General features: G+C 42.3%; 6 protein-coding genes across 47 annotated transcripts in view; 4 read left to right on the top strand and 2 right to left on the bottom strand.

Moving 5' to 3' along the window:
• The window catches only part of LOC110489137 (rho guanine nucleotide exchange factor 9), a 115,985-nt gene extending 108,357 nt beyond the window's left edge, over window positions 1-7,628 (top strand). For 17 of the 30 annotated variants that reach the window (XM_090198741.1, XM_090198737.1, XM_090198732.1 and 14 more), the window contains one exon: window positions 4,438-7,556. In XM_090198741.1, the coding sequence (XP_090054867.1) occupies window positions 4,438-4,616 (179 nt within the window). In that variant the 3' untranslated portion in view covers window positions 4,617-7,556. Of the gene's footprint in view, window positions 1-3,257; window positions 3,326-4,437 lie in introns of all 30 variants that reach the window. The other 13 variants (XM_090198749.1, XM_090198747.1, XM_090198744.1 and 10 more) reach the window with 3 other exon arrangements.
• Window positions 7,629-10,460: 2,832 nt separating this feature from the next.
• On the bottom strand, window positions 10,461-22,307 carry LOC110489136 (ankyrin repeat and SOCS box protein 12). Of its 3 annotated transcripts, none has more exons than XM_090198754.1 (5): window positions 22,071-22,307; window positions 16,274-16,433; window positions 15,805-15,987; window positions 15,027-15,555; window positions 10,461-14,304 (listed from the first exon to the last, which is right to left on the bottom strand). In XM_090198754.1, exons 2-5 carry the CDS (start codon window positions 16,394-16,396, stop codon window positions 14,171-14,173), a joined length of 969 nt encoding a protein of 322 aa, XP_090054880.1. In that variant the 5' UTR covers window positions 16,397-16,433; window positions 22,071-22,307; the 3' UTR covers window positions 10,461-14,170. The 3 variants fall into 3 exon arrangements, with proteins under 3 accessions (XP_090054880.1, XP_021417405.1, XP_090054881.1); XM_021561730.3 differs by having other exon boundaries at window positions 21,997-22,164; XM_090198755.1 differs by having other exon boundaries at window positions 22,002-22,094.
• Window positions 22,308-23,353: 1,046 nt separating this feature from the next.
• On the top strand, window positions 23,354-26,276 carry LOC110489134 (uncharacterized). Of its 3 annotated transcripts, none has more exons than XM_021561728.3 (4): window positions 23,372-23,527; window positions 23,865-24,229; window positions 24,347-24,499; window positions 25,338-26,276. In XM_021561728.3, exons 2-4 carry the CDS (start codon window positions 23,867-23,869, stop codon window positions 25,536-25,538), a joined length of 717 nt encoding a protein of 238 aa, XP_021417403.2. In that variant the 5' UTR covers window positions 23,372-23,527; window positions 23,865-23,866; the 3' UTR covers window positions 25,539-26,276. The 3 variants fall into 3 exon arrangements, with proteins under 3 accessions (XP_021417402.2, XP_021417403.2, XP_021417404.2); XM_021561729.3 differs by having other exon boundaries at window positions 23,372-23,722; XM_021561727.3 differs by having other exon boundaries at window positions 23,354-24,229.
• Window positions 26,277-28,680: 2,404 nt separating this feature from the next.
• On the top strand, window positions 28,681-30,376 carry cuedc2 (CUE domain containing 2). 2 transcript variants are annotated; one of them, XM_021561716.3, is made up of 2 exons: window positions 28,681-29,164; window positions 29,340-30,376. In XM_021561716.3, the coding sequence occupies exon 2, from the start codon at window positions 29,354-29,356 to the stop codon at window positions 30,191-30,193; it is 840 nt and encodes a 279-aa protein (XP_021417391.1). In that variant the 5' UTR covers window positions 28,681-29,164; window positions 29,340-29,353; the 3' UTR covers window positions 30,194-30,376. The 2 variants fall into 2 exon arrangements, with proteins under 2 accessions (XP_021417391.1, XP_021417392.1); XM_021561717.3 differs by having other exon boundaries at window positions 28,699-28,859.
• Window positions 30,377-33,098: 2,722 nt separating this feature from the next.
• On the bottom strand, window positions 33,099-41,348 carry LOC110489133 (zinc finger, C4H2 domain containing). 7 transcript variants are annotated; one of them, XM_021561725.3, is made up of 5 exons: window positions 41,230-41,348; window positions 39,630-39,801; window positions 34,107-34,279; window positions 33,830-34,019; window positions 33,099-33,715 (listed from the first exon to the last, which is right to left on the bottom strand). In XM_021561725.3, exons 2-5 carry the CDS (start codon window positions 39,783-39,785, stop codon window positions 33,602-33,604), a joined length of 633 nt encoding a protein of 210 aa, XP_021417400.1. In that variant the 5' UTR covers window positions 39,786-39,801; window positions 41,230-41,348; the 3' UTR covers window positions 33,099-33,601. The 7 variants fall into 7 exon arrangements, with proteins under 7 accessions (XP_021417400.1, XP_021417401.1, XP_021417397.1 ...); XM_021561726.3 differs by having other exon boundaries at window positions 33,857-34,019; XM_021561722.3 differs by having other exon boundaries at window positions 41,095-41,301.
• Window positions 41,349-43,469: 2,121 nt separating this feature from the next.
• On the top strand, window positions 43,470-65,236 carry LOC110487780 (moesin a). Of its 2 annotated transcripts, XM_036943313.2 has the most exons (15): window positions 44,188-44,284; window positions 45,329-45,379; window positions 46,413-46,496; window positions 46,607-46,702; window positions 47,015-47,137; window positions 49,692-49,843; window positions 50,159-50,242; window positions 51,820-51,966; window positions 52,703-52,799; window positions 52,929-53,092; window positions 53,181-53,311; window positions 53,430-53,590; window positions 54,461-54,544; window positions 55,503-55,652; window positions 62,992-65,236. In XM_036943313.2, the coding sequence occupies exons 1-15, from the start codon at window positions 44,276-44,278 to the stop codon at window positions 63,154-63,156; spliced, it is 1,698 nt and encodes a 565-aa protein (XP_036799208.2). In that variant the 5' UTR covers window positions 44,188-44,275; the 3' UTR covers window positions 63,157-65,236. The 2 variants fall into 2 exon arrangements, with proteins under 2 accessions (XP_036799209.2, XP_036799208.2); XM_036943314.2 differs by lacking the exon at window positions 45,329-45,379 and having other exon boundaries at window positions 43,470-44,284.
• The last annotated feature ends 2,093 nt before the right edge of the window (window positions 65,237-67,329 follow it).

Genomic DNA, 67,329 nt, shown 5'->3' with positions numbered 1-67,329 from the left:
TAACCAAAGACACGTTCCTCCAAACTATTCAGTCCTCCTATAAATGCTCTATCAACGTCAGATTGTTTTGAGGATCTGCCTCGCACATAGGCAACGATACAATCGACAGTATCCTAGTATTTTGTATAGATGTGCCAGTGTTATGCGTAAAGACATTTAAACCTACCTGTGCACACAGTGCCATGGAACGAGAGATGCGCTTTATGACATCATACTTCTGACCCCACCCTATTTATAAATATTGTTGCTGTTTTTTTTATTTATTATTGTTTGTCCATTTCATATCGGGCCCTACATAGTAGGGGCGGCAGGGTAGCCTAGTGGTTAGAGCGTTGGACTAGTAACCGGAAGGTTGCGAGTTCAAACCTCCGAGCTGACAAGGTACAAATCTGTCGTTCTGCCCCTGAACAGGCAGTTAACCCATTGTTCCCAGGCCGTCATTGAAAATAAGAATTTGTTCTTAACTGACTTGCCTAGTTAAATAAGAATTTGTTCTTAACTGACTTGCCTAGTTAAATAAAGGTAAAATAAAAAATAAAAAATAGTGCCATGGAACGAGAGATGCGCTTTATGACATCATACTTCTGACCCCACCCTATTTATAAATATTGTTGCTGTTTTTTTTATTTATTATTGTTTGTCCATTTCATATCGGGCCCTACATAGTAGGGGCGGCAGGGTAGCCTAGTGGTTAGAGCGTTGGACTAGTAACCGGAAGGTTGCGAGTTCAAACCTCCGAGCTGACAAGGTCAGCTGTCGTTCTGCCCCTGAACAGGCAGTTAACCCATTGTTCCCAGGCCGTCATTGAAAATAAGAATTTGTTCTTAACTGACTTGCCTGGTTAAATAAAGGTAAAATAAAAAATAAAAAATAGTGCTACCCTGGGCCTAGGCTAAGTTGGTTCAACAGCAATACAGTCTTGTCTTTTTTTATCCTGGCCTGGCAACGCAGCCCATCCATCGTCAGAGTGCCTTGAATTGAAAATATACTGCACATCCAAAAACAGACACCTTTCACTTGTTCAGGTATCCATTCCCATCTCCAAAGAGCCCATCTCCTCAGGTGACCAAAGACGCTCCAAACTTATTTCAAATGTTCAGTCCTGTAATTCAGCATCGGCGGTAGTCCTAGGCTATATCTGGCTTATTTCAAATGTTCAGTCCTATAATTCAGCATCGGCGGTAGTCCTAGGCTATATCTGGCTTATTTCAAATGTTCAGTCCTATAATTCAGCATCGGCGGTAGTCCTAGGCTATATCTGGCTTATTTCAAATGTTCAGTCCTGTAATTCAGCATCGGCGGTAGTCCTAGGCTATATCTGGCTTATTTCAAATGTTCAGTCCTATAATTCAGCATCGGCGGTAGTCCTAGGCTATATCTGGCTTATTTCAAATGTTCAGTCCTATAATTCAGCATCGGCGGTAGTCCTAGGCTATATCTGGCTTATTTCAAATGTTCAGTCCTGTAATTCAGCATCGGCGGTAGTCCTAGGCTATATCTGGCTTATTGAGAACCTGTCTCACACATACAATACAATTTACAGGAACCTATAATGTTTTATTTCAGGAGAATTGCGATGCGCTTGTCGGCTAGGCTTGGTGAAGCCAAATACAACCATTTTGACTGCCAACACTCCCAAGTGTGGCTATTGAGCAAATACTGGATGTTTTTTAATTTACTGTTGCTATTAAGTTATTGTAGCCTATGCTATTTAATAAACTGTAGTATCAATGTACTATATACTGTAGTATCAATATACTATAAACTGTAGTATCAATATGCTATAAACTGTAGTAGTATCAATATACTATAAACTGAAGTGGCAATATACTATAAACTGTAGTAATGTCAATATACTATAAACTGTAGTATCAATATACTATAAACTGTAGTATCAATATACTATCAACTGTAGTATCAATATACTATCAACTGTAGTATCAATATACTATCAACTGTAGTATCAATATACTATCAACTGTAGTATCAATATACTATAAACTGTAGTATCAATATACTATCAACTGTAGTATCAATATACTATCAACTGTAGTATCAATATACTATCAACTGTAGTATCAATATACTATCAACTGTAGTATCAATATACTATAAACTGTAGTATCAATATACTATCAACTGTAGTATCAATATACTTTAAAATGTAGTCGTATCAATATACTATCAACTTTAGTGTAAAGATATTATAAACTGTTTCAGTATCAATATACTATAAACTGTAGTATCAATATACTATAAACTGTAGTATCAATATACTATAAACTGCAGTAGTATCAATATACTATAAACTGCAGTATTGATATACTATAAACTGTAGCAATATCAACATACTATAAACTTTAGTACTATCAATATACTATAAACTTTAGTATCAAAATACTATCAGCTGTAGTGGTGTCAATATACTATAAACGTTGTATCAATATACTGTAAACTGTAGTAGTATCAATATATTATGGACCAGGAGGAAAATATGCCATGTCCCCAGCCGAACTTAAAGATCGTCAATAACTTACAGAACTCGAGACAAATGCATGCAGTAGACTAAGCCGTGGAACACATGGATTGGCCAGTGAGTGGCCAGGCCCTAGTCACACCTACAGGTTGTTTATTCTTCAAAACCCCGCCCTTTCACACCACCGCCAGCTACTGCACTCATAATTCTGGCTGTGAAAATAGTACAAATATTTTGACCTATAGCGCTACTGCCATCTCTGAGATTTACCACTGGGTTAGGCTTGTTAAAATAGAGCCCTAGATGTGTGTCAGAACTGTGTTGTTCTGTGTTTGGTTTGGTGTGTCACAGTACTGTACTGTCCTGTGTTTGTGTTACACCGTGGTTTGACAGTAACTGTGTGTGTGTTACATCGTGGTTTGACAGTAACTGTGTGTGTATTACATCGTGGTTTGACAGTAACTGTGTGTGTATTACATCGTGGTTTGACAGTAACTGTGTGTGTATTACATCGTGGTTTGACAGTAACTGTGTGTGTGTTACATCGTGGTTTGACAGTAACTGTGTGTGTATTACATCGTGGTTTGACAGTAACTGTGTGTGTATTACATCGTGGTTTGACAGTAACTGTGTGTGTGTTACATCGTGGTTTGACAGTAACTGTGTGTGTATTACACCGTGGTTTGACAGTAACTGTGTGTGTGTTACATCGTGGTTTGACAGTAACTGTGTGTGTATTACACGGTTGGCACAAGGTGAAGTACTGCTCTTGAATTTTCAGATTCATTGTTAGATATCATCTTGAGAAAGAGGGCCTTGTTTTATGGACATGGTTTGAAAATGATAAAGGTATATCATTCATTAGAGTTTTGTTTACTGTAGAGATAATGCAACAAGATGCCATGGCAACTGATAAGAAATCTACTACTACTATAATTACCAATGGCATTAGAGCATGTTGATCTAGTATGTTCTATTTTACTCTCAAGGCTCTCCAAGATCTCCATAGAGAAACCGTGTCTATAATCAGTTTAAAAATATGAAGAAGGACACTGTGTTTTTCAAGATGCCATGGCAACTTTAAAACTTTCCATCATCAAATATTGATTATTCACAGTTTTATATTGGCTGTGGAGTAGTTGTTGTAATGCTTATAGATCGTAGTCCAGCAGCTTTCTATTCTTATCAATCTATTTTGATTGCTCTTAATTTGCGTAGTCTTAGGGTGCTATTCAATCAAACACGTAATCAGCAAAGACGGAATAACACTCTCCTTCGTCAATGGAAACGCCTGATTTCATATATGTGCTGGAAGAATGTTATTTCCCCGGGTCCTCGTGTTTACCTGATTCAAGGATTGTTTGAATAGCATCTCTAGTTCTCCCTTGTGTCATTACTAGAGCACAGATGTGTATTTTCCATCCTCAAGCATCATCATATGATCATAATATTATATGCTACAATAGTAACACAGTGCTGAACAACGTAGTGCATAGTTGTAGTTGCTTGTTTGTTGTGAAAGCATGACTAGATGTTGTGTACAATGTTCTGTTTCTGATCCAATACTGACCATGTTTCTCTGGTTATCCACTTCTCCACCCCTTTGATTCTACTCTTTGCCTCTTCCCCTACTCTGTTCCCTCCTTCCTGCCCCCTACTCTGTTCCCTCCTTCCTGCCCCCTACTCTGTTTCCTCCTTCCTGCCCCCTACTCTGTTCCCTCCTTCCTGCCCCCTACTCTGTTCCCTCCTTCCTGCCCCCTACTCTGTTCCCTCCTTCCGGCCCCCTACTCTGTTCCCTCCTTCCTGCCCCCTACTCTGTTCCCTCCTTCCTGCCCCTACTCTGCACCCTCCTTCCTGCCCCCTACTCTGCTCCCTCCTTCCTGCCCCCTACTCTGCTCCCTTCTTCCTGCCCCCTACTCTTCTTCCTCCTTCCCGCCCCCTACTCTGCACCTGCCTTCAAGGTGTGAACAGGTGCGTGTCCCCCTCCTACCCCCCTCCCCAGGATCCCCTACCCCTGGAACAGTATGACCTAGCAAAGGACTTGGCACATGCAGAGGTTTTTGAATTGAGTCAATCCAAACGAGGCCAGGCTCCTTTCTGGCACAACAATTTTACTAGATTAACACCTTTTAAGAAATAGAGAAACAGACTCTTTCCAAGGACCATCTATTTTTTTCTGAGAGACACTCAAACTAAAATATTTGGAAGATTACATCGTTGTCCTGTGAAAAATAATTGAAGACAAAAAAAAGAACTACTGGAAGAAGGACCAATGATGTTTATTTGTGAGTTTCATTGTGGAGACTGAGTGAGTGAGTTGTCACCCAGGAGACTGGAGAACTATGGATTCTAACTTCTTCACTTCATTCTAACTGTTCTTGGTTCTGAGTTCCAATGCTTCTCTCCTTCAGTAGACACTCCTGTTCCACACTGAACTGTACTGTACAGGAGTCTACTACTACATCCCTCAACCCCACCATCGCCATCTGAATGTCCTGGATTCATGGAGACAGCTTTTATTTTGTTATTTTCAGGCTCTGCCTCTTTTCCATATTTGAAGTAAGCATATTTAATGTTTCTTTACCAGAACTAGTGAGTCCACCTATCTACAGTACAGTATGATTGTGTAGATGACAGGCGTTGTGTTGATGTGTGTGTCTGTGAGGATTATGTTGTTGTGAGTGTGCACTGCAACGATGAGGCTGAAATGGCATCCTATTCCCTATATTGTTTGGTAGGTGGGGTGCCACTTTAACTGACAGGAGAGCTGTTGGCCGGTTCTAATGTTTCTCAGAAGTTCTGTCGTCAGCATCACTGACGACTGTCCCATTAAAGACTGGTCAGACCATATCTCTCTCTCTCTCATTCTCTCTCTCGTCTATCTATCTCTCTCTCTCTCTTTACCCTCTGTCTATCTCTCTCTCTCATTCTCTCTCTCGTCTATCTCTCTCTCTCTCTTTACCCTCTGTCTATCTCTCTCTCTCTCTCTCTTCTCTTTACCCTCTGTCTATCTCTCTCTTCTCTTTACCCTCTGTCTATCTCTCTCATTCTCACTCTCTCTCACTCTCTATTCACTCTGTCTATTTCTCTCTCTGTGCTTTCTGTTTTTCTCTATTCCCTTTCTTTCTCTCTCTTTACCATCTGTCTCCTCTCTATCCCCCCCTCTCTCTCCCCCCTCTCCCTCTCTCTCTCTCCCTCCCTCCCTCTCTCTTTCTCTCGTCTCAATCCCCATTCCCCTCTATATCTGTCTTATCTCTCTCTTTCCCCTCTCTCTGTCTCTCTTTTCCCTCTATCTTAGTTGTCTCTCTCTTTCTGTTCCCTCCCTTCTATCTGACTATGTTTTTGTTTAGTGAGGTTAGACATCTAATTGGATGTCTGCCATTATCCATGATATTACGGCAGGTCAGGGAAATAATCAATAGCCGTAACATCAATACAACATTTACATAATCTACTACACACCAAACACTGTTGACAGGGTATAATCATTGCGTCCATCCACAGAGGCTGAGTGTTGGGTCACAAAGGGTTTCATGTTCCTGTCTGTCTGAGTACTAAGATGTAGACCAGTAGAATGTCTGTCTGTCTCACCTGTCTGCCTGAGTACTGAGCTGTAGACAGGTAGAATGTCTGTCTGCCTGAGTACTGCGCTGTAGACAGGTAGAATGTCTGTCTGTCTGAGTACTGAGCTGTAGACAGGTAGAATGTCTGTCTGCCTGAGTACTGTGCTGTAGACAGGTATAATGTCTGTCTGTCTGAGCACTGAGCTGTAGACAGGTATAATGTATGTCTGTCTGAGTACTGAGCTGTAGACAGGTAGAATGTCTGTCTGTCTGAGTACTGAGCTGTAGACAGGTATAATGTCTGTCTGTCTGAGTACTGAGCTGTAGACAGGTATAATGTCTGTCTGTCTGAGTACTGAGCTGTAGACAGGTATAATGTCTGTCTGTCTGAGTACTGAGCTGTAGACAGGTAAAATATCTGAGTACTGAGCTGTAGACAGGTAGAATGCCTGTCTGTCTCACCTGTCTGTCTGATCGGACTAACACATATCATCTAATTCCATGACAGAAATTACAAAATGACAAAATTATATGACATATAATTTTTATTTTTTTCATTTTGTTCAGCTGTCGAATAATTGACATTCACAATGAAGCAAATAGGTTGTTTCTCGTTTTTTTAAATTCTGCATATGTTGAGGAAGCAGAGCCAACCATACAGTTGTGTGTGTTCCCTTGTTTTAGACATAAGTAAGAATACTACACTATTGGAGATGGTGTCAACCAGCGGAGGCTGCTGGGGAGGCTGCTGAGGGGAGGACGGCTCATAATAATGTCTGGAACGGCGTCAATGGAATGGTATCAAACACATCAAAGACGTGGTTTCCATGGTTTCCATGGTTTCCATGTGTTTGATACCATTCCATTGACGCCGTTCCAGACATTATTATGAGCCGTCCTCCCCTCAGCAGCCTCCACTAATATCAACTGGTGTCGGGTTTCATTTCAAGTTCTGATGTGGCTCAGTTGGTAGAGCATGGTGCATGTAATGCCAGGGTTGTGGTTTCCATTCCCTTGGTGGCCCAGTATGAAAATGTATCCACTCACGACTGAAGGTTGCTCTGTAGAAGAGCTTCTCCTAAAAGTTCAATGTTTTTTAAGGGTGAGAATGTTGTAAACTAGAGAGAACTATCCACTGAATATCTCTGTTTATAGGTCTTTGTTTTCCTGTTTCAAAGTTTGAATTTAAGTTCATCAAGTCTGTCATATTAATGATCAAATCTTCCATATTAGTTATAAAATCTGTCATATTAATGATCAACTCTGTCATATTAATGATCAACTCTGTCATATTAATGGAAGCGATGTTCATACTTAGACACAAATACAGAAACAGATTTTTTATCAGATGATACCAGTTGATGGAAATCAAATACAGTATGCCAACTTGTGCAATGTGATATATCATTGTATCTACAATACTCACGACAATGTGATATAAAACAATTATTATATAGTTTTATGTCATTTGTTTGCCTCCTCATAGGCCCTATATAAATTAATTATTGAAGAAGAAATCGTTTAGATTTTATTTGTATGGTGTGTAATTTATGTTTTTTTATTTCAGTAAAACAAATGTGATAAAAGGATGATTTGATTCCTGGTATCTCTAGAAAGTGTTCCTAGAATGATTGCTTTAGATCAGGGTGGCCAACCCTCCTCCTGGAAAGATACCCTCCACCTGGAGAGATACCCTCCTCCTGGAAAGATACCCTCCACCTGGAGAGATACACTCCTCCTGGAAAGTTACCCTCCTCCTGGAGAGATACCTTCCTCCTGGAGAGATACTTTCCTCCTGGAGAGATACTTTCCTCCTGGAGAGATTCCCTCCTCCTGGAAAGATACCCTCCACCTGGAGAGATACTTTCCTCCTGGAGAGATACTCTCCTCCTGGAAAGTTACCCTCCTCCTGGAAATTGACCCTCCTCCTGGAGAGATACCTTCCTCCTGGAAAGATACCCTCCTCCTGGAGAGATACCCTCCACCTGGAGAGATACTTTCCTCCTGGAGAGATACCCTCGTCCTGGAAAGATACCCTCCTCCTGGAGATATACCCTCCACCTGGAGAGATACCCTCCTCCTGGAGAGATACTTTCCTCCTGGAGAGATACCTTCCTCCTGGAGAGATACCTTCCTCCTGGAAAGTTACCCTCCTCCTGGAAAGTTACCCTCCTCCTGGAGAGATACTTTCCTCCTGGAGAGATACTCTCCTCCTGGAAAGTTACCCTCCTCCTGGAAATTGACCCTCCTCCTGGAGAGATACCTTCCTCCTGGAGAGATACCCTCCTCCTGGAAAGATACCTTCCTCCTTGAGAGATACCCTCCTCCTGGAAAGTTACCCTCCTCCTGGTGAGATACTCTCCTCCTGGAGAGATACCTTCCTCCTTGAGAGATACCCTCCTCCTGGAAAGTTACCCTCCTCCTGGAAAGTTACCCTCCTCCTGGAGAGATACCCTCCCGTTTGATTTTATTCCAACCCTGCACCTACACACCAGACTCTACTAACCAGCTGATCCCCAAGACCGTGATTATCTTGAATCAGGTGTGTTAGAGCAGGGCTGGAACAAAAGCCTGCAGGAGGCTATCTCTGATCTAACTGTGCCCTAACAAAATGCATCCCAAATGGCACCCTATACCATATACAGTGCAATACTTTTGACCAGTACCCATGGTCAAAAGTAGGGAATAGGGTGCCATTTGGGACACACTGTGCCCTAACAGAGATGCTATCTAACAGAGATGCTATCTAACAGAGATGCCCTAACAGAGATGCTATCTAACAGAAATGCCCTAACAGAGATGAAATCTAACAGAAATGCCCTAACAGAGATGCTATCTAACAGAGATGCTATCTAACAGAGATGCCCTGACAGTGATGCCCAAACAGAGATGCTATCTAACAGAGATGCTATCTAACAGAGATGCTATCTAACAGAGATACCCTAACAGACATGCTATCTAATAGAGATACCCTAACAGAGAGGCTATCTAACAGAGATACCCAAACAGAGATGCTATCTAACAGAGATGCTATCTAACAGAGATACCCTAACAGAGATGCTATCTAACAGAGATGCCGTAACAGAGATGCTATCTAACAGAGATACCCTAACAGAGATGCTATCTAACAGAGATGCCGTAACAGAGATGCTATCTAACAGAGATACCCTAACAGTGCCTTCCAGCGTCCCACTAGTGATTACTGGATCTATTCATGCAGCAACAATGATTCAGGCATGTATTCTCTTTCCCACTCCAGTGTAGGACTTCTCGTCTTTCTGGGCCGTCCCAAATGGCAAACCAATTCCCTATAGGTCTCTGGCCAAAAGCAGTGCACTATATAAGGAATAGGGTGCCATTTGGGATGCTCTGTGCCTGCGAGTGGGGATTCCCAGTGTTAGAGAAACCAGACAGACAGAAACATGAAGGGCAGGAGCCTGGGAGCCAAACTGAATATCACTCTAAATATCACTCAGAATATCCTTCTAAATATCTCTAAATACACCAGTCAAGCACAACAACCTCTGCTCACATATGCAGTGTGTATTCCAGGATAGGTCAGGCTGTTTCCATGTGAGCGGAGGTTGTTGTGCTTGACTGGTGCATTTACCCCCTAACAAACCCAAAAATTATTATTGTAGTACCAGAGCATCTGTTGAATATCAGGGACATTTTACTCTTTTTACCTGACGAATCCTAAGACTATCTAAAACCTACATTTTCGCCTAAAATGACATACCCAAATCTAACTGCCTGTAGCACAGGACCTGAAGCATGGATATGCATATTCTTGATACCATTTGAAAGGAAACACTTTGAAGTTTGTGGAAATGTGAAATGAATGTAGGAGACTATAACACATTGGATGTGGTAAAAGATAATACAAAGAAAAAAAACATGCTTTTTTTTCATCATATTTGAAATGCAAGAGAAAGGCCATAATGTATTATTCCAGGTTTGGTATGATTTTGATTTTGGCCACTAGATGGCAGCAGTGTATGTGCAAAGTTTTAGATTGAACCAATGAACCATTGCATTTCTGTTCAAAATGTTGTATCGAGTCTGCCCAAATGTGCCTAATTGGTTTATTGATACATTTTTAAGTTCATAACTGTCCACTCTCCTCAAAGAATAGCAAGGTATTCTTTCACTGTAAATTAGACAGTGAAGTAAGATTAACAAGAATTTAAACTTTCTGCCCATATCAGATATGTCTATGTCCTGGGAAATGTTCTTGTTACTTACAACCTCATGCTAATCACATTAGCCTGCGTTAGCTCAATCGATCCCGTAGAGGTTAAATTAAATGTAAATTAAATCAGTTAATTTAGATTTTAATACATTTTCCTATTGATCTCCTCAGTGTATTAATGAAAGATGTAGGGGGCTTGACAGAAGGACAGAATGGTGGGAGATGATTATATAGTTAGTCAGTATTTGGTTTATTTACATTACTTTTTAATTTTCCAGTTCAACTTCCACATTTTAGAGAAGCTAACTGACATAAAATGGTGAGGAAACAGACAGAACAGTCATACTACCTGTGACTAGCAGCTAGCTAGCTATATGTGCATACTGTATAAACAACAGATCATATATTATATTACAATATTAGTATTTTCCGTTGGAGACTGCCAACAGTGTTGCTTCAGTTCTAGTTTGAATCTCAAATGACAACATAATCCCCAATATAATGCACTACTTTGGACCAGAGCTCCAAGGCTCCTGTTCAAAAGTAGGGCACTGTAAAGGGAAGAAGGTGCCATTTGAGGCCCAGTTCTATCCTCAGTACCAGAGACCCAGTTCTATCCTCAGTACCAGAGACCCAGTTATATCCTCAGTACCAGAGACCCAGTTCTATCCTCAGTACCAGAGACACAGTTCTATCCTCAGTACCAGAGACCCAGTTCTATCCTCAGTACCAGAGACCCAGTTCTAGCCTCAGTACCAGAGACCCAGTTATATCCTCAGTACCAGAGACGCAGTTCTATCCTCAGTACCAGGGACCCAGTTCTATCCTCAGTACCAGAGACCCAGTTATATCCTCAGTACCAGAGACCCAGTTCTATCCTCAGTACCAGAGACACAGTTCTATCCTCAGTACCAGAGACCCAGTTCTATCCTCAGTACCAGAGACCCAGTTCTATCCTCAGTACCAGAGACACAGTTCTAGCCTCAGTACCAGATACCCAGTTCTATCCTCAGTACCAGAGACCCAGTTCTATCCTCAGTACCAGAGACACAGTTCTAGCCTCAGTACCAGATACCCAGTTCTATCCTCAGTACCAGAGACCCAGTTCTATCCTCAGTACCAGAGACCCAGTTCTATCCTCAGTACCAGAGACCCAGTTCTATCCTCAGTACCAGAGACCCAGTTTTAGCCTCGGTACCAGAGACCCAGTTCTATCCTCAGTACCAGAGACCCAGTTCTAGCCTCGGTACCAGAGACCCAGCTCTAGCCTCAGTACCAGAGACCCAGTTATATCCTCAGTACCAGAGACACAGTTCTATCCTCAGTACCAGAGACACAGTTCTAGCCTCAGTACCAGAGACCCAGTTCTAGCCTCAGTACCAGAGACCCAGTTCTAGCCTCAGTACCAGAGACCCAGTTCTATCCTCAGTACCAGAGACCCAGTTCTAGCCTCAGTACCAGAGACCCAGTTCTATCCTCAGTACCAGAGACCCAGTTCTAGCCTCAGTACCAGAGACCCAGTTCTAGCCTCAGTACCAGAGACCCAGTTCTATCCTCAGTACCAGAGACCCAGTTCTAGCCTCAGTACCAGAGACCCAGTTCTATCCTCAGTACCAGAGACCCAGTTCTAGCCTCAGTACCAGAGACCCAGTTCTATCCTCAGTACCAGGTAGATCATTATCATCATATCATGGTGTTTTATGGCATCCAGAGTTCTGCATGACACATGAGATGAACTCTTTGAAAGTTTTGTTTTCTCTTTTAACAACCAACATGTTTGTCATTATTTTACAACCTTCCACTGTTTCATTCCATGTAATGATATGATGATTTCTCTAGGCCATAATATTCTGTTTCCCTCTCTCAAGGGATTATATGTATTCATGGCAGACAACAGTAGAGAATATGAATCCACAGTCATGCCTTAGTAATATTATTATAACACTTGATTGTGGTTTGCTATCAATCAATAATTAATTGATTGGTGGTTAAGACATTAACATAACACTGGACTCTAGTTTATACTTTGATAAATCATGTGTTCATTTGATCAGTTAGTTCTCTGCCACACACTGACTATTGATAGAATATCCTACCACTCCTACAGAACAGATTCAAGGTAAATGGGTCATTTTCTATGGCATCGGCACACAACATAGGAGATTTATCTACAGTTCATGGTGTTCGCATGTATTTATGCTGAACCAATAAGAAACCTGGTAGGAGGAGCTATATGTAACCATGGTCCTGAATACATTAATGTACTCCGTCTATTCATGGCAGCAGCTCTACTCAACACAGTTATGGATTCTTTGAGGTGCATTTTGGAGAGACACACTATTTATTTTCCTTACAATATTATCACAAATATTTATGAAATGTAATATGGTGTATTATGTTGATATTAATGTTGTTGTTTTAGTCATTGACAGTATAAGCCCTTGATTCTGTTGTTGGCCGGGTGAGTCTATATTTAGGGCTGAAAGGAAGGAGAAATCTGTAGCAGCCATTATACATATGATGCACTGGTTTCGTCCCAAATGACATCCTATTCCCTATATAGTCCCCATGGGCCCTCGTCAAATGTAGTGCACTAAACAGGGAATAGGGTACCATTTGGGACGTACACACAGTCATCATTACAAATCCTTGTTGCTTTTCTCTAGTTGGTTATACAGTAGTATGTGGTTTCAGAACAATCAGGGTACTAATGTATGGACACTGAAACAGGTAACAAGACAAGTAACAAGTTTAGTTGGAGCTACTAGGCTATTCACTGTACATTCACATTGCCATCTAGAATGGGGAGGGGGGTGGGGTGGACTCTGGTATGACTTCTATTTTATCTGTCAGTCTGAAATGTCATCACCATGTTTGTACAGTACAAATAGCAGGAACATATATTTTCTCTCTGGCCTTCCATTAGGTTTGTTTTGATTTGTTGTAGAAATGGAAAAAAACAACCCTGAAACTGTGAATGGGGATCGTCGAGAAGTCTATGTATATGTTTTGATGTAATCAAAGAGCACTGGGAATTATTACGTTGTATTTCTCTGTAAAAACTGAACCACATTGATATAACTGTACTTCTGTTGAAATTAAAACCTCTATATACTGAACTGTGTTCTAAGGTCAATGTGGACGTTCGACAGGATATCCTTATCCTGTAATGTGATGTAATATCCTGTCTGTGTACTAATCCTTCTGTTCAAATAAGGCAATGTCTTGTTTCCCTGTTTGTTTGCTGCTCCAGTGACTGACTGGGTTTGAACCTGGTTTGATGCACTACACCATACTGTGTCGCTGAGCTATCAGCAAGGACACTCCTAATGCCAGCAAGATTCCACAAATGACATTGTTTTTAGCTTGACTAAAGATGACTTGCCAACTGTGAGAAGTGATTTCATAGACGGAGAATACATCTACAGGGGTAGTGTGACACCTAGTGGTTACTCGTAGTTTTACACTTACTAAAGGTAAGCTCTGTGCACTTATATAACAGTCCAAGAAGAGAGGGCATTGTCTTCACCATAGTTTCAGCATTCTTCAACCAATTTCCAATGATTACATTTACCAAACATTTGCTGAATTCAATCACAGAGAATAAGTTAAATAAACATGTTTAATTCAACCTCTACAGCTATTCAAAGGCAAACTTGGTATAATTATTATTCACACCTACAATAGAAACCGAGCAAACTGGACTTTGCAGCCCATCATGATGCACTCAGTAGAGACAGAAGAGGATGGTATGAAATTGTTGCACTTTTTTTGAAAGTTTTGCAGAAAACATCCTCCATATTGTTTCACCTAACATGTGTTTTCAGAACAGTGGAGATGAAGCAGCGGAATCCACTGTAGACTATTGAGACACAGCCATATAGCGTATCCATTTGTGACATCATCTTCATGCAGAGTTCAGAGGTCAGGAGATAGAGGTCATGTGAGATGTTTCAGGTAGTTCCTCAGTATCCGGGGAATGTCCAAGCGGTCTATGGACGTCATTTTATTAACCACGGGGAGGTAGCTCCGTATCGCGAGCCGTGTCAGTGACATCAGAGTATTGGGACAAACTGGAAACAAAACACAGGGGATGTTCTAGTTAATTCAGTGGAGGTTCTAGTTAATTCAATGGAGGTTCTAGTTAATTCAGGGGATGTTCTAGTTAATTCAATGGAGGTTCTAGTTAATTCAATGGAGGTTCTAGTTAATTCAGGGGAGGTTCTAGTTAATTCAATGGAGGTTCTAGTTAATTCAGGGGAGGTTCTAGTTAATTCAATGGAGGTTCTAGTTAATTCAATGGATTCAATGGAGGTTCTAGTTAATTCAGTGGAGGTTCTAGTTAATTCAGGGGAGGTTCTAGTTAATTCAATGGAGGTTCTAGTTAATTCAGTGGAGGTTCTAGTTAATTCAGGGGAGGTTCTAGTTAATTCAATGGAGGTTCTAGTTAATTCAGGGGAGGTTCTAGTTAATTCAGGGGAGGTTCTAGTTAATTCAATGGAGGTTCTAGTTAATTCAGGGGAGGTTCTAGTTAATTCAGGGGAGGTTCTAGTTAATTCAGGGGAGGTTCTAGTTAATTCAGGGGAGGTTCTAGTTAATTCAGGGGAGGTTCTAGTTAATTTAATGAAATATGAGAATGTCTCCAATGTTCTCATCATTAACAACCATCAATCAATTAGAGTTACAAAACAGACTGAATATGTGACAGTCAAATATGTAACAAATGTAACGAATGTATAATAATTCTTTAACAAATATGATACAAAAGTAAAACAAGTGTGTGTGATGTTCTCACCTCTCTCCTTGAGCAGCAGAGCCACCGCCTCGTTCTGCTTGGTGGTCTTGTCAATAATCAGCGTGGGCAGATACACGTCTGCCCCAAAGTCTATGAGCAGCTGTATGTATTCCACTCCACAGCCATACCTGAGACACATCTCCAGCACCGTCTTGGGCTGCTTGATCCTGGCCAGCATCTTCTCTGACTTACAGTTATAGTTAGGATTAGCCCCGTGGAGCAGCAGCAGCTTAAAACAGTCCAGGTGTCCATATACAGCGGATATGTACAGGGGTCCCCTGCAGGCTGTGGCGTTGGAGGCCCACTCAGGGACTTTGGGCCAGACGTCGACCTCGGCTCCGAACTGAAGCAGCTCCCTGAGGACCTCCACGTCTCCCTCGCGGGCGGCGGTCAGCACCGGGGAACAGTTGTTGTACGGGCTGCCGTTGGGGTCGGCTCCAGCCTTTAGTAAGACCACAACACAGTCCAGGTGTTTACCACTGACCGCTGTAAACAGAGGGGTCTGGGCCTTCACATCTAGACTGTCCACCTGCAAAACAAATCAATCACCAAACAATAATTAATCAATAGGTTAAATCACATTTATTTCTGAAGCCATTTTTACATCAGCAGCTGTCACAACATGCTTATACAGTAACATGGAGTAAATGACTGTTGTTTGAATCAACCTTAACTCTAAAAGTGCAGATTAAATTAAACCAGGATTTTTTAGTCCATGTCAGGAGTAGGCGTCTGGGTACGAGAAGCAGGTCCAAAGTACTCTATCGGTATATCTCACCTCCGCTCCGTGCTCCAGCAGGAGCTCCAGACACCTCAGGTGTCCGTGTGCTGCGGCAGTCCGTAGAGGGGTAACAGGGATCCCCCAGCCGCTTCTGCTGTTGATAGACTTTCTGTAGCTCTCCTGGGACAACAGCTCAGCTAACACCTCCACGTCATCACTGCTCACTGCCTGGTTCAGAGCCTGGGGAACAGAGCAGTATTATACCTCCACTTATACCTCCACCATACACACAGTGTTATTGGGCTGCACTGCTGGGTGGTATTCACTACACTCAAAACAAAAAAAACTGAAGCAGGGAGGTACTATCTGAACTTGTTCAATAAAATAAGCTTGTCATTTGTAAATTATGTCCTTATGAATACGACTCTGGTTAGGTCACACCCATGTAGACCTGGAAGTCACCCTCTGATGCTGTCTCAGTGATAGGTTGCTAAGTTACAAAGCACTGCAAGCTCATTGGCTGTACCTGGCCATGCTCATTGTCCTCCTCATCCTCTTCCTTGGGCTGAAGCAGAGAGAAGATCTTGGAGACGTCCATTAGACTCATCTTGAGAGGGTTGGTGGCTGTGTTGATACTGTCTAGGACCATACTGTTACTATAGCTGTAACAGTTACAACTCCCCCATCTGAGGAGAGAGAGAGAGGAGAGAGGAGAGAGAGAAGGGGGGATACAATTCAGTTAATGAATAACCTTTATAGATTCTCTGAGAAAAAATTGGAATCAGACAAAGACAGGGAGAATACAAACACACAGGCATAGCTAAACTGTTTGGGTTTGTACCAACCAGGACTCATCTGTGCTTCAGGACAGTAATAGATATAGACAGGGAATAAATAGAGACAGGGAATAGATAGAGACAGGGAATATATGGAGACAGGAATAGATAATAGAAAGGAATAGATAAACAGTGAATAGATATAGATAGGAATAGACAGAGACCAGAATGGATAGAGACAAGGAATAGATAGAGTCAGGGAATAGATAGAGTCAGGGATTAGATAAAAGACAGGAATAGATAGAGACAGGGAATAGATAGAGTCAGGGAATATATAGAGACAGGGATTAGATAAAAGACAGGAATAGATAGAGACAGGGATAGATAGAGACGGAAATAAATAGAGGCAGGGAATAGATAGAGACAGGGAATAGATAGAGACAGGGATTAGATAAAAGACAGGAATAGATAGAGACAGGGAATATATAGAGACAGGGATTAGATAAAAGACAGGAATAGATAGAGACAGGGAATAGATAGAGACAGGGATTAGATAGAGACAGGGATTAGATAGAGACAGGGAATAGATAGAGACAGGGAATAGATAGAGACAGGGATTAGATAGAGACAGGGAATAGATAGAGACAGGGATAGATAGAGACAGGAAATAGATAGAGGCAGGGAATAGATAGAGACAGGGAATAGATAGAGACAGGGAATAGATAGAGACAGGGAATAGATAGAGACAGGGAATAGATAGAGACAGGGATAGATAGAGACAGGGAATAGATAGAGACAGGGAATAGATAGAGACAGGGATAGATAGAGACAGGGAATAGATAGAGACAGGGAATAGATAGAGACAGGGAATAGATAGAGGCAGGGAATAGATAGAGACAGGGAATAGATAGAGACAGGGAATAGATAGAGACAGGGAATAGATAGAGACAGGGAATAGATAGAGACAGGGAATAGATAGAGACAGGGATAGATAGAGACAGGAAATAGATAGAGACAGGGAATAGATAGAGGCAGGGAATAGATAGAGACAGGGAATAGATAGAGACAGGGATAGATAGAGACAGGAAATAGATAGAGGCAGGGAATAGATAGAGACAGGGAATAGATAGAGACAGGGATAGATAGAGACAGGGAATATATAATAGAAAGTAATAGATAGAGACAGGGAATAGATAGAGACAGGGAATAGATAGAGACAGGGATTAGATAGAGACAGGGATTAGATAAAAGACAGGAATAGATAGAGACAGGGAATAGATAGAGACAGGGAATAGATAGAGACAGGAATAGATAGAGACAGGGAATAGATAGAGACAGGGAATAGATAGAGACAGGGAATAGATAGAGACAGGAATAGATAGAGACAGGGAATAGATAGAGACAGGAATAGATAGAGACAGGGAATAGATAGAGACAGGGAATAGATAAAAGACAGGAATAGATAGAGACAGGGAATAGATAGAGACAGGGAATAGATAGAGACAGGAATAGATAGAGACAGGGAATAGATAGAGACAGGGAATAGATAGAGACAGGGAATAGATAGAGACAGGAATAGATAGAGACAGGGAATAGATAGAGACAGGAATAGATAGAGACAGGGAATAGATAGAGACAGGGAATAGATAGAGACAGGGAATAGATAGAGACAGGAATAGATAGAGACAGGGAATAGATAGAGACAGGAATAGATAGAGACAGGGAATAGATAGAGACAGGAATAGATAAAGACAGGGAATAGATAGAGACAGGAATAGATAGAGACAGGGAATAGATAGAGACAGGGAATAGATAGAGACAGGGAATAGATAGAGACAGGGATTAGATAAAAGACAGGAATAGATAGAGACAGGGAATAGATAGAGACAGGGATTAGATAAAAGACAGGAATAGATAGAGACAGGGAATAGATAGAGACAGGGATTAGATAAAAGACAGGAATAGATAGAGACAGGGAATAGATAGAGACAGGGAATAGATAGAGACAGGAATAGATAGAGACAGGGAATAGATAGAGACAGGGATTAGATAATAGACAGGGAATAGATAGAGACAGGGATTAGATAAAAGACAGGAATAGATAGAGACAGGGAATAGATAGAGACAGGGATTAGATAAAAGACAGGAATAGATAGAGACAGGGAATAGATAGAGACAGGGAATAGATAGAGACAGGAATAGATAGAGACAGGGATTAGATAAAAGACAGGAATAGATAGAGACAGGGAATAGATAGAGACAGGGATTAGATAAAAGACAGGAATAGATAGAGACAGGGAATATATAGAGACAGGGATTAGATAAAAGACAGGAAGAGATAGAGACAGGGAATAGATAGAGACAGGGAGTAGATAGAGACAGAGAATATATAGAGACAGGGAATAGATAGAGACAGGGAATAGATAGAGACAGGGAATAGATAGAGACAGGGATTAGATAAAAGACAGGAATAGATAGAGACAGGGAATAGATAGAGACAGGGAATAGATAGAGACAGGGAATAGATAGAGACAGGGAATAGATAGAGACAGGGAATAGATAGAGACAGGGATAGATAGAGACAGGGAATATATAATAGAAAGTAATAGATAGAGACAGGGAATAGATAGAGACAGGGATTAGATAAAAGACAGGAATAGATAGAGACAGGGAATAGATAGAGACAGGGATTAGATAAAAGACAGGAATAGATAGAGACAGGGAATAGATAGAGACAGGGAATAGATAGAGACAGGGAATAGATAGAGACAGGGAATAGATAGAGACAGGAATAGATAGAGACAGGGAATAGATAGAGACAGGAATAGATAGAGACAGGGAATAGATAGAGACAGGGAATAGATAAAAGACAGGAATAGATAGAGACAGGGAATAGATAGAGACAGGGAATAGATAGAGACAGGAATAGATAGAGACAGGGAATAGATAGAGACAGGGAATAGATAGAGACAGGGAATAGATAGAGACAGGAATAGATAGAGACAGGGAATAGATAGAGACATGAATAGATAGAGACAGGGAATAGATAGAGACAGGGAATAGATAGAGACAGGGAATAGATAGAGACAGGAATAGATAGAGACAGGGAATAGATAGAGACAGGAATAGATAGAGACAGGGAATAGATAGAGACAGGAATAGATAGAGACAGGGAATAGATAGAGACAGGAATAGATAGAGACAGGGAATAGATAGAGACAGGGAATAGATAGAGACAGGGAATAGATAGAGACAGGGATTAGATAAAAGACAGGAATAGATAGAGACAGGGAATAGATAGAGACAGGGATTAGATAAAAGACAGGAATAGATAGAGACAGGGAATAGATAGAGACAGGGATTAGATAAAAGACAGGAATAGATAGAGACAGGGAATAGATAGAGACAGGGAATAGATAGAGACAGGAATAGATAGAGACAGGAATAGATAGAGACAGGGATTAGATAATAGACAGGGAATAGATAGAGACAGGGATTAGATAAAAGACAGGAATAGATAGAGACAGGGAATAGATAGAGACAGGGATTAGATAAAAGACAGGAATAGATAGAGACAGGGAATAGATAGAGACAGGGAATAGATAGAGACAGGAATAGATAGAGACAGGGATTAGATAAAAGACAGGAATAGATAGAGACAGGGAATAGATAGAGACAGGGATTAGATAAAAGACAGGAATAGATAGAGACAGGGAATAGATAGAGACAGGGATTAGATAAAAGACAGGAATAGATAGAGACAGGGAATAGATAGAGACAGGGATTAGATAAAAGACAGGAATAGATAGAGACAGGGAATAGATAGAGACAGGGATTAGATAAAAGACAGGAATAGATAGAGACAGGGAATAGATAGAGACAGGGATTAGATAAAAGACAGGAATAGATAGAGACAGGGAATAGATAGAGACAGGGATTAGATAAAAGACAGGAATAGATAGAGACAGGGAATAGATAGAGACAGGGATTAGATAAAAGACAGGAATAGATAGAGACAGGGAATAGATAGAGACAGGGATTAGATAAAAGACAGGAATAGATAGAGACAGGGAATAGATAGAGACAGGGATTAGATAAAAGACAGGAATAGATAGAGACAGGGAATAGATAGAGACAGGGATTAGATAAAAGACAGGAATAGATAGAGACAGGGAATAGATAGAGACAGGGATTAGATAAAAGACAGGAATAGATAGAGACAGGGAATAGATAGAGACAGGGATTAGATAAAAGACAGGAATAGATAGAGACAGGGAATAGATAGAGACAGGGAATAGATAGAGACAGGAATAGATAGAGACAGGGAATAGATAGAGACAGGGATTAGATAATAGACAGGGAATAGATAGAGACAGGGATTAGATAAAAGACAGGAATAGATAGAGACAGGGAATAGATAGAGACAGGGATTAGATAAAAGACAGGAATAGATAGAGACAGGGAATAGATAGAGACAGGGAATAGATAGAGACAGGAATAGATAGAGACAGGGAATAGATAGAGACAGGGAATAGATAGAGACAGGGAATAGATAGAGACAGGGAATAGATAGAGACAGGGAATAGATAGAGACAGGAATAGATAGAGACAGGGAATAGATAGAGACAGGGAATAGATAGAGACAGGGAATAGATAGAGACAGGGAATAGATAGAGACAGGGAATAGATAGAGACAGGGATAGATAGAGACAGGGAATAGATAGAGACAGGGAATAGATAGAGACAGGGAATAGATAGAGACAGGGATTAGATAAAAGACAGGAATAGATAGAGACAGGGAATAGATAGAGACAGGGAATAGATAGAGACAGGGAATAGATAGAGACAGGGAATAGATAGAGACAGGGATAGATAGAGACAGGGAATAGATAGAGACAGGGAATATATAATAGACAGGGAATAGATAGAGACAGGGAATAGATAGAGACAGGGATAGATAGAGACAGGGAATAGATAGAGACAATAATAGATAGAGACAGGGAATAGATAGAGACAGGAATAGATAGAGACAGAAATAGATAAGCCACTTAAGTGCTGGGAATGTTTGTGTTACATGCATCTCTCACACACACTACATAGAGACCAGTTCACAGAATAATATATACAATTCAGTTAATTTACTATCAGACATCTGTAAATGTGTTATTGGAAGCCAAGTAGGATGAGCACTTCTTGGAATAGACATTACTATGCAAGAGTTAAATTAGTAAAATCCACATCCTCACCATATGGGTTTGCACAACTTTGCAGAGAGGGCATAATGGGAATTGGAAAGTAAATATTTGTAAGTATGATCATGGAAAATACGAACAAAAAGCAACAGATTTGGGGATTGTTAAAAACTTCCAACCCAGACAGAATCCCATTGCCCATTTAACTCCTGCTATAGCTACCATGATCCAAAGACCCAGAGCCACACAGCAAATGGTGGTTAACAATGCTTTCCACTTACCTCACCTACAGGGTCACCAACCAGGGATTTTTCTGCCAACAATGTTAATCGGGACGTTGGTAGTAAACACTTACCACTCTCTTATAACTCCATGGTCCGTTGGTCACGTGGAGGAAGAGGAGACTCCAAGAGGAATGTGTTGCTGTATCCACACAGGGACTGGGGTCTGAGAGCTGTGTGTGTGTGTGTGTGTGTGTGTGTGTGTGTGTGTGTGTGTGTGTGTGTGTGTGTGTGCGTGTGCGTGTGCGTGTGTGCGCGCACGGGTGTGCATATGTGTTGCTGTCTAACACAGCAGAGCAGAGAGGGGGTCTGGCTGGCTGGGTGCTGTTTGGGGGCTATTTTTAGTCCCACAGATGGACCTATCTAAACTTCCATTCTTGGAGAACTGTGGGGGGTTATAATTAGATGGGTGATAGACTAGTGACACTGATACTCAGGCTGTGAGTTTGGTTGGTGGGTAGGGGCCTTGGTACTGCCTGGTGTTTCACTGTGTCCTGAGTAAAGATCACATGATAAGGCAGCACTTCTAGTTCTGATGGTCAGTGGTAGAAATACACAACTAGACTACTCTACCAGCAAACATGTCATTCAATGATGTGTGATCTGAAATCAGATAGGTTTACTTCAGTCCCTTTTCATTTTAGCTTGCCATAATCACCAAAAGTAACTTTAACCCTTTAGGTTTCATTTTTTTTTAAAGAGTGTAAGTGTGTAGTGAAATCCTTTAAGATCAATTATTTGTGCTGTATTGTGTCTACGTGTAACAGGCCTGTCATCACCTCCATTTCTTTAGTTTGCACTGTGACTGGCAACCATCTTATAGTCTGTGCGCAGCTGTCTGACTGTCAGAGAGGCTGTTGTAGACTATCAGCTGTTCACACAGCCCTGCCCTGCCCTGCCTGCAGAACCATGATCAAGAAGACCTCTGCATTTGTAGAAGTATGGTGGTCACGGTCATCTTACATTCCTTTCCAAGATTATCTACACATTCCAGGCATTTTGGGAAGTGAAGTCTGTTTCCGCCTCTCAAAAACACAGGGAAGGGAAATTATTTGATGTAACAATTGTTTGCTTATAGCTTAGATTACGTTGTCCTTACAACTAAACTGAAAATGTAGCCAATTTCTGAAAGTAGGCCTGCTTTTGTAGTTTAATTATGCCTGCCTATAACATACGTTTCTACAATAAAATGTATGCAGGTAATAAAGTATACTATGATATAATATCATAAAGCATCATGATTTACATAAAATGTTGTCACATAAAAATATATAAGCAGGCAGATAACAAGGTTAGCCAAAAGTATTTCTAAATATGAACTAGTTCTTTTTCGGACCCTCTTCATCTACCCCTCTCCAGTACGCTAGGTGGCGGTAAATACTCATTGTTAGCAGCACTGCGCTCGCAAGAAGAAAATATTTGCTCTGTTGTAGTTTTGGTTGTGTAACTAGCTATCTAACGCGTTTTACATTTTATATAATAGCCAGCTAATTCATCACAACGTTTGGGGATACATAATTTCGCCAACAAGGTTAGGTTTTTAATGTTACGTGTACGTTGTATGAGGCTAGACGTTATGGTCTGCTGGCAGCGGTAAAGCTAGCTAGTTTAGGTAGCATCAATCCAACTTTCGTCAACTCCTCTCGTTACGTGATTCAGTTGTCCGTCAGTTGATCAGAAAATCACGAAAATAATATCACATAGTGGCCACGGTGTTTGATATTAGGTCGGTTTGTTCAACCTTTGAAAGTCGAAGTTACGTTGGCAACATCATAAACAAATGCGTCGCCATGTTGGCGGAAGTTGTGTTCCCTAGATATTGAAGTGGCATTTCTGGCGTCGTGAAAATAGCTTTGTCTTGTCCCTAGGTATGGAGGAGAACGAGGCACTGGAGATCTACTGCAGGAGAATGATAACACAGGTCAACAATCAACTAAACCCAGAAACTGCAGGGGAGAGGGGGTGGAGAGAGAGGCAGGAGGAGAGGGGGGAAGAGGGGGAGAGAACAGCTCTCCGGGGGAGGGGGAGGAAGGGGTTGCAGAGTGAGATGTGGAGGAGGATGATCATACAAATACACAGAAAACAGAACACAGAAACTACAGCAGCGAGTGAGAGGCAGAAGGAAAAGACTGTGAGGAGACAGAGGGAGTGTGAGGACCTTGCAGGAGAGCCTGTCCCTATACAGCTAATTTCTGCTCTGAAGATGAAGACTTTCACAGAGGAGATGAGACGGGTAAGACAGACACTTTATCTGGGCATAGTAACTGTCTATCAGTTCTGGTGGGTCTACCCTGGTTTAGTCTCATTGTATCTCAGCCGTATCTCTCTATGTTTGTGTGTGAATTAACAGGCCATGGACACGGAGCTGCATGACCCATCAGTGTGTGGAGTGTGTGTGCAGCAGCAGGCAGCGTTGTCCCTAAACACCTTCATCAGGAGGAAGACTACTCAACTAGACAATAACATACTGGAGGATAAACTACACACACACCTCTGTAACAGGGTACAACACACATTCACACCTCTGCAACAGGGTACAACACACACACACCTCTGCAACAGGGTACAATACACACATACCTCTGCAACAGGGCACAACACACATTCACACCTCTGCAACAGGGTACAACACACACACACCTCTGCAACAGGGCACAACACACACACACCTCTGCAACAGGGCACAACACACACACACCTCTGCAACAGGGTACAACACACCTCTCTACAACAGGGTACAACACACCTCTACAACAGGGTACAACACACCTCTACAACAGGTTACAACACACCTCTACAACAGGGTACAACACACCTCTACAACAGGGTACAACGCACCTCTACAACAGGGTACAACACACCTCTACAACAGGTTACAACACACCTCTACAACAGGGTACAACACACCTCTACAACAGGGTATAACACACCTCTACAACAGGGTACAACATAACACACCTCTACAACAGGGTACAACATAACACACCTCTACAACAGGGTACAACATAACACACCTCTACAACAGGGTACAACACAACACACCTCTACAACAGGGTACAACACAACACTCCTCTACAACAGGGTACAGTACAACACACCTCTACAACAGGGTACAACACACCTCTACAACAGGGTACAACACAGGAAGACGGACTGCACATAGAGTACAGGATATTAAATTGTGGTGTTCCTTTCTGCTTCTGTCTTGTCAATACATTCCCTGCTCTGGTCTGTTATCATTTTAGGTTTCTGTGCCAAAATGGCTGTCTAAACTACCAACTGTCCCAGAAAAAAATATGGTGTGTAGTGGGTGAAGTAACCTGTGTTCTCATGTGTTGTAGGATGCTGTGTGTCTGTTGGGAGAGTTGCTAAGGGGCCTCCCCAAGCCCTCTGACGCCCCCAGCGGGATTTGGGAACAACTGCAGGCCAGAGGAAGACAGCAACTTGGGGTTACCTTGGAGACAGAACAGGAATCTGGATGTACCCAGACAAGAGAACGTCAATCTGGGGTTACCCTGAAGACAGTACAAGAACTGAGCTAAGTGCACCCTCATGCCGGCCATGTGACTGAGCATAGCCGAAATGGCACCCTTTTCCCTATGTAGTGAACTAGTTTTGCGTGGAGACAGCCCTACGTGGAAGTGGAATGCAGCCTGTGATTTTCACTGAGTGTCATTGATCATGTGTATTATAATGAGATTCATCTTATAAAAGAAAATACAATTCCAACTGCAGTACAAAATACATTTTATTTCTGTATTCTTGTATTCAAGTTTCACATACAACACTGTTAAAAGCAAATAAGCATCGTGGTTTTCTCAGTCCTTGACCGTCCATTATGCCTTCAGTAAACATTAGAACAACTTCCTGGGTTATACAGTCCAATATCACAAACAGTTACAACACAGTCATTATAGTTCAGCCATGGAGAGTGTTCATGCAATGTAAACATGTTAAGTACAGAGTAACAAGTAAATGCAGTACGTTTCACATTTCTAATGTTAGAGCCAATAGCAACATTAGCTGAAGAACGCTCAACTCCGTTCGCTTATATCGAGGCAGAGTTGAGTTTTGATAACTGGTTGCATGATATGCGAGCAACAACATTGAGTCACCATCAGTTGATACTTGTTAAAAAGTCCATTCTGAAAACGCCAACCTGTCCCTATGTTTGTCCTGTACACCCTGTACATCCTGTACACCCTGTACATCCTGTACATCCGCGGTCCTTCCATAGGGTGCCGAATTCATACTTTGAATAAAAACTTTTAGCGAATACAGACCTCGACTTTTTCCTAATTTATGTTGCTTGTAAACTCGCTGTTTATTATCTATGCATAGTCACTTTACCCCTACCTACATGTTCAAATTAGCTCAACTAACCTGTACCCCAACACATTGACTCGGTACATTGAAAATTCTAGCCCTTCGGCTGCTGCCATAGAAGTGCCCATCCATGAAGGCTCAAGGTCATTGGCCACAGATAAAATGACTTCAAATCACGTTATATGTACAGTAGCTTTGATTGGACTGATCATGTCAACATCATATTTTCAAAATTTTAGCTAGCAAGCTAGACAAGCAGTCATGATCATGAATCAAGACGACAATCTACTGGCAAATCCAATTTAATCCTTGTCATATGAAAGATAAATTATAGATGGCTCATCGGCCATTGGACATTAATAGTTGGAAATCGCAAATTCAACGAGTAGTTTGGAAGGAATCGGTGACAGTGGCTGTGTGGACAAGGCTCTCCTGGCCTCTGATAGTCTGCACTTGGGTAAGATGTAAGTATCCCATGTGCCTCACCCTAATAATTTACCCCTCTTAATTTTGCCTACTGTTCTGTCTGTAGCCTATAAACTGTTTTGGAGAAATTTAAAAATCAAATATTTCAGGAGCTTTCCTTGTCTGCTTCTATGACCCCTTTATTCATCCTACTGTTCTGACTTGGTGTACAGAGATAACACTATAAGAACGGCCCATCTTCTGAATTCTGTTGCTGTACATTTCAAAAGTGCTAAACAAATAGTTATATTGACTGACATTACCATTACGTCTGTCCTAGCTCGCTCATTGTCTTAATCGAAATTGCTGATTGCCTCTTATCCGCTTGTCTTCCCCTTATGCCATAGTTTGTACATCTCAATTGTCATTAGAAACCACATTTGTTTCAGCAAGTCAGCCATATCAGCTATGTTTTTAAAAGGCAGTAAATGAGGCTGAATTAACTGTTTCGCTGCCAGACAAGGCTCTGCTGATAGCCAGGTGTAGCAGTGGTAAGATGTTGGGACTGCTGTTATGTTTGTGGGCACCATTTGTCACCGTTATAGTGCAGTTCATGTATTGTTTAGTGTTGTGTTGTGTATTGGCTTTTCTGGCATGCATTCCACTTCTTTTTTTGCCCCACCAAGATTTACACGCTAAAATCACAGTTGGAAACCTGGCACCATCCCTATGGTGAATCATGGTGGTGGCAGTATCATGCTGTGGGGATGTTTTTCAGCAGCAGGGACTGGGAGACTAGTCAGGATCAAGGAAAAGATGAATGGAGCAAAGTACAGAGATCTTTGATGAAAACCTGCTCCAGAGCGCTCAGGACCTCAGACTGGGGCGAAGGTTCACCTTCCAATAGAACAACGACCCTAAGCACACAGCCAAGACAATGAGGGATTGGCTTCGGGACAATTGCTCTGCCAAAACCCGGACTGAAAATAGCTGTGAAGCAACGTTCCCCATCCAACCTGACAGAGCTTGAGAGGATCTGCAGAGAAGATTGGGAGAAACTCCCCAAATACAGGTGTTCCAAGCTTGTAGCGTCATACCCAAGAAGAATCGAGGCTGTAATCGCTGCCAAAGGTGCTTCAACAAAATACTGAGTAAATGGTCTGAATACTTGGAAAAACTGAAATATCACATTTACATATTTTCTTTAAAATTAGCAAACATTTTTCAAAAACTTTTTTGCTTTGTCATTATGGGATATTTTGTATAGATTGATGAGGGGGGGAAAACAATTGAATCAATTTTAGAATTAGGCTATAATTTAACAAAATCTGGAGAAAAAAAGTCAAGGGGTCTGAATACTTTATGAATGCACTGTAAGGTTAACAATTACATTTTAATACTCAAGCACTGGTTTGAAAAGAAAACACATAGGATAATGACGATGATACTAAATGTAGGTTCCATGGCATGGAGAAGGTTATAAAGACATGTATTACTGAATTCCAGCGATTTAAATGTATCAAAAGGAGGTGGTCGTTGGAGAGTGTGTGTACTCTTGTCAGGCTTCATCTTGAGTTTCTTGTGGGAGAGACTCTTGGCGCTACACAACGGACAGATAGGAGCGTTATGATGGATCTGTTGGTGGCATGGCAGACAGGCATAGGATACATTTACATTTTTGTAACTTAGCAGACGCTCTGCAATAAGTGCATTCATTTGAAGATAGCTAGTTGAGGCAACTACTTCAGTCTTAAGTATACTTTTCCTGAATAAAGTAGTTATCAGAAAGTCAGTGTCGTAGGAAAATACACGCGCGGGTTATATAGTTTTTACAAATAATGGAGTAATGTGACATATAAGCGAACAAATGAAAGTGTAGTTTAAAGTATCGTTATTTTTTCTTTTTAGATCCTTTTCATGATCTAATCCCACTCCGGTACGATAGGTGGCGGTAAGGAATCACTGTTGACAGCGCTGAACTCGCTAGAAATAAATGGTTCTGTTGTGGTTATTCTATTCGTGTGTAAACAATTGAGTTGCTAGCAGTCTTTATAATCTCTTAGCTGGCTAATTATTCACACAGTTTGTAGATACACAATTGGAACAACATTTGTATTTCTTGCACGTTTAAGGTTAGATTTGTATTTGCACGTCGTAGTTTGTGTTGCACTTTACTACAACGATATTCGTTTCAGCTTGCTAGCTTTTTGTTCTGCAGCAGTACGGCTTTGAAGCCCGTTTAGCTACTATAGATAGTTAACGTCAACCCGATTCTCGTCATCTCTTCTGATTACGTGATTGTTGTCCGTCAATAGATCAGAAAATCCTGAAAATAATATATCATAGTGGCCACTTTTCTTTGATATTAGTTCGGTTTGGTCAACCTTTGAAAACTTACGTTAGCCATTCTTGTCTGCTTCACAGTCAGCGGTTGCCGGTACGATTCATTTGGTTTATTCGTTTTGTTTACTTCTAGCTAGCTATCTATCATCAATTCGTAATGCATTCGTGAAAGCGTATAGTTTGGTTAAAGGCGGCATAATTCGCAATCCCGTTTATTTCCGTCATCACGTTTGAATTAATCTGAATTTGGTATTGTTTTTTGTTAACAGGTTTTGAGCCCATTATGGACCTTCACAAGATAATCCACGATACCCTGCAGGAGTTCATTCAGACATGCATTCCAGAAGCAGACCTGAGTTCCCTGGATGATGTGTTGCTTCCCTACATCACTGGAGTCCTGGAGGATCTGGGATCTCAGGAGAGCGTGGAGGAGAACTTTGACGTGGAGGTCTTTGTAGAAATGCTGGAGGCCTACATTCCTGGCTTTGCTGAAATTGACAGTGTTAACGTTTGTGATATGATGTTCAGCCTGGCTTCAAAACTAGCCACAGCCCGGAGTTCAGAAAATAGTGTGCCAAAGGCTAGAATGGAGGTCCCACTGACAGTCAGCGCTACCTCCACTGGGCCTCCTGTGAGGGAGATGCACTGCCTTACTACACAGACTGAGGGAGCCACCGCCAAGGTGCCATTCCCTGAGTGGGAGGCCCAGGAGCCGCTCCTTCTGGAGATGTTCCCCAAGTGCAGACTATCAGAGGCCAGGAGTGCGTTGTCCATTGCTAAAGGTGACATGGAGGAGGCTGTCCGCCTCATCATCGAAGGAGACATCCAGCTCAGCCACACACCTCTAAACGTAAACCATGGGAAGATGGGTTCCCCTCAGGCAGAGCAGAAGATGAAAGAGAGCATCCTGGAGAAGTACATGCTAGTGGACAGGGAGGAGGATAAGAAAACACACAGGCCTGTTGCACCTAAAGATGCCCCTAAGAAACTGGTGCGTTACCACAGCAACCAGGTGGTGACCACAAAAGGGGAGCGGTACCAACTGGTGAAGAAAGAGGAGACGGAGGAGGTGAAGAAGACTTACGTCAGCATCAAACCCGCACGCAAATACAGATTCCATTGATGACTGACTGGCATTCTTCTGGAACACCAGCCATTGACTTTGTTGTTTACATCCTTTCTGAATGCCTTGTTTTTTTTGTTTGCCTGGTTATGGAAAATGTTTGTTTTTGGTATGTGTAAGTGTCTGATTTGAAAAGTGTGTGGCCATCGTCTTGCTTCGAATATAATTTCTCCTTTGCAGTGATTCTCTGGCATCATTGTTTTGTTCTCTAGGTGGGTCATGATGTGCTCTTGTAGTGGGCTGGCCATGTGTATAAGACTTGAAGAACTGCTACATTTGATTCTCTTATGTCCAAACTGTGTACTTTTTTTTCTCCATTTCAGCAGGTCTGACATGGTACAGATTTTTTGGGGTCAGATATAATTGTTATTGGTATTTTTCCTGCCAGGGAGACTTAGCGATTTGGGGCCTGTTTCAAAACACTATTTTCAGTACTCTATCGCAATACCTTATTCCTCATATAAGGGTAAGTTTAGTCCATTGAGCCTGTGCACCCATTTTTTTAATAAAATAAAAATATCATTCTTTTTTTTTTACTAAAATAAGTTATCGGCGACCTCATAAACATGTGGCGCCACGTTGGCGGAAGTTGTTCCTTAGACTGGAAGTGGTATTTCCCGCAGCATGAAAAGGGCCTTTTTTTACTAGCAAGGCACTGGAGATCTACTTCTGGAGAATGATAACACAGGTCAACAAGGGAGGGGGAGGCAGGAGGAGAGGGGGAAAGAGCAGCCCTCTGGGGGAGGGAGGAGGAGAGGGGAAAAGAGCAGCCTTCCAAGTGAGGGGGAGGCAGGAGGAGAGGGGGAAAGAGCAGCCTTCTAAGGGAGGGGCAGGCAGGGGTTGTAGAGTGAGACGTGGAGGAGGATGGTTATACAAGTACACAGAGAACAACCAAGAAAGGAGAGGGGAAAAGAGCAGCCCTCTGATGGAGGGGGAGGAGAGGGGAAGCACCCAACCCTAAAGGACAGAGAGAGACAGGAGAAAGGGCTGCAGAGGCAGTGAGAGTCTGTGGACCTTGTAAGAGCAAGGAAAGGACCAACCCTGCTGCCCAGACTGGGACCCAGCTGGTCTCCTTACAGCTCATCTCTGCCCTGCTGCCCAGACTGGGACCCAGCTGGTCCCCCTACAGCTCATCTCTGCCCTGCTTCCCAGACTGGGACCCAGCTGGTCCCCCTACAGCTCATCTCTGCCCTGAAGCTCCAGACTGGGACCCAGCTGGTCCCCTACAGCTCATCTCTGCCCTGGGACCCAGCTGGTCCCCCTACAGCTCATCTCTGCCCTGCTTCCCAGACTGGGACCCAGCTGCTCCCCCTACAGCTCATCTCTGCCCTGAAGCTCCAGACTGGGACCCAGCTGGTCCCCTACAGCTCATCTCTGCCCTGCTGCCCAGACTGGGACCCAGCTGGTCCTCCTACAGCTCATCTCTGCCCTGCTGCCCAGACTGGGACCCAGTTGGTCTCCCTACAGCTCATCTCTGCCCTGAAGCTCCAGACATTCACAGAGGAGATGAGATGGGTAAAATAATATTTCTCTTCACATAACTGTCTGTATCTTTTGAGCTACATGTCCCTACTGGCTGTGCCATTTACTGACACACTGTGTGTGTGTGTGTGTGTGTGTGTATGTGTGAATTAACAGGCCATGGACACGGAGCTGCATGACCCATCAGTGTGTGTGCAGCAGCAGACAGCTTTGTCCCTAAACACCTTCATCAGGAGGAAGACTACTCAACTAGACACCAAAATACTGGAGGATAAACTACACACACACACACCTCTGTAACAGGGTACAACACACACACACCTCTGTAACAGGGTACAACACACACACACACCTCTGTAACAGGGTACAACACACACACACACCTCTGTAACAGGGTACAACACACACACACACCTCTGTAACAGGGTACAACACATACATCTCTGTAACAGGGTACAACACACACATCTCTGTAACAGGGTACAACACACACACCTCTGTAACAGGGTACAACACACACATACCTCTGTAACAGGGTATGACACACACATACCTCTGTAACAGGGTACGACACACACATACCTCTGTAACAGGGTACAACACACACACACCTCCGCAACAGGGTACAACACAACACACACCTCCGCAACAGGGTGAAACAGGGTAAAACACACCTCTACAACAGGGTACAACACACACAGTACTTTAGACTGCTCACTATCTGTGTTCTTTGCTGTTTAGGTCCTGTAGCTGCTGCCATGTTATTATAGTCACTTTCTGTCCTTCTGTTCCTGTACACTTAAAAGGCCCTCTGAATGGCAGACAGTCCCAAGAACAACAAGTCTTATGAGAACAGAATATTAATCGGTGTTGTAGGACGCAGTGGGAGAATCTCAATTGCATACTCCTCTCGCCGCCTCCTCTAACCCCATTGGAGGAGGTCAGAGAGGTGGTACCTGTAGCTTTCTCATCCAATGGGTTTTGAGGAGACAGGGAAAGAGGACACCAGGAGAATGCAAATGAGGTTTTCCCAGTATGTTTGTTGGGTGAGTTGCTGAGGAGCCTCCCCAAGCCCTTTGACTCCCCCAGCAGGATCTGGGAACAACTGTAGCCCAGAGGAAGACATAGCAACTTGGGGTTACCTTGGAGACAGAACAGGAATCTGGATGTACTCTGCCAACGCAATGTCAATGAAGGGTTACCTTGAAGGCCCAGAATGTTAACCTGACAGCAGTACAAGAACTGAGCTAAAGGTGCCTTCGTACTGGCACTATCACCGTGTGGACATATCTGAAATATTTCCTACGTACTGCACTACTTCTGATCAGAGCCTTGTGTGACCCAGCCTGTGATTTTCACTGAGTGTCATTGATCATGTGTATTATAATGAGATTCATCTTATAAAAGAAAATACAATTCCAACTGCAGTACAAAATACATTTTATTTCTGTATTCTTGTATTCAAGTTTCACATAAAACACTGTTAAAAGCAAATAAGCATCGTGGTTTTCTCAGTCCGTGACCGTCCATTATGCCTTCAGTAAACATTAGAACAACTTCCTGGGTTATACAGTCCAATATCACAAACAGTTACAACACAGTCATTATAGTTCAGCCATGGAGAGTGTTCATGCAATGTAAACATGTTAAGTACAGAGTAACAAGTAAATGCAGTACGTTTCACATTTAATGCCAGAACCAATCACAACATGGGTACAGCTACAGTATAGTATTGTGTATTAGTGCATATAACGTGGTTATGGTCTATTAAACCTTAAGGTTAACAATTACATTTCAACACTCAAGCACTGTTAAAAAGAGAACTACACTAAATGTAGGTTCCATGGCATGGGGAAAGGTTAGGACGACATGTTTTACTGAATTCCAGATGTGAAATTTAGCAATATGAGGTGGTAGTGTGTGTGTCTACTCGTCAGGCTTCCTCTTAGGTTTCTTGGGGTTGCGGGAGCGACTCTTGGCCTTGCACAGTGGACAGATGGGAGCGTTACGATGGATCTGTTGGTGGCATGACAGACAGGCCTGGAGAGAGGACAAGAGATGTTAGTGTGTTATTCCTATGTAGACACAAAGACGTCAGTACAGTGTCATTATTGTGTTGGTACACAGACAGGGGAGAGGTGTGTATGTGTGTACCTTCATAGGAGGGTGTGTACTGTGTACCTTCATGGGAGGAGGCTGTTGTCTGAAGGTGGCGGTCTGGCGGGCATCTTGTTTCCGGGAGACCTGGAGCTGTTGGGCCGCGGCAGCCGCTGCTGCAAGGGATTCTGGGATGGTGGGCTCATGAGGCTCCTTCTGCCACTCAGCCTTCTGCTTCTCAAAGTAACTATGGCAACAGAGATAGAAGATAGCACAGAGAACAGTTGATGTGTGTGTGAGAGTGTGTGTGTGTGTGTATAGTATGTGTACTGACTCCAGAGAGAGTTTCTCCTCCTCTTCGTTGAGGTTGGGCAGTCTGTGAAGGCCCAGGGTCATCCTGAGGGCATCTACATGTTCCTTCAGGGGTTTGTACTCATCATGGAGCCTCCGCGTCGTCTCCAGCAGCTTGTTCAGGTCGTTCTCTGACTGCTTTATAGTGCTCTCCATCTGGGGAGTAGGAGGAGAGAAATACATAAACTATTAAAGGGTAACTCTCAACCCCTTCACCCTTAAAAAATGCATCCAGGTCAGAAGTTGTGGGTGGGGTGAATTGCTCATAAATATTCATTTTGGGGGTGTGTAAACGTAGTTGTGCCTGATCCCAACACTTTCTCACTAAAGAATATTTACCAGAAGTCCACTGGTACGCTCTGATAATAAAATGTGCATCGTGAGCAAACAGCTCTGGACAGTTATCTGACAGTTTTGAGGTGCAGAGGTCCTGACATCTAGTACCACTTGCAGTGTAAATTTGAATTCCCCATTGGGTGCATAATAAATTGTTGAAATGAGGTGTTCACTTTTTAGAAGAATTAGGAGTGTGTGGGCACGGGATGAATATTGTAAATATATATGTGCCTCGTGGGATTAGAACCCACAGACTGCACCACTAATCAGTTGTAGGAAGTTGCTATGACCACCATTGTCCTCTAGTTCTTGTTACAATGGATATAGTCTCGCTATTGTTATTTTACTGCTGCTCTTTAATTACTTGTTCCTTTTATTTCTTATTCATATTTTTTAAACTGCATTGTTGGTTAAGGGCTTGTCAGTAAGCATTTCACTAAGGTCTACTACTCCTGTTGGATTCAGCATTTCACTGTAAGGTCTACTACACCTGTTGGAGTCATCATTTCACTGTAAGGACTACTACACCTGTTGTATTCAGCATTTCACTGTAAGGTCTACTACACCTGTTGTATTCAGCATTTCACTGTAAGGTCTACTACACCTGTTGTATTCAGCATTTCACTGTAAGGTCTACTACACCTGTTGTATTCAGCATTTCACTGTAAGGTCTACTACACCTGTTGTATTCAGCATTTCACTGTGAGGTCTACTACACCTGTTGTATTCAGCATTTCACTGTGAGGTCTACTACACCTGTTGTATTCAGCATTTCACTGTAAGGTCTACTACACCTGTTGTATTCAGCATTTCACTGTGAGGTCTACTACACCTGTTGTATTCAGCATTTCACTGTGAGGTCTACTACACCTGTTGTATTCAGCATTTCACTGTGAGGTCTACTACACCTGTTGTATTCAGCATTTCACTGTGAGGTCTACTACACCTGTTGTATTCAGCATTTCACTGTGAGGTCTACTACACCTGTTGTATTCAGCATTTCACTGTGAGGTCTACTACACCTGTTGTATTCAGCATTTCACTGTGAGGTCTACTACACCTGTTGTATTCAGCATTTCACTGTGAGGTCTACTACACCTGTTGTATTCAGCATTTCACTGTGAGGTCTACTACACCTGTTGTATTCAGCATTTCACTGTGAGGTCTACTACACCTGTTGTATTCAGCATTTCACTGTGAGGTCTAACCTGTTGTATTCAGCATTTCACTGTGAGGTCTACTACACCTGTTGTATTCAGCATTTCACTGTGAGGTCTACTACACCTGTTGTATTCAGCATTTCACTGCAAGGTCTACCTACACCTGTTGTATTCAGCATTTCACTGTGAGGTCTACTACACCTGTTGTATTCAGCATTTCACTGTGAGGTCTACTACACCTGTTGTATTCAGCATTTCACTGTGAGGTCTACTACACCTGTTGTATTCAGCATTTCACTGTGAGGTCTACTACACCTGTTGTATTCAGCATTTCTCTGTACACCTGTTGTATTCAGCATTTCACTGTGAGGTCTACTACACCTGTTGTATTCAGCATTTCACTGTGAGGTCTACTACACCTGTTGTATTCAGCATTTCACTGTGAGGTCTACTACACCTGTTGTATTCAGCATTTCACTGCAAGGTCTACCTACACCTGTTGTATTCAGCATTTCACTGTGAGGTCTACTACACCTGTTGTATTCAGCATTTCACTGTGAGGTCTACTACACCTGTTGTATTCAGCATTTCACTGTGAGGTCTACTACACCTGTTGTATTCAGCATTTCTCTGTAAGGTCTACTACACCTGTTGTATTCAGCATTTCACTGTGAGGTCTACTACACCTGTTGTATTCAGCATTTCACTGTGAGGTCTCCTACACCTGTTGTATTCAGCATTTCACTGTGAGGTCTACTACACCTGTTGTATTCAGCATTTCACTGTAAGGTCTACTACACCTGTTGTATTCAGCATTTCACTGTGAGGTCTACTACACCTGTTGTATTCAGCATTTCACTGTGAGGTTTACTACACCTGTTGTATTCAGCATTTCACTGTGAGGTCTACTACACCTGTTGTATTCAGCATTTCACTGTGAGGTCTACTACACCTGTTGTATTCAGCATTTCACTGTAAGGTCTACTACACCTGTTGTATTCAGCATTTCACTGTAAGGTCTACTACACCTGTTGTATACAGCATTTCACTGTAAGGTCTACTACACCTGTTGTATTCAGCATTTCACTGTGAGGTCTACTACACCTGTTGTATTCAGCATGTGACTAATAACATTTGATTTAACATAGATGTGCGTGAAACGGTAAACCAAAATGTAGAATTCGTGAGGCCTTACTGCCTTACTGCCTTTTGAATTTTGTGTAACGTCAGTAGTCTAGTCAAGGAAGCATCAAGCAAAATATATTGGTACACTCCACTATATATTGGTACACTCCACTATATATTGGTACACTCCACTATATATATTGGTACACTCCACTATATATTGGTACACTCCACTATATATTGGTACACTCCACTATATATTGGTACACTCCAATGCCAAATAAGGTGCTTGTTTCTATACGAAACCAGTAGGTGGTACCACCCAGCACATCTAGAAGGGAGTGTATTTCATACCGAACCCCTCCCTTGAGGTGACGTATAGGAACCTTCTCCAGGTGCCTCTACATCACAATTTCAATGGTAGAGTTGAACCACTGGGGCAAAAAGAGCTAGATGTACTACTAAAAGACCAAATTACAAAACATTATGAACACCTGCTCTTTCCATGATGTAGACTGGCCAGATGAAAGCTATTATTGATCTCACTTGTCAATTCAAGGGGAGGAAACAGGTTAAAGAAGGATGTTTAAGCCTTGAGACAATTGAGATATGAATTGTGTATGTTTGCCATTCAGCGGGTGAATGGGCAAGACAAAAGATTTGTGTCTTTGAACAGGGTATGGTATTTTGTGTCAAGAACTGCAACGCTGTTGGGTTTTTCACACTCTACAGTTTCACGTGTGTATAAAGAATGGTTCACCACCCAAAGGACATCCAGCCAACTTGATACAACTGTGGGATGCATCGGCATCAAGATGGCCAGCATCCCTGTGTAATGCTTTCGACACCTTATGTCCGTGCCGTGACAAATGTAGGCTGTTCTTAGGGCAAGGGGGTGCAACTCAATATTAGAAAGGTGTTCTTAATGTTTTGTAACTGTCAAAATGAACACACCAGAATTTAGGTTTCACTATAACTCAGCCTAAAACGTCTGTTTCTCAAACAACTAAAAATGTTTCATGTGTTACTTTTTAAAATCTTTTTGTGCATTCAGAAGTCGAATAGTGGCTTCTGTCTCACACACACACTCTTTATTGCTCTCTCTCTACTAGAGGTTGACCGATTAATCGGAATGGCCGATTAATTAGGGCCGATTTCAAGTTTTCATAACAATCTGAAATTTATATTTTTGGGCGCCGATTAAAAAAAAAAAATGTATACCTTTTATTTAACTAGGCAAGTCATTTAAGAACACATTCTTATTTTCAATGACGGCCTAGGAATGGTGGGTTAAGTGCCTTGTTCAGGCGCAGAACGACAGATTTTCCCCTTGTCAGCTCGGGGGATCCAATCTTGCAACCTTACCAGTTAACTAGTCCAACGCTATAACCACCTGCCTCTCGTTGCACTCCACGAGGAGACTGCCTGTTACGCGAATGCAGTAAGCCAAGGTAAGTTGCTAGCTAGCATTAAACTTACCTTGTAAAAAACAATCAATCAATCATAATCACATAACTACACATGGTTGATGATATTACTAGTTTATCTAGCGTTGCATTGCATATAATCGATGCAACGCTGGGGGATGATTTAACAAAAGCACATTTGCGAAAAAGGCACAATCGTTGGATGACTGTACCTAACCATAAACACCAATGCCTTTCTTAAAATCAATACACAGAAGTATATATTTTTAAACCTGCATATTTAGCTAAAAGAATTCCAGGTTAGCAGGCAATATTAACCAGGTGAAATTGTGTCATTTCTCTTGCGTTCATTGCACGCAGAGTCGGGGTATATGTAACAGTTTGGGCAGCCTGGCTCATTCCGAACTAATTTGCCAGAATTTTACGTAATTATGACATAACATTGAAGGTTGTGAAATGTAACAAGGATATTTAGACTTAGGGATGCCACCCGTTAGATAAAATATCAAACGGTTCCGTATTTCACTGAAAGAATAAACGTTTTGTTTTCGAGACGATAGTTTCCGGATTCGACCATATTAATGACCAAAGGCTCGTATTTCTGTGTGTTATTATGTTATAATTAAGTCTATGATTTGATAGAGCAGTCTGACTGAGCGATGGTAGGCAGCAGCAGGCTCGTAAGCATTCATTCAAACAGCACTTTGGTGCGTTTTGCCAGCAGCTCTTCGCAAGCACAGCGCTGTTTATGACTTCAAGCCTATCAGCCTAATGGCTGGTGTAGCCGATGTGAAATGGCTAGCTAGTTAGTAGGGTGCGCGCTAATAGCGTTTCAAACGTCACTCGGTCTGAGACTTGGAGTAGTTGTTCCCCTTGCTCTGCATGGGTAACGCTGCTTCGAGGATGGCTGTTGTCGATGTGTTCCTGGTTCGAGCCCTGGTAGGGGCGAGGAGAGGGACGGAAGCTATACTGTTACACTGGCAATACTAAAGTGTCTATAAGAACATCCAACAGTCAAAAGGTATATGAAATACAAATGGTATAGAGAGAAATAGTCCTATAAATACTATATTAACTACAACCTAAAACCTCTTACCTTGGAATATTGAAGTCTCATGTTAAAAGGAACCACCAACTTTCATATGTTCTCATGTTCTGAGCAAGGAACTCAAACGTTAGCTTTCTTACATGGCACATATTGCACTTTTACTTCTCCAACACTTTGTTTTTGCATTATTTAAACCAAATTGAAAATGTTTCATTATTTATTTGAAGCTAAATGGATTTGTATTGATGTATTATGTTAAGTTAAAATAAGTGTTCATTCAGTATTGTTGTAATTGTCATTATTACAAATAAATAAAAATTGCAGATTAATCGATATCGGCTTTTTTTGGTCCTCCAATAATCGGTATTGGCGTTGAAAAATCATACTCAGTCGACCTCTACGCTACCCACCACATTGATATCAGCATGTATGAGTCGTAGCTCCTCTACATGGGCCATCTTCTCCTGCATTAGGAGGTCCATCTCCTGTTTGTATTCCTTCAGATGTTTCTCCTCAGACTCTAGGGACTCAAACTCTGACTTCAGACGAGACTTAATCTTCTGCATCTGTACTGTCTTGTTCCTGAAATGATAGAAAACACAATTTAACCAATACATTACTACTTAGTTATCACTGTACACCCCTAGTTACCAATGTAACACAGTAGATACTTTACAAATGCACTAGTAGTTAGTTACCAATTATACAACATTCTGTAATTTTTTTACCTTTATTTAACTAGGCAAGTCAGTTAAGAACAAATTCTTATTTAAAATGACTGCCTAACCCGGACTACGCTGGGCCAATTGTGCGCCGCCCTATGGGACTCTCAATCACGTCCGGTTGTGATACAGCCTGGAATCGAACCAGTCTTTAGTAACGCCTCTAGCACTGAGATGCAGTGCCTTGGACAGCTGCACCACTCAGTAGTTACATACCACTGGGTTACTTACCAATGATCCAGTTACCAATTCTACAGCATTAGGTAGTTAAGTTACCTACCACTGCACTATTTACAATTGCAAGTATTCATTTGATTACAGGGCAGAAGGCACAAAGACAACATTCTGTCAGTTCAACTTCACATCACTCAATCATGCTTCAGAAACCAATTGCCCTAAGGCACCTTCTATTGTTTCTCCTTTATTTAACCAGGTTAGCCTCTTCAGATAAAAACGTTATTTTTTTTAAAGAAAGACCAGAACCCGAGACATCATAGTGTATTATTGTGTTGCTGTATCAATAGATTCGTTTGTGAAACAAGGAGCGAGAATATTTGTCACGCAAATAAGTAATATAATGCATGCATAACCGACATTCGTGCACGACATGCCATTGTTATAACTGGAGCAATTCTTGTCTAGACATCTTTTTTTCTACTGATGCCAAGCTAATCAGCGTCACATCTATTCAACAATGTGCAAATTTGCAACTGGTTCCGCCTGAATGAACTCAAGACATTGGGGGAACCGGACAACACCAACCATGGTTAGCCAATTATTAGCTAACGTTACCTGGCTAATGACAGAAAGCTAGCTAAGTAGCCAACTAGCCGATAATCTGGCAAAGCACTTCGCATCTGGATTTTTGTTGATGCAAACAGCTGGATTGGTTATGCATAATACATAACTAGCAAGCAATTTTGTAATGTGCAAAACAAAAGCGAGAGTTTATCTGCAGTTCTTTCAAGAACAATAGAACGGCCACCACTGCTGGCTAACCTTGATCAAGGCTATGTCGCCACATATAGCTAGCTCCCTAGCTCAATAACAAAGCCAAGACGCTAATATTAGCTTCTCGCTGCTCTTTTCCTGAGCCATCCAGCTACCTGATTTACCAGATGTGGTTTCTTTGAAGAAGAAAACAAATCTTTACCGTATTTCCATAATGTTTTCTAGTTTGCACATTATCTCTTGTTCGTCCCCCATGATTTAGACTTTAGGCCCTGATAAATTAGATCTTAATGGAAGGACAGGGTGGTCTGCCAGCTAGCTAATAAAAACACAATACCTTCAGCCGTGACATACGCTATGAAGCACCACGCATGCGCTAGGCAAGCCAGTGCCTACGTGTCCTGTGACCCTGGCTGGAAACTGTTACATAGTGTCCGTCTGGCACTGAAACTATCTGATAAAACCCGTTACTTCAGGGGTTCTTAAACTTTTTCAGCCTGGGACCCAAGCGTAGGAAAATATGCAACTATATGTAAATATCATTGCCCTTATGTCTAAAAAAAAAAAAGTAATATAGACAAAAACAATAATGAAATACCCATAGATATCTTTTGTTTATTTTCCCCCATTAAAAACACTCTTACATACCTGTCTAGAATGGAACTATTGCTGTTAAAATACAATAAATAATTGAATTTTGAACTTGAATAAACGGATTGATCACGTTACACAGATGTATAACAGAACACACACACACACACACAGGCTTTTTGATCGTGCAACCCAAAGTAACAGTATAGATAAAGCATTAGCAGGCCTACTGTACATTTTACTGTATAAATTATTGTTGATAGAAAGTCTAAGTTGGAACTGTTGCTGTTAAAATACATATTTTTATATTCTGAACTGGAATAAACTGATCATATCACACAGATGTAGACCAGAAAACACACACATACACACAGTCCTAATGAGAGGTGTATGTATGGCTGGTTAAAGTTTTCAACAAACATATCTATTCTGGGCTGCTTTAGACAGAACCCTGACTTGCATAGGTGTGTGGTGCCAAACTGTATCAGAACATCTTACTGCTTTCTCAGTCAGGCTGGAGACCGCTTCCTGCTGCATATGAGCAACCCAGAACTGTGTGAGTGTTTGCCTCTAAAAGCATCTTGCTTCAATCAGTCAGTTTATTCCAGTTCAGAATAAAAATTATTACCTGTAACAGCAACAGTTCCAACCTAGACTTGTTTTCAACAATAATTTCTACAGTAAAATGTACAGTAGGCCTGATCATTTTTAATCTTCATCTGTAGTGTTTCTTAGGGTTGCTCTATCAGTGGCTAGTTAGCTTGCTTTGGCTAACGTTAGCTATTAGCTGTATGACGTTAAAAGGCCAGGGGATTGTTGAAAGAGAAACTCACATCTACTAGAAATCAAATCAAATCAAATTTTATTTGTCACATACACATGGTTAGCAGATGTTAGTGCGAGTGTAGCGAAATGCTTGTGCTTCTAGTTCCGACAATGCAGTAATAACAAGTAATCTAACTAACAATTCCAAAACTACTGTCTTGTACACAGTGTAAGGGGATAAAGAATATGTACATAAGGATATATGAATGAGTGATGGTACAGAGCAGCATAGGCAAGATACAGTAGATGGTATTGAGTACAGTATGTACAAATGAGATGAGTATGTAAACAAAGTGGCATAGTATAGTATAAAGTGGCTAGTGATACATGTATTACATAAGGATACCGTCGATGATATAGAGTACAGTATATACTTATGCATATGAGATGAATAATGTAGGGTAAGTAACATTTATATAAGGTAGCATTGTTTAAAGTGGCTAGTGATATATTTACGTCATTTCCCATCAATTCCCATTATTAAAGTGGCTGGAGTTGAGTCAGTGTCAGTGTTAGTGGTGGCTGTTTAACAGTCTGATGGCCTTGAGATAGAAGCTGTTTTTCAGTCTCTCGGTCCCAGCTTTGATGCACCTGTACTGACCTCGCCTTCTGGATGATAGCGGGGTGAACAGGCAGTGGCTCGGGTGGTTGATGTCCTTGATGATCTTTATGGCCTTCCTGTGACATCGGGTGGTGTAGGTGTACTAGTATGAGAGATAGTACTCCCTTATTTATGCTTATCGTCACTTGTTATAAAATGACAATGCCTTGCTAGTTGAATTACTGTTCCACTTTTGAAGCACTTTTTCTTGAAGCCCGGTTCTGAAATCACTCCCTGGGTTTACCGTCATGTACAGTAGTGCCTGGACTCATTACTTACCACTTCCCCACACAAAAAAAATACATTGTGGGCGCTCCTCGTTATTTCTCAAAGTTTGCATGAAAGAGACAAGAAGTCATCACTGTATTTGCGTTTCATGACAATTGAGCTCGGTGAGAACGTGTGGCTAGCATGAGTCCATTTCCTGACAGCGGTGAAGAACAAGTCAGTGGCTTGAACCACAGCGCTGCAGCGGGTGGGTCGCGGAGGGATCTTCAACAAACTGGAGAACAAAAGATCCGGTAAACCGCGAAGCACACGGGTATCTCCCTCTCCCACTCACGCAGCTGCCAAACTGAGCAGAAACCGCTGCTAAGCAGAGAGCGCGCGGAACCGAGAGCGCAGTTGCACTTGACCAAATCAATTCTAGTAATTCATGAAAGAATTATACATTTACGTCGCGACCCACCATTAACAGGTCGCGACCCATACTTTAAGAAACGCTGCGTTACATTGTTGTTGTAACATTGTAATGGAAACGGTTGCATTGTTTCAATGTAATTCTAAAGATAATGATGCCAACTGCCTACACTCATAGGGTAAAGTTGATAGTACATTTCTTATTGTGTTTCAATTCTTAAAACATTATTTTCACAAAATAACAATTACATGTTGTATTATAAAATAACAATGAAAAAGACATAGAGGGTCTTTTACAAAACAACAACAATGTAGAAGTAGGAATGAATGTCTTGAGTGTTGTATTTACTAATCACTTTTTCCATTGGCTAGTGGCAATGTGGTCTAGGGTTAAGGCTAGGTCTACAGTATATTATCAACATTGCCTTATCATATATCTCATGTGAAAGTATCGTATTCTAAAGGTGGATGTAAATTCAACGTCTTGTGTGCCATTTTGTGGTGGTCCTGTGAGGGTCAAGTGTTAGTACACCGCAATAATCCACCTTGAGTTAGATTCCTGGGCTGCCATTGGATTAGTCCTGAGAACACAACAATGGCTCGTTTTAATTCACCATAATCCCAGTGAATATTGAAAGCACTTTCATATGACTCTGTGGAGAAGAGGCTAATGCCGAAAGAAGAAACTCTCAGGAACGTAATAATATAGGAGATAAAATATTTACAAATGTCTTCTGTGAGTATCCATTTATACTCTTAATCCTATAAAATCTGGATTGAAGTTAAAATGCTGCTGTTTGTGTAAAATTAGGGTGAGATTGTGTAAATGTAGCATTTGACAGTAAAACAAGGCCAACTTTTTCCCATAGTAATGTCTCTGTTGCTCTGTGAGACAGAATAATGGTCTAGAAAACTATTTATTGTATATAATATGCTTACTTCCTTTATTGTGTATTTCACATTTCCTATTCTTATTTATTGTGTTATTTTTCTAGTGTTACATTGTTATTTATTATTGTATTGTTGGGGTTTTGAGTTTTCAAGAATTGCATTTCACGGTACGTGTGCATGTGACATTACAACTTGAAACCAGTCATTTTAAAGGTTTACGGTATTACTACCCTGAGTTATACGTGTTTGTTAAAAGTTACATTTTTGTTTGTTAACCACTCACATCAGACACAAATGTTTTTTTAAAGTTTGCGTTTCAACACAACAGTACGTTGTTCTGTGAGATACTTGTAGTACGGTGAGTTCACTCAACTTTGAAACTCAATCTTTTATATCTTAGCACTTTTGAGTACTATAAACATTGTACTTGTAGAAACATTCATATTTTTTGTGGTTGAAGTATCCTGGTCAGAATAGGCCGATGTGATCAACATTAAACATCTGATAATTGGCCTAAATATGGGCCTTCCTGGTTGGCCTGGTCGTCTCAGATCTCAGCTGTTTAGTAACTTTATCCCAATTTGCTCCATAATCAGTGTTAATAAAAACCACCTCAGAAATCCTAGCGGGGCTACCTGGGATAGGTTTGAACTTATTATATATATTTTTATTGTCCACACAATTTGGAAACTTTCACTAACATGATTGACATCACAACAACAACAGCAACAATAGAAACCTACACTACAGTTCTGTGTGGATCATGGGGTCCTAGAATAAACCTTCCCCTGTTCTGAGAATACTCTCAACTCTATTTTGTTCTGAGAATTCTCCCTAAATAATATTTAACGTTTAAAAATACCTTGTGGGCTTCATGTTTTGATTGTAGTCCCCTACGACCTCTTGCGATTGGATGATCCTGCAGGTTGAACAGAAAAATGTAAGAAACATAATTATATTATATTTTGGGGGTCTTCTACGTCCCTAAGAACCTAGCACACAATTTTACAATCATAGTAAGAGACATATAATTCGCTTAGCCCCTTAGTACACTGAACAAATATATAAACGCAACATGTAAAGTGTTGGTCCCATGTTTTATGAGCTGAAATAAAAGATCCCAGACATTTTCCAGATGCACAAAAAGTGTATTTCTCAAAAAATTTTGTGCACAAATTTGTTTACATCCCTGTTGATGAGCATTTCACATTCGTCAAGATAATCCATCCACCTGACAGATGTGGCATATCAAGAAGCTGAATAAACAGCATGATAATTACACAGGTGCACCTTGTACTGGCAACAATAAAAGGCCACTCTAAAATGTGACATTTTGTCACACAACCCAATGCCACAGTCTCAAGTTTTGAGGGAGCGTGCAATTTGCATGCTGACTGCAGGAATGTCCACCGGAGCTGAATGTTAATTTCAGGCGCCTCCAACGTTATTTAAGAGAATTTGGCAGTACGTCCAACCGGCCTCACAACCGCAGACCACGTCTATGGCGTTGTGTGGGTGAGCGGTTTGCTGATGTCAACGTTGTGAACAGAGTGCCCCATGGTGGCGGTGGGGTTATGGTGTGGGCAGGCATAAGCTACAGACAACAAACACAATTGCATTTTATCTAAGGCAATTTGAATGCTCAAAATGCCCATTTTTTTTAAAAAGGTATCTGTGACTAACAGATGCATATCTGTATTCCTAGTCATGTGAAACCCATTGATTAGAACCTACTTAATGTATTTCAATGGACTGATTTCCTTATTTGAACTTTGAACTCAGTAAAATCTTTGAAATTGTTGAATGTTGCGTTTATATTTCTGTTCAGTGTATTCTGCATGCCTATCCCTTATTGTAAACCATACTACCTATTATACTAACCATTACTCTATCTATGTGTTTTAATGGGCTATTAAGTTCTCTCTCCTCCCATTCATACTCCAGTTTGTGTCTATGTGAACGCCCTCTGGTAGATCAATGTTCGTGTCACCACCATGGACGCTGAGCTGGAGTTTGCCGTGTTGCCCAGCACCACTGGCAAACAACTCTTCGACCAGGTACGTGGACAGGCGGACGGACGGACAGACAGACAGGCAGACAGACAGACAGACAAATCTTTGTTTCCTCGACTATGGACAAACAAGTGATCTTCTTCATTGTTGTGTAGATAGTGAAGACTATCGGGCTGAGAGAGACCTGGTTCTTTGGCCTACAGTACCAGGACAGCAAAGGCTTCTCTACCTGGCTCAAACTCAACAAGAGGGTGAGTACATTCTCACTACTCTCCTCAGACAGTAACAACATAAAGGACTGCCTCTTCCGCTGCCCAGCGCTCCTTCTCCAGACGCTCTACCTCCTCCTGGGCAAACGTCCTCCTTCTCCAGACGCTCTGCCTCCTCCTGGGCAAACGTCCTCTCCTTCTCCAGCTCCAGGGCCTGCGAGTCTGCTCATCCAGCTCTGCACGCATGCACGCACACACACACACACAGAGTAAACACACACATACACACACACCCATGCCCATTCATTCACTTATTAACTCACTCATGTTGTTGCAATGCTGTAATGTTCCCAGGTGACAGCTCAGGATGTACGCAGGGAGAACCCTCTGTTGATAAAGTTCCGGGCCAAGTTCTACCCTGAAGACGTAGCTGAGGAACTGATCCAAGAGGCCACGCAACGACTTTTCTTCCTGCAGGTCACACACACACACACACGACTACATGCGCATACACAGACACACACACACACGAGCTGGCCAGACACACGTGCTCACACACATACATCAAATCAAAGTTTATTTGTCACGTTCACAGGAAACAACAGGTGTGAACAGTACAGAGAAATGTTTACTTACAAGCTTTTCCTCAACAATGCAATGTTCTATATCAAAGGTAAAGGAGACCTGATTGTTTTCATCAAGGATCTCTCTGTACTTTGTTCCATTCATCTTTCCCTTGATCCTGACTAGTCTCCCAGTCCCTGCTGCTAAAGAACATCCCCACAGCATGATACTGCCACCACCATGCTTCACCGTAGGAATGTTGCCAGGTTTCTTCCAGACGTGACGCTTGGCATTGCTTGGAGAGAATCTTGTTTCTCATGGTCTGAGTCCTTCAGGTGCCTTTTGGCAAACTCCATGTGGGCTGTCATGTGCTTTTTACTGAGGAGTGGCTTCCGTCTGACCACTGTCGTGTCTTTACTATCATTAACTGAAGACTGATAGTTTTTATCAAAGATTCTCTGTAATTAGTTATTATACGATCAACTGATTAATCATGTAACTAATTAACTAGGAAGTCGGGGCACCAATGAAAAATATTCAGATTACAAAGTTATCATTTCCTAAAAGAACTTTTCAGATATTTTACCTGATCAATTAGCCTTTGAATTAATGAATTATTTACTTTACCTCACGTTAGTCTCATTCCAAACGTCGTAAATTGTTGGTTATCAGCACGAACCCAGTCTTCACTATGAGTCATCCATACATCAATTGTCTTAAATCATTTATTTATTACTAACTAATTCACAGAAATGCATAAACAAACAAACAAACAAGGTAAATGTGGTTACAAGAAATGATAGGAGAATGTGCCCTAGTGGGCTAAACCGGCATGGTGGCTTGTTAGACAAAAGGGGAAGTGGGGGTCGACTAAGAAGTCACTACAGAGTGATAATTATAACAATTGAAATGCTAATCCTTTACACATGAATGCTCACTCATTCGGGAACAATTGCAATCAATATATATATTTACGCTCAGTGTGTCGTCTTGATCGCTGGTGAAAAGTTCATTTATTTTGTAGAATTGTCCGTCTCTCTCCCTCTCTCTCTCGGTTGTGGTTAGAGGGGATTGTTCAGAGTGACATTCGTTATAGAATGGATGTTTCGGCGGTTGTCGTTCTTCGCTTTCAATGATACCGAATTCCTAGCTGCAGACTAGTAATTAATATCAAAGACTTGTTCTCATTCTGTCGGTATCGATAGTCTAAGAGTTTAACCACGTGGGATGGTTAAAAGATTCAGCAATGGTCTACAACTTTTGTCTTCCTAATGGGGAAAAACATGGTCTGCAACCTTTAGCCATCTCGTAATTGAGGTAAGCTCATCTGCTGATCGAAAACCTGAGTGGGGTTTTTATTTGGAATGGCAGAAAAGGCTGTCCCAGGATGTCTGACCCTAACTGGGCTCAGGGGCGGTCCTCTGATTTAGTTCAAATCCAATTCCCTTTTTTAGTTTTCCTTCATTAAACAGTCCAAAATCACATTGTAAAATTGTGTAAACAGTATCATAGTCACTCATTCATCTTATACAACAATTAGATGTAAACCTCATATCTGAGGCTATTATATAAACAGTGTTATGGTAATGTGGCCACACGTCTCCCATGAGCTTCCCCAAGTCGTGACAAAAGGACCAGTTCGTAGCTGGATTCTTCACCGATCTTTTATACTTTCTCCGGAACATGAAATTTGTTCGTACCTCAAGTTCTGTGAGGTGGAAGGATTTCCTTTGTCCTCTATGAAAATGTACTCTCTCTATACTATGTGGCAGGGTCTTCTCAGGAATTTACGACCTCTGACCACAGCAGCCTAGTTGAAGGAGGCAAGGGGGAGGCAGGGAGAGGGGGATGGGTTTGCTATACCCAAAGAGGCCAACGTCATGACACCACTATACCATAAAGTCCTGTTTGGTGGAGTACTGCAGAGAAGGTTGTCCTTCTGGAAGGTTCTCCCATCTCCACAGAGGAACTCTGGAGCTCTGTATGAGTGACCATCCTTCCCCAGATCTGTGCCTCGACATAATTCTGTCTCGGAGCTCTACTGACAATTCCTTAGACCTCATGGCTTGGTTTTTGTGGGACCTTATATAGACAGATGTGTGCCTTTCCAAATCATGTCCAATAAATTGAATTTACCACAGGTGGACTCCAATCAAGTTATAAAAACATCTTAAGGATGATAAATGGTAACAGGATGCACCTGAGCTCAATTTCGAGTCTCACATCAAAGGGTTTGAATACTTATGTAAATCATTTATTTCATATTTGAATTGTTTTTAATTTGCCCCAAAAAAATGATGAGGAACATTTTTATTTGATCTATTTTAGAATAAGTCTGTAATGTAGCACAATGTGGAAAAACTCAAGGGATCTGAATTCTTTCCAAATGCACTGTATGTATATTACGATGTACACAGGTTAGACACACACACACAGCTCACACTGTTTATAATGTATGTCACTGCAGGTGAAGGAAGGCATCCTGAATGATGATATCTACTGTCCTCCTGAGACGGCTGTGCTGTTGGCCTCCTACTCTGTTCAGACCAAACATGGAGACTACAAGAAGGACTACCACTTCCCTGGTTACCTCAGCAGGGACAAGCTGCTTCCCCAGAGGTGTGTCGTCTCTCCCCGTCCCCCTGTGTGACATACCTCAGCCCACAAACAGAAGCTAAACTGGTGATCATTTTGAAGAGAGATCTATTCCAAGTCTCCCTGAACGCTCCTCTGATTGTTGTCTTCCATACTCAGATCAGTGTTGGGGTCAATTCCATTTCATTTAGCAGACACTCTTATACAGAGAGAGTTACCTAGTCTGCTCTGGGATTTGAACCAGCAACCTTTTGGGTACCGGCCCAACGCTCTTAATCACTAGGCTACCATCTTCTCTCTATCCTCCTAATTGACCCTTCTCGGTTCCTTTACCCTTAGGGTTCTGGAGCAGCACAAGCTGAACAAGGAGCAGTGGGAGAATAGGATAAAGGTGTGGCATGAGGAGCACAAGGGAGTGCTGAGGTAAGACCACATGTCCTCTCTACTCACAGTACAATCCAAGTTAACACTGGCTTACTTGTATTGCACTGATTTTACACTGATGTACAAAACATTAAGAACACCTTCCTAAAATGGAGTTTCACCCCCTCTCTTTTTCCCTCAGAACAGCCTCAAATCGTCGGGGCATGGACTTTATAAGGTGTTGAAAACATTGCACAGGGATGCTGGCCCATGTTGACTCCAATGCTTCCCACAGTTGTGTCAAGTTGGCTGGATGTCCTTTGGGTGGTGGACCATTCTTGATACACATGGGAAACTGTTGAGTGTGAAAAACCCAGCAGCTTTGCAGTTCTTGACCCAAACCGATGTGCCTGGTCTGGCTACTACCAGACCCCGTTCAAAGGCACTTAAATATTTTGTCTTGCCCATTCACCCTCTGAATGGCACACATACACAATCCATGTCTCAAGACTTAAACATCCTTCTTTAACCTGTCTCCAATCCTTCATCTCCCGTAATTGAAGTGGATTTAAAAAAAACTAAAGTCAAAGTCCGCACGCACCCCTGTGGAAATCTAATTGGCATAATAAACAAATCCCCAGGAAATATATGTCAGTTTAAGCCAGAGATATCTTTAGTTTGCTTTGGATATGTCCAATCCACCGCATTCGGACTTCTGCATATGTTTGTAAGACCATGAGACATCACAGAAACCTCACAAGATCGTCTGTAGCATCCTAACGGTTTGGCCTACAAACCACTCTATGGGAAGATGAGACTCTCATGAACACAATGGTGGTTCTCCATTTTGCCCTACGACCCCCACAAGCGTCTTGGTACTCGTCTGAAGTCGGTACAGCCGATCTGCCAACTTCTGTCTGTAGCGTCCCAACAGTTTGGGCTACACACTAATAGGACCCCTCTGTGGAAAGGTCTCACGAACACGTACACATTTTTTTGTTGGTTGTTTTGCTCCACAGGCCACACAAGACTAGTCTGAAGGTCCCCCAGTACCAGTTGAAAAAACATATGGAATTATACATGGAGAATGTTTAGTGCCAAAAATAAGGGGTTAAATACATGTATAAAAATCTAAAAAAACAACAACAAATGTTTCCTGATCTTTCTAATATCTCTCAGATGTAGGACAGACACTTCAGAACAAACTTCCTTTACATTTTTTGGGGGGGACTATCTGTTATTCAATGCATTTGCTAATAGCAGTAAGACCAATTTAAAATATTCATCAAATAATAATATTTTTTTGGATGCATCAAGGGGTCTTAAAATTAAAAATAAAATATCTAAATGATCCTTGGTATAACCTTCTTAAAACAATTCCCTCCCACCGGTATATAGACAAGGTTTAGTCTGTAGACTGTAGAGGGTTCAGGTGACATTAATAAGAGATCATAGCTTTCACCTGGATTCACCTGGTCAGTCTATGTAATGGAAAGAGCAGGTATCCTTCATGTTTTGTACACTCAGTGTATGTAGAATGTGCTAAGCATTATGATAGCTGCATACAGAGCATCTTCCTCACTGATTGTCTGTGTCTATGTGTGTCTGTGTCTGTCTCTGTGTCAATCTGTCCCCAGGGAGGATGCCATGGTGGAGTATCTGAAGATAGCTCAGGATCTAGAGATGTATGGAGTCAACTACTTCAGCATCAAGAACAAGAAGGGTTCAGAGCTGTGGCTGGGGGTAGATGCTCTGGGCCTCAACATATACCAGAACACTGACAGGTAGGAACAGTTAACTACACTGAACAAAAATATAAACTCAATATGTCAATTTAGCAGTGCCCCATGGTGGCGGTGGGGTTATGGTACGGGCAGGCATAAGCTACGGACCTCATGTTTCAGCATGATAATGCACGGCCCCGTGTCGCAAGGATCTGTACACAATTCCTGGAAGCTGAAAATGTCCCAGTTCTTCCATGGCGTGCATACTCACCAGACATGTCACCCATTGAGCATGTTTGGAATGCTCTGGATTGAGGAGTACGACAGCCTGTTCCATTTCACACCAATATTAAGGAACTTCACACAGCCATTGAAGAGGAGTGGACAACATTCCACAAGCCACAATCAACAGCCGGATCAACTCTATGTGAAGGAGATATGTCGCGCTGCATGAGGCAAATGGTGGTCACACCACATACTGCCTGGTTTTCTGATCCACGCCCCTATCTTTTTTTAAAAGGTATCTGTGACCAACAGATGCATATCTGTATCCCCAGGCATGTGAAATCCATAGATTAGGGCCTAATTTATTTATTTCAATTGACTGATTTCCTTATATGAACTGTAACTCAGTAAAATCTTTGAAATTCTTTGAAATTGTTGTGTTTATATTTTTGTTCAGTATAGATCCGAATTCTCCATAGATTCATCATGATATTAGACTACTTTTGAAGTGTGAAAACATTGGATAAACGTTGATTTTGGAGTGAACTATTCTACAGTGTTTTCTTTATAGGATGACCCCTAAGATCGGCTTCCCATGGAGTGAGATCAGAAACATTTCCTTCAACGACAAGAAGTTTGTTATAAAGCCCATGGACAAGAAAGCCCCGGTACGTCACCTCTGTTTCTTTATCTGCTGTGTTATAATTCAAACCTCTGATAGTACCCGTTTCTTAAGTATAAAAAAAGGTCACTTCATTTTTTTCAAGAGGCATTTGTGGTAAATGAGTCTGTTCCAGGATTTTGTGTTCTACGCCCCTCGTCTGCGGATCAACAAGCGTATCCTGGCGCTGTGCATGGGGAACCATGACCTGTACATGAGGAGGAGGAAGCCAGACACCATCGAGGTCCAGCAGATGAAAGCCCAGGCCCGTGAGGAGAAGACTAAGAGACAGATGGAGAAGTGAGGACAGAGACATGGAGAAAAGAGAGAGAGAGAGAGATGAGTTTGTTAGCACATGTTTACTCATCCCTTGTGTCCCTCGTTCCAGAGCTCTGCTCGAGAGCGAGAAGAAGAAAAGGGAGAATGCGGAGAAGGAGACAGAGAAGATCGCCAGAGAAACCATGGAGCTGATAGGCAGGCTGAAACAGATTGAGGAAGAGACCAAGAAAGCTCAGGAAGGTCAGACTCATTCTGTCATCTGACAGTGTGTGTGCTGTATGTGCATGCATGCTTGTGTGTGTTCATATTATTTTGTGTGTGTGTGCATGTGTGCGTGTGTGTGTATGTGTATGTGTAGAGCTGGATAAGAGGACTCGCAGGGCCCTGGAGCTGGAGAAAGAGAGGACGTTTGCCCAGGAGGAGGCAGAGCGTCTGGAGAAGGAGCGCAGGGCAGCGGAAGAGACCAAGGCAGCCCTCCTACAGCAGTCAGAGAGCCAGATGAAGAACCAGGAGAACCTGGTACACACACACACATAGACACACACACACATAGATAGACAGACAGACACCACACAAAGACAGACAGATAGCCACACATACATAGACAGACAGAGACAGACAGACAGACAGACAGCCACACAGACAGACAGACAGACAGACACACACACACACACACACACACACACACGCACTATACATACACATGGATTTAGTACTGTAGATATGTGGTGGTGGTGGAGTAGGTGCCTGAGGGCACACAGTGTGTTGTGAAATCTGTGAATGTATTATGTTTTTAAAATTGTATAAACTGCCTTCATTTTGCTGCTTTGACAGCAGCTAATGGGGATCCATAATAAATACAAATAGACAGACAGACCGACAGACAGACAGACAGACAGACAGACAGACAGACGGACGGACAGACAGACAGCCACACAGACAGACAGACAGACAGACAGACAGCCACACAGACGGACAGACGGACGGACGGACGGACGGACAGACGGACAGACAGACAGACAGACAGCCACACAGACAGACGGACAGACAGACAGACAGCCACACAGACAGACGGACAGACAGACAGACAGACAGACAGACGGACGGACGGACGGACGGACAGACAGCCGGACAGACGGACAGACAGACAGACGGACAGACAGACAGAAAGCCACACAGACAGACAGACAGACAGACAGACAGACAGACAGACGGACGGACAGACAGACAGACAGACAGCCACACAGACGGACGGACGGACGGACGGACGGACGGACGGACGGACGGACAGACAGACAGACAGACGGACAGACGGACAGACAGACAGACAGACCGACGGACAGACGGACACTAGGAGAATCATTTATTATTCTAAGGTTCTTTTTCCAGGCTACTGATCTGACCTCTAAGATCTCCCTTCTGGAGGACGTAAAGCAGAAGAAGGACGACGATACAAAGAGATGGCAGAAAAGGGTGAGAGAATAAATTAATAAATGAAGGAATTAATGAATAAATGTGTGTGTGCCAGCGTAACCCTCCATCTAACCACAGTGATTAAATGAGAGTGTGTGTGTGTGTGTGTGATAGCGTAACCCCCCATCTAACCACAGTGATTAAATGAGAGTGTGTGTGTGTGTGTGATAGCGTAACCCCCCATCTAACCACAGTGATTAAATGAGAGTGTGTGTGTGTGTGTGATAGCGTAACCCCCCATCTAACCACAGTGATTAAATGTGAGTGTGTGAGTGTGTGTGTGTGCTAGCGTAACCCTCCATCTAACCACAGTGATTAAATGTGAGTGTGTGAGTGTGTGTGTGTGATAGCGTAACCCCCCATCTAACCACAGTGATTAAATGTGAGTGTGTGAGTGTGTGTGTGTGTGCTAGCGTAACCCTCCATCTAACCACAGTGATTAAATGTGAGTGTGTGAGTGTGAGTGTCTGTGTGTGCTAGCGTAACCCTCCATCTAACCACAGTGATTAAATGTGAGTGTGTGAGTGTGAGTGTGTGTGTGTGCTAGCGTAACCCTCTATCTAACCACAGTGATTAAATGTGAGTGTGTGAGTGTGTTTGTGCTAGCGTAACCCTCTATCTAACCACAGTGATTAAATGTGTGTGTGAGTGTGTGTGTGTGTGTGTGTGCTAGCGTTATCCTCTATCCAACCACAGTGATTCAATGTGAGCGAGCGTGAGTGTGAGTGAGCGTTTGAGTGTGTGTGAGTGAGTGCGTGTGAGTGTGTGTGTTATCCTCTATCTAACCACAGTGCTTCAATGTGAGCGAGCGTGTGTGAGTGTGTGAGTGAACATGTGTGTGCGTGTGTGTGTGTGTGTGATAGCGTTATCCACTCTGAGCGGTCATGTGTGTGTTTGTCATCTGGCGGTCATGGTGGATGTTGATTTGAAGACTAAAGTCATTCGTGTCCACATCCAGGACTCTGTGCAGGGGGACCACGACGAGACCGACGAGAGCAGCGCCGAGGCCAGCGCCGAGCTGACGTCACCAGGCATGGTCAGAGACCGCAGCGAGGAGGAACGCATGACGGAGGCTCAGAAGAATGAACGGCTACAGAAACACCTCAAGGTCAGCAACACCTAACTTAAAGGGGAACTCTACTTTTTTCACCCATTAGTTCACTGTTGATACGGTCCCAAAATGTTTTTCATGTCAGCAGTCAAGTTGTCAAGATATTGGATTTTCATGAAGAAAAGTGTCACCAACCACATCATCATGATGATCCTTGCTCCAAGATGGCATAGCAGTCAGACGTTTTTTGTCCTCGTCTTGTCGTGTCCCATATATATACAGTAGGGCAAAAAAGTATTTAGTCAGCCACCAATTGAGCAAGTTCTCTCACTTAAAAAGATGAGAGAGGCCTGTCATTTTCATCATAGGTACACTTCAACTATGACAGACAAAATGAGAAAAAAAATCCAGAAAATCACATTGTAGGATTTGTAATGAATTTATTTGCAAATTATGGTGGAAAATAAGTATTTGATCACCTACAAACAGGGACTCAAAATCTGCAGTGCCAGACGTGTCCCCCTGCTTAAGCCAGTACATGTCCAGGCCCATCTGAAGTTTGCTAGAGAGCATTTGGATGATCCAGAAGAAGATTGGGAGAATGTCATATGGTCAGATGACACCAAAATATAACTTTTTGGTAAATACTCAACTCGTCGTGTTTGGAGGACAAAGAATGCTGAGTTGCATCCAAAGAACACCATACCTACTGTGAAGCATGGGGGTGGAAACATCATGCTTTGGGGCTGTTTTTCTGCAAAGGGACCAGGACGACTGATCCGTGTAAAGGAAAGAATGAATGGGGCCATGTATCGTGAGATTTTGAGTGAAAACCTCATTCCATCAGCAAGGGCATTGAAGATGAAACGTGGCTGGGTCTTTCAGCATGACAACGAAGGAGTGGTTTCGCATTTCAAGGTCCTGGAGTGGCCTAGCCAGTCTCCAGATCTCAACCCCATAGAAAATCTTTGAAGGGAGTTGAAAGTATGTGTTGCCCAGCAACAGCCCCAAAACAACACTGCTCTAGAGGAGATCTGCATGGAGGAATGGGCCAAAATACCAGCAACAGTGTGTGAAAACCATGTGAAGACTTACAGAAAAATACTTATTTTCCACCATAATTTGCAAATAAATTCATTACAAATCCTACAGTGTGATTTTCAGGATTTTTTTTCTAATTTTGACTGTCATAGTTGAAGTGTACCTATGATGAAAATTACAGGCCTCTCTCATCTTTTTAAGTGGGAGAACTTGCACAATTGGTGGCTGACTAAATACTTTTTTGCCCCACTGTATATACATATTTACAACTTTATTCGCATACCTTTTTATACATATTTTTTATTTTCCATAAACTCATCTTCAAAACACTCTCCTGCAACCAGCCTCACCAATTTATTTAAAAAAAAAAGAAAGTATTATTTACCTCAAATCTGTAATCCTCCATAGAAGCTAACCAGAAGCTAGCCAGAAGCTAGCCCAGAAGCTAATCCATAAACTAGCCAGAAGCTAGCCAGAAGCTAATCCAGAAGCTAGCCTGAAGCTAACCAGAAGCTAATCAGAAGCTAGTTAGCTTCTTTACTGGCTAATCGCTAGTTTTCAGCTAACCACAGTTTGTGGTCATCAGCTATCCTTTAGCTCAAAAATCTATCGGCAGTTTTGTACGGCGCGGCTCGGACCGGAACATACCGGACATTTATACCTGGATCTCGCAGTTAGCTAGCTGCTCTCCGTGTAACTATCGGCTTACGACGATTCCGGAGCAAACATCAATTATTTCGGAGCTAGCCAGCTGAAGAGTTCCATCAGTCACTCCTGGGCTACAATCACCTATCCGGACCCGTTTTACTGCCAACGCGGAGCCCCACCGGGCCTTCACAACTGGACTACCGACGTTATCTACCCGAGGGAGTTATCCGGCTGGCTCCTCCGTCGCGATGTTACCTGAATGCCCATCTGCGGTCCGCTAATCGTTAGCTGTCTTATCGGCTGCTATCTGAATAGACCTATCGGACAATTTATTATTATTCTTTTTTTCTTTTTTTCTTGGGCCTCTATAACTATATCTATTGTTTTTTTGGGGGCGAATTGGATTCATCCCCTCTACCACATGGAACCCCACTAATCCTACCGACGGAAACGCACAAGGTGGCTAAAAACAGACCTCCATCCGGTGCTAGCTTGCTACCGATGGCCCGGCTAGCTGTCTGAATCGCCGTGACCCCAACCAACCTCACTACTCACTGGACCCTTTTGATCACTCGACTAAGCATGCCTCTCCTTAATGTCAATATGCCTTGTCCATTGCTGTTCTGGTTAGTGTTTATTGGCTTATTTCACTGTAGAGCCTCTAGTCCTGCTCACTATACCTTCTCCAACCTATTAGTTCCACCACCCACACATGCGATGACATCTCCTGGTTTCAATGATGTTTCTAGAGACATTATCTCTCTCATCATCACTCAATACCTAGGTTTACCTCCACTGTATTCACATCCTACCATACCTTTGTCTGTACATTATACCTTGAAGCTATTTTATCGCCCCCAGAAACCTCCTTTTACTCTCTGTTCCAGACGTTCTAGTCGACCGATTCTTATTGCTTTTAGCCGTACCCTTATCCCACTCCTCCACTTTTCCTCTGGTGATGTAGAGGTGAATCCAGGCCCTGCAGTGCCTAGCTCCACTCATATTCCCCAGGCGCTCTCTTTTGATGACTTCTGTAACCGTAACAGCCTTGGTTTCATGCATGTTAACATTAGAAGCCTCCTCCCTAAGTTTGTTTTATTCACTGCTTTAGCACACTCTGCCAACCCGGATGTTCTAGCTGTGTCTGAATCCTGGCTTAGGAAGACCACCAAAAATTCAGACATTTTCATCCCAAACTATAACATTTTCAGACAAGATAGAACTGCCAAAGGGGGCGGTGTTGCAATCTACTGCAAAGATAGCCTGCAGAGTTCTGTCCTACTATCCAGGTCTGTACCCAAACAATTTCAACTTCTACTTTTAAAAATCCACCTCTCTAAAAACAAGTCTCTCACCGTTGCCGCCTGCTATAGACCACCCTCTGCCCCCAGCTGTGCTCTGGACACCATATGTGAACTGATTGCCCCCCATCTATCTTCAGAGCTCATGCTGCTAGGCGACCTAAACTGGAACATGCTTAACACCCCAGCCATCCTACAATCTAAGCTTGATGCCCTCAATCTCACACAAATTATCAATGAACCTGCCAGGTACCTCCCCATAGCGTTAAACACGGGCACCCTCATAGATATCATCCTAACCAACTTGCCCTCTAAATACACCTCTGCTGTCTTCAACCAAGATCTCAGCGATCACTGCCTCATTGCCTGCATCCGTAATGGGTCAGCGGTCAAACGACCTCCACTCATCACTGTCAAACGCTCCCTGAAACACTTCAGCGAGCAGGCCTTTCTAATCGACCTGGCCCAGGTATCCTGGAAGGATATTGACCTCATCCTGTCAGTAGAGGATGCCTGGTTATTTTTTTTAAATGCCTTCCTCGCCATCTTAAATAAGCATGCCCCATTCAAGAAATGTAGAACCAGAAACAGATATAGCCCTTGGTTCTCTCCAAACCTGACTGCCCTTAACCAACACAAAAACATCCTATGGCGTTCTGCATTAGCATCGAACAGCCCCCGTGATATGCAGCTGTTCAGGGAAGCTAGAAACCATTATACACAGGCAGTTAGAAAAGCCAAGGCTAGCTTTTTCAAGCAGAAATTTGCTTCCTGCAACACTAACTCAAAAAGGTTCTGGGACACTGTAAAGTCCATGGAGAATAAGAACACCTCCTCCCAGCTGCCCACTGCACTGAAGATAGGAAACACTGTCACCGCTGATAAATCCACTATAATTGAGAATTTCAATAAGCATTTTTCTACGGCTGGCCATGCTTTCCACCTGGCTACTCCTACCCCGGTCAACAGCACTGCACCCCCCACAGCAACTCGCCCAAGCCTTCCCCATTTCTCCTTCTCCCAAATCCAGTCAGCTGATGTTCTGAAAGAGCTGCAAAATCTGGACCCCTACAAATCAGCCGGGCTAGACAATCTGGACCCTTTCTTTCTAAAATTATCTGCCCAAATTGTTGCCACCCCTATTACTAGCCTGTTCAACCTCTCTTTCCACCTGGAAAGATTCCCAAAGATTGGAAAGCAGCTGCGGTCATCCCCCTCTTCAAAGGGGGTGACACTCTTGACCCAAACTGCTACAGACCTATTTCTATCCTACCCTGCCTTTCTAAGGTCTTTGAAAGCCAAGTCAACAAACAGATTACCGACCATTTTGAATCTCACCATACCTTCTCTGCTATGCAATCTGGTTTCAGAGCTGGCCATGGGTGCACCTCAGCCACGCTCAAGGTTCTAAACGATATCTTAACCGCCATCGATAAGAAACATTACTGTGCAGCCGTATTCATTGATCTGGCCAAGCCTTTCGACTCTGTCAATCACCACATCCTCATCGGCAGGCTCGACAGTCTTGGTTTCTCAAATGATTGCCTCGCCTGGTTCACCAACTACTTCTCTGATAGAGTTCAGTGTGTCAAATCGGAGGGTCTGCTGTCCGGACCTCTGGCAGTCTCTATGGGGGTGCCACAGGGTTCAATTCTTGGACCGACTCTCTTCTCTGTCTGTATACATCAATGATGTCGCTCTTGCTGCTGGTGAGTCTCTGATCCACCTCTACGCAGACGACACCATTCTGTATACTTCTGGCCCTTCTTTGGACACTCTGTTAACAACCCTCCAGGCAAGCTTCAATGCCATACAACTCTCCTTCCGTGGCCTCCAATTGCTCTTAAATACAAGTAAAACTAAATGCATGCTCTTCAACCGATCGCTGCCTGCACCTGCCCGCCTGTCCAACATCACTACTCTGGATGGCTCTGACTTAGAATACGTGGACAACTACAAATATCTAGGTGTCTGGTTAGACTGTAAACTCTCCTTCCAGACCCACATCAAACATCTCCAATCCAAAGTTAAATCTAGAATTGGATTCCTATTTCGCAACAAAGCATCCTTCACTCATGCTGCCTAACATACCCTTGTAAAACTGACCATCCTACCAATCCTCGACTTTGGCGATGTCATTTACAAAATAGCCTCCAATACCCTACTCAACAAATTGGATGCAGTCTATCACAGTGCAATCCGTTTTGTCACCAAAGCCCCATATACTACCCACCATTGCGACCTGTACGCTCTCGTTGGCTGGCCCTCGCTTCATACTCATCGCCAAACCCACTGGCTCCATGTCATCTACAAGACCCTGCTAGGTAAAGTCCCCCTTTTCTCAGCTCGCTGGTCAACATAGCATCACCCACCTGTAGCACGCGCTCCAGCAGGTATATCTCTCTGGTCACCCCCAAAACCAATTCTTTCTTTGGCTGCCTCTCCTTCCAGTTCTCTGCTGCCAATGACTGGAACGAACTACAAAAATCTCTGAAACTGGAAACACTTATCTCCCTCACTAGCTTTAAGCACCAACTGTCAGAGCAGCTCACAGATTACTGCACCTGTACATAGCCCACCTATAATTTAGCCCAAACAACTACCTCTTTCCTTACTGTATTTATTTTATTTATTTAGCTCCTTTGCACCCCTTTATTTTTATTTCTACTTTGCACATTCTTCCACTGCAAATCTACCATTCCAGTGTTTTACTTGCTATATTGTATTTACTTTGCCACCATGGCCTTTTTTTGCCTTTACCTCCCTTATCTCACCTCATTTTCTCACATCGTATATAGACTTGTTTATACTGTATTATTGACTGTATGTTTGTTTTACTCCATGTGTAACTCTGTGTCGTTGTATGTGTCAAACTGCTTTGCTTTATCTTGGCCAGGTCGCAATTGTAAATGAGAACTTGTTCTCAACTTGCCTACCTGGTTAAATAAAGGTGAAATAAAAAAATAACAATTTTAAATTATGATGTAAAAGGCATCAAAGGTGACACTTTGCTTCCGGAAAGTCCAATATCTTGAAAACTTGGCTGCTGACATGCAAAACATTTTGGGACTGTATCAGCAGAGGACTAATGAAACAAATACTAAAATTAATTTTTTTAGTGAAGTTCCCCTTTAACCCATAACCTATGACCTTTAATTAATCCTAACCTATAACCTATGACCTTTAATTAACCCTAACTCATGACCATGACGGAGGCCCAGAAGAGATCCCTCGGATTTCCGAGATCCCTCTTTGTGGCACCTGACCATACGACTGAACAGTAGTCCAGGTGCGACAAAACTAGGGCCTGTAGGACCTGCCTTGTTGATAGTACTGTTAAGAAGGCAGAGCATCGCTTTATTATGGACAGACTTCTCCCCATCTTAGCTACTGTTGTATCAATATGTTTTGACCATCACAGTTTACAATCCAGGGTTACTCCTAGTAGTTTAGTCACCTCAACCTGTTCAATTTCCACATTATTTATTACAAAATTTAGTTGAGGTTTAGGTTTTAGTAAATGATTTGTTACAAATATAATGCTTTTAGTTTTTGAAATATTCAGGACTAACTTATTCCTTGCCAACCATTCTGAAACTAACTGCAGCTCTTTGTTAAGAGTTGCAGTCAATTCAGTCGCTGTGGTAGCTGCTGTGTATAGTGTTGAGTCACTACACACGTCACTCAAAGTCAGTGGCATGTCGTTAGTAAAGACTGAAAAAAGTAAGGGGCCTAGTCAGCTGCCCTGGGGAATTCCTGATTCGATCCTGGATTATGTTGGATAGGCTTCCATTAAAGAACACCCTCTGTGTTCTGTTAACTCTTTATCCACACGATAGCAAGGGGTGTAAAGCCATAACACATACGTTTTTCCAGCAGACTATGATTGATAATGTCAAAAGCCGCACTGAAGTCTAACAAAACAGCTTATAAAAACTTTTTACTATCAATTTCTCTCAGCCAATCATCAGTCATTTGTGTAAGTGCCGTGCTTGTTGAATGTCCTTCCCTGTAAGCGTGCTGAAAGTCTGTTGTCAATTTGAGAGTAAAATAGCATGTATCTGGTCAAACACCATTTTTTCCCAGAAGTTTAATAAGGGTTGGTAACAGGCTGATTGGTTGGCTATTTGAAAAATAAAGGGGGCTTTACTACTCATTTATTTATTTATATTGTTATTTTTTTACCCCATTTTCTCCCCAATTTCGTGGTATCCAATTGGTAGTTACAGTCTTGTCCCATCGCTGCAACTCCCGTACGGACTCGGGAGAGGCGAAGGTCAAGAGCCTTGCATCCTCCTCTTAGACGACATGCGTTACACATGCACCACACATTCTTTCCCATGTATAGTACATTATGTTGACGCTACACCAGTTTATTTGTGTCCTTGTTGTCCGTTTGTCCTCAGGCCCTGAGTAGTGAGTTGGCCAGCGCTCGAGACGACAGTAAGAATACTCCCAATGACCTGATCCACGCGGAGAACGTTAAGGCCGGCCGGGACAAGTACAGGACCCTCCGTCAGATACGACAGGGCAACACCAAGCAACGCATTGACGAGTTTGAGTCCATGTGAAGGAACGAAAGAATGCGAATGAGAGAGAAGGTGTGTGTGTGTGTGCGCGTGTGTGGGAGTGTGGGAGTGAGAGAGAGTGAAAGAGAGAGAGAGTGAGAGAGAGGGAGAGAGAGAGAGAACAAGAGTCTGTACTGAATCTATGTATTTAAATGGGAGTCATATAGGCAGGTACAGTGTAATTACTAAGTCATTAATGCTTCTCCCCAGTAGTGTGTTGTCCCCTGTGACTAAAGAGTGCCAACTTCATGGGATTTGTAGTTTGGTCAAGTAAAATTCTGTGGACTACAGACTGTAGGCTACTAGTACTACAATCAAAGTGAGTGATGATACTATTAATCATAATATATCATAATTTATGCTGCTTTTGCTCATGGTTTTTGCAATCTTGAAATGAATCTATGCAAAATAAATATTAGCTGATATAGCATGAAAACCATATTTTTATGTATGGATAGATTAGTGACAGGAAGGGAATGGATAGATTAGTGAGAGGAAGGGTATGGATAGATTAGTGACGTGAAGGGTTTGAGCTTAATTGCAATATTTTCTTAGGATGTTATTTCACAGGTACAGTTGAAGTCGGAAAGTTTACATACACTAAGTTGACTGTGCCTTTAAGCAGCTTGGAAAATTCCAGAAAATTATGTCATGGCTTTAGAAGCTTCTGATAGGCTAATTGACATAATTTGAGTCAACTGGAGGTGTACCTGTGGATGTATTTCAAGGCCTACCTTCAAACTCAGTGCCTCTTGACATCATGGGAAAACCAAAAGAAATCAGCCAAGACCTCAGAAAAAAAATTGTAGACCCCCACAAGTCTTGTTCATCCTTGGGACCAATTTCCAAACGCCTGACGGTACCATGTTAATTTGTACAAACAATAGTACGCAAGTATAAACACCATGGGACCACCCAGCCATCATACCACTCAGGAAGGAGACTCGTTCTGTCTCCTAGAGAGGAATGTACTTTGGTGCGAAAAGTTCAAATCAATCCCAGAACAACAGCAAAGGACCTTGTGAAGATGCTACAACATAATCTATTTCCACAATAAAACGATTCCTCCACAGTAAAATGATTCCTATATCGACATAACCTGAAAGGCCGCTCAGCAAGGAAGAAGCCACTGCTCCAAAACCACCATAAAAAAGCCAGACTACGGTTTGCAACTGCACATGGGGACAAAGATCGTACTTTTTGGAGAAATGTCCTCTGGTCTGATGAAACATAAATAGAACTGTTTGGCCATAATGACCATTGTTATGTTTGGAGGAAAAAGGGGGAGGCTTGCAAGCTGAAGAACATGTGAAGCACGGGGGTGGCAGCATCATGTTGTGAGGGTGCTTTGCTACAGGAGGGACTGGTGCACTTCACAAAATAGATGGCGTCATGAGGAAGCAAAATTATGTGGATATATTGAAGCAACATCTCAAGACATCAGTCAGGAAGTTAAAGCTTGGTCGCAAATGGGTCTTCCATATGGACAATGACCCCAAGCATACTTTCAAAGTTGTGGCAAAATGGCTTAAGGTATTGGAGGTATTGTCAAGGTATTGGAGTGGCCATCGCAAAACTTTGAACTCAATCCAATAGAAAATTTGTGGGCAGAACTGAAAAAGTGTGTGAGAGCAAGGAGGCCTACAAACCTGACTCAGTTACACCAGATCTGTCAGGAGGAATGGGCCAAAATTCACCCTACTTATTGTGGGAAGCTTGTGGAAGGCTACCCGAAATATTTGACCCAAGTTAAACAATTTAAAGGCAATGCTACCAAATACTAATTGAGTGTATGTAAACTTCTGACCCACTGGGAATGTGATGAAAGAAATAAAAGCTGAAATATATCACTATCTCTACTATTATTCTGACATTTCACATCTTAAAATAAAGTGGTGATCCTAACTGACCTAAGACAGGGAATTTTTTACCAGGATTAAATGTCAGAAATTGTGAAAACTGAGTTTAAATGTATTTGGCTAAGGTGTATGTACACTTCTGACTTGAACTGTATCAATGAGTACAACATCCATTGCAAAGTGTTTTGTTATGACTCCAATAAATACCATTAACCAACACTGAATATGTGTTGAGTGCTGTGTATTTTGCTACTGTATCACTCTAGGCATATATTATTGTACTTGATGTGAGTGTGTTTGTTGTTTTATTTATTTTTATTTTTTATTTATTTTACCTTTATTTAACCAGGTAGGCAAGTTGAGAACAAGTTCTCATTTACAATTGCGACCTGGCCAAGATAAAGCAAAGCAGTTCGACAGATACAACAACACAGAGTTACACATGGAGTAAAACAAACATACAGTCAATAATAAAGTATAAACAAGTCTATATACAATGTGAGCAAATGAGGTGAGAAGGGAGGTAAAGGCAAAAAAAGGCCTTGGTGGCAAGGTAAATACAATATAGCAAGTAAAACACTGGAATGGTAGTTTTGCAATGGAAGAATGTGCAAAGTAGAAATAAAAATAATGGGGTGCAAAGGAGCAAAATAAATAAATAAATTAAATACAGTTGGGAAAGAGGTAGTTGATAGGGCTAAATTATATGTGGGCTATGTACAGGTGCAGTAATCTGTGAGCTGCTCTGACAGTTGGTGCTTAAAGCTAGTGAGGGAGATAAGTGTTTCCAGTTTCAGAGATTTTTGTAGTTCGTTCCAGTCATTGGCAGCAGAGAACTGGAAAGAGAGACGGCCAAAGAAAGAATTGGTTTTGGGGGTGACTAGAGAGATATACCTGCTGGAGCGTGTGCTACAGGTGGGGGATGCTATGGTGACCAGCGAGCTGAGATAAGGGGGGACTTTACCTAGCAGGGTCTTGTAGATGACATGGAGCCAGTGGGTTTGGCGACGAGTATGAAGCGAGGGCCAGCCAACGAGAGCGTACAGGTCGCAATGGTGGGTAGTATATGGGGCTTTGGTGACAAAACGGATTGCACTGTGATAGACTGCATCCAGTTTGTTGAGTAGGGTATTGGAGGCTATTTTGTAAATTACATCGCCAAAGTCGAGGATTGGTAGGATGGTCAGTTTTACAAGGGTTTGTTTGGCAGCATGAGTGAAGGATGCTTTGTTGCGAAATAGGAAGCCAATTCTAGATTTAACTTTGGATTGGAGATGTTTGATATGGGTCTGGAAGGAGAGTTTACAGTCTAACCAGACACCTAAGTATTTGTAGTTGTCCACGTATTCTAAGTCAGAGCCGTCCAGAGTAGTGATGTTGGACAGGCGGGTAGGTGCAGGTAGTGATCGGTTGAAGAGCATGCATTTAGTTTTACTTGTATTTAAGAGCAGTTGGAGGCCACGGAAGGAGAGTTGTATGGCATTGAAGCTTGCCTGGAGGGTTGTTAACACAGTGTCCAAAGAAGGGCCGGAAGTATACAGAATGGTGTCGTCTGCGTAGAGGTGGATCAGAGACTCACCAGCAGCAAGAGCGACCTCATTGATGTATACAGAGAAGAGAGTCGGTCCAAGAATTGAACCCTGTGGCACCCCCATAGAGACTGCCAGAGGTCCGGACAACAGACCCTCAGATTTGACACACTGAACTCTATCAGAGAAGTAGTTGGTGAACCAGGCGAGGCAATCATTTGAGAAACCAAGGCTGTTGAGTCTGCCGATGAGGATGTGGTGATTGACAGAGTCGAAAGCCTTGGCCATATCAATGAATACGGCTGCACAGTAATGTTTCTTATCGATGGCGGTTAAGATATCGTTTAGGACCTTGAGCGTGGCTGAGGTGCACCCATGACCAGCTCTGAAACCAGATTGCATAGCAGAGAAGGTATGGTGAGATTCAAAATGGTCGGTAATCTGTTTGTTGACTTGGCTTTCGAAGACCTTAGAAAGGCATGGTAGGATAGATATAGGTCTGTAGCAGTTTGGGTCAAGAGTGTCCCCCCCTTTGAAGAGGGGGATGACCGCAGCTGCTTTCCAATCTTTGGGAATCTCAGACGACACGAAAGAGAGGTTGAACAGGCTAGTAATAGGGGTGGCAACAATTTCGGCAGATAATTTTAGAAAGAAAGGGTCCAGATTGTCTAGCCCGGCTGATTTGTAGGGGTCCAGATTGCAGCTCTTTCAGAACATCAGCTGAATGGATTTGGGAGAAGGAGAAATGGGGAAGGCTTGGGCGAGTTGCTGTTGGGGGTGCAGTGCTG

The sequence above is a fragment of the Oncorhynchus mykiss genome, chromosome 14 (assembly GCF_057628025.1).
Source record: "Oncorhynchus mykiss isolate SJ-2025 chromosome 14, ASM5762802v1, whole genome shotgun sequence".
In the NCBI taxonomy this organism is placed as follows: Eukaryota; Metazoa; Chordata; class Actinopteri; order Salmoniformes; family Salmonidae; genus Oncorhynchus; species Oncorhynchus mykiss.
Note: the sequence above shows the minus strand (reverse complement) of the source record. Positions and strands in the feature narration are given on the sequence as shown.

Bases quoted from the DNA above. Each gene is read 5' to 3' on its own strand.
- LOC110489136 (XM_090198754.1), bottom strand. From the start codon at position 16,396: ATGGTCCTAGACAGTATCAACACAGCCACCAACCCTCTCAAGATGAGT. The intron at 15,988-16,273 runs GTACAGCCAATG...TCTGTTCCCCAG, and splicing joins AGGACAATGAGCATGGCCAG to GCTCTGAACCAGGCAGTGAG. The intron at 14,305-15,026 runs GTGAGAACATCA...TTTTGTTTCCAG, and splicing joins TCTGCTGCTCAAGGAGAGAG to TTTGTCCCAATACTCTGATG.
- LOC110489134 (XM_021561727.3), top strand. From the start codon at position 23,867: ATGGAGGAGAACGAGGCACTGGAGATCTACTGCAGGAGAATGATAACA. The intron at 24,230-24,346 runs GTAAGACAGACA...GTGAATTAACAG, and splicing joins TCACAGAGGAGATGAGACGG to GCCATGGACACGGAGCTGCA. The intron at 24,500-25,337 runs GTACAACACACA...CATGTGTTGTAG, and splicing joins ACACACACCTCTGTAACAGG to GATGCTGTGTGTCTGTTGGG.
- cuedc2 (XM_021561716.3), top strand. From the start codon at position 29,354: ATGGACCTTCACAAGATAATCCACGATACCCTGCAGGAGTTCATTCAG.
- LOC110489133 (XM_021561719.3), bottom strand. From the start codon at position 41,147: ATGGGGGACGAACAAGAGATAATGTGCAAACTAGAAAACATTATGGAA. The intron at 34,280-39,629 runs GTGGGTAGCGTA...CCTACTCCCCAG, and splicing joins TACATGCTGATATCAATGTG to ATGGAGAGCACTATAAAGCA. The intron at 33,716-33,829 runs GTACACACATAC...TCCTCTCTCCAG, and splicing joins GTACACACCCTCCTATGAAG to GCCTGTCTGTCATGCCACCA.
- LOC110487780 (XM_036943313.2), top strand. The intron at 46,497-46,606 runs GTACGTGGACAG...ATTGTTGTGTAG, and splicing joins GCAAACAACTCTTCGACCAG to ATAGTGAAGACTATCGGGCT. The intron at 46,703-47,014 runs GTGAGTACATTC...TAATGTTCCCAG, and splicing joins GGCTCAAACTCAACAAGAGG to GTGACAGCTCAGGATGTACG.